Genomic DNA, 71507 nt, shown 5'->3' on the forward strand with positions numbered 1-71507 from the left:
GATAGTCATCAAGCCACAAGAACAGCACAGTTCTTCTAAAACATGTCACCCTTTAAAATGAGGAGAGAACTTAGTTCCAATAAAGAAAAAAAAACAAGAACAAATCTATCTAAATACTAACACCTACAAAGAAACACAAAAAAACACAACAAGCTTCATGAGTGAACAACAAATATATCTCTCTCAAAGCACATTACCTATGTTACTTATGGGAGAACACTATTAAGAAATAGCTTCTTGTTTAAACAGACCAAAAGGCACACAAGACATGTTGTTGGAGATGAGCAAAAGAACAACATTACAAACACCATGGCACCCGGCCTAAATCATGAAGTTATAGTTTCATACAACTCATGCATTCGAACTTATAGAATAACATGCCACCCAGCAATACACACAGCATGTTACCATGGCACCCAATTTAAAGCATGTAGTACCAAGATTGTATTCCAAGACTCAACCAATCTAAAGTGTGCAGTACCAGAAGATTTGACTACTGCTATAGTATCCCACAAGCATCAAGCAACAGAGAATGCCTCGACAGATGAGTCAAGCAGGTTAATAATCGGTGGTAACATATCAAACAGTTAAAATCCTATCATGAATCGGTTAAAAGGGACTCAGACGCAATTTTAGTACAAGCAAGCAGACTCGTCTAGAGATGCAAACCGCAAACCGCAAACCATCAGTAACGATTAAAAGGATAGTGGATCAGAGAGGAGCGGGCCACATGAGTAAAGCCAGCAACCATAAACGATAAGATAACCAAGCATACAGCCTTGCTCGGTTCACAAAGTGTCGACAGACAGATTCACCGTCACCACCAAAAGCAACACGTAAAGTAGAAACAGCGACGAAACATAACCAACATCCAGGCACCTTGTTTGTGTAGTCTAGTATTAAGCAACTAATAATAACAACTCATAGAAGTCGTACTATTACTCTCTTCAGTAGGGTACTAGCAGCATGACCACCACGCAGGACAAACTCATCAAACCTTCCATAAGCTGTAGCAGAGCAAAACTTCCTGCGCACGGGAGCACCAGATCGATTACCTCTTGAGGCGGAGGTAGACGAGCACGACGGCGGCCGTGACGACGGCGCCAGCAGCAGCGCCCGCCGCCACGCCCTGCCACGCGACCCCACCGTCCTCCTTCGGAACGACGGCGTCCGGAGCGACCTCCCTCTCCTCGACGGTGGCGGCGGAGGCCTTGAGGGCGTCGATCTCCTCCTGGAGCTGGCGCTTGGCCTGGCGGACGGCCCCGACCTCGGCCTCGAGCTGCTCGCGCTGGCGCTGGTCCTCCTCGCGGTCGGCCCTCTTGCGGTCGAGGAGGGCCTGGAGGCGCTGGACCTCGGCGCGGAGCGCGGCGGCCTCGGACTCGGTGGCGGCGGCGGCGTGCTCGGCGGTGGCGACGTCGTCGCGGGCCTGCGAGAAGAGGCCCTCGAGGCGGTGCGCCTCCGCGGCGAGGGTGGTGTTCTCGTCGGCGGCGGCGGCGAGCTGGTCCTCGAGGGCGAGCTTGGTGGCGCGGAGGTCGTCGATCTCGGCGTTGGCGGCGACGGCGGCGTAGGACTTGGCGGGGTGGACGGGGTCCGCGAGGGTGACCTCCTCCGCCGCGACGGCGCCGTTGGGCGCGGCCTTGTCGACGGCGGTGGGCGAGGCGGGGGTTTCGGCGCCGTTCTCCATGGGGAATCGGTGGGGTTTGGTGGTTTGGAGGAGCGTGGTGCGTTGGGCGGCGGCGGTTGTGGGGGAAGGGTCTGGGAAAAAGGAGAGGCCTCTTTCGCCTCCTCTTTCTTTGTGATGAATCGCGCGTGCGTGAGCACGGAGGAAGTGTCTGGACGCGTGGCTCCGCTTTGCGTCCATGACGCGTGGGTCCGGTGGTTTGGGGATGCGTCGTGGCCACACCTGTCAGTGGGTCTCGACCAATGTGGGGAACGTGCGTGACGGCGACGGCGATATGGTGGGGCCCGGTGGCAGTGTCTGGGAGGCACTTGCGTGCTGAGGAGGTTGGTGCCGGGGGCGAAGTGGGGAAATGGAAGACGTCGTTATCGGGTCTCCTGGTAGTGCGCCGCACGCTATTGCCTTGCGGGCTGCGTCGCAAGCCCAACGCCATATGGGTCCGTGCCATTTCCGTTGGACCGCGCCTTCGCAACCCAAAACTTTGCCCCGCGCCTTTGTACCTCAAATTTTCGGCCCAATGCCACCACGAACAGTAAAAAAAAAATAGCAGCGTTTACATGTTGGCTCACAAAATTTGGCGGCGAAAACACATTTTGTGTGTTCTATGTAAAAAAGATTAAAAAAAATGTTTGATGAAAATTTCTTCACAAAAAATTATGTGCGAACATAGAATTTCTAGATATATCCGTACTTATTTTTACAATTTTTTGAAACATTACTATTTTTTTATGTAATGGATGCATTTATACACCTATGAGCTAAAGTGAATATCCGTTCAGTCTCTCACTTCCTGCAAAACAGGCGAGGCCTACTTTTTTTAGTGCAACAATTTTGCAGCCAGTTTTACTGTCCAGAGAGTAAAATGCACCCGAGTTTACATGAGTTTGGATGATTTCTTACTCGAATATTAATCTTTTGAACTTGTGTAGGGGCAGTTCCAATTCTCGATAAGTTGTTTATATCAGGTTCCGAAAACGGTTCGTTGACCGGTGCCATGTAGGCATTTTTTACAAGAAAAAAAAGCCTAGATAACTATCTATTTTGATCTCCATGCACCTCGTCATGTTGCCAACGTGGGCGACTTTCAAGTACAAAATATCAATTGTAGTACCTGTCAATACGGTTATCGAACTTACGAGGAGCTGAAGCTTTTCAGAAAAACGGCCAATCCTCTATGCAACAAGAGGATAACCTCAAGTGTGTAAATATATGTGACAACGTTTCCAGTAGCAGCATGAATAGATTTCTAAAATGGCATATATGAGCATCTTATCAAGTTTTATTTTTATTGAACGGAACCTAAAATAGGTGTAGCCATATTGCCATGCTAAAAAAAACTAATGATTGTTCATAAGGCTATTTGCATGATTACCTAGGGCTACATTAAGACATAAATGTCTAACCATTGCATAAAGTTCTAAGGTCGCCAAGTTCTCTCGCAGATGCCGCTGGAGGAACGCCATCGTCCGGAGTGGGCACTGACTAGCCCGGAATGGCGCAGCGTCTTCCAGCAAGAGCGCGACGTCGAGGTCGCCAAGTCCGCCAGCCTTGACGTCGGGCGGTTCAACCGCACTGGCCGACGGAGCTGGTGGTACGGCCGCGACATCGGCAGGACGCTCGCGGCGTACATCTACCTGCCGCGGATCGACGACGATCTGCCTCGCTGGCCGCTCTACTCCCCGCAGGCGCAGCGCATGGCGATGTCGCCTACGCGCGCACCGGCATGGGCGGCATCGGGCGCTTCTCGATCCGGTTCGTCCGGGTCCAACAGCCCGCGCCGCGGAGCCGTACGCGAGGCTGTTCGATGGCGTCGTCATCTGCGGCGGACCGCGAGGCAGCTCCTCTACACCGATGAGAAGGACGACACCGGTGAAGAAGGAGGTGAAGAAGGAGGCGTGGGGCTCGCTTCCACGCGGGCACCTCGACCTTCGCTACCCCAAGGAGGAAGTCGTGCACCAGCCGCCGCCGTCGCAAAAGTGGTGGGAAATGGAGCTCAAGGCGCAGGCGGCCTACCGCGGCCCCGACGACCCGGATGACGCGCCGGAGCAGCACCTGCTCGTCGGCCGCTCCATTGATGAGGACTAGACCTACAACGTGTTGGAGGTGGAGCTCTGGTTCGCCAAGGACTCCAGCAACTTCGTCGGCCTCGCCCCGCCGCTCCAAAAGAGGAGGAGGACGTCGCGGAAAGTGGCGGCTACAACGCCTTCAACAGCTAGTTTATTTTTTGTATTGGCCGTCTTTTGTACAAACTCGCTAGAAATAGAATGAAATCCGCTATCTTTTTCGTTTTCGAATTTGTCACTTTTTATCGAGGTCTCCGCTTGGGGTGCACCGGTGTGGGAAAACCTTCCCCAAATAGAGGTAAAAACTGAACCTCTTTCCCATCGAAACCCTAGAAGACGAGCACTCCATCTAATCTAGTCTAGCTCCCAAAGTACGGCAGCGCCGCCGACCGGAGGCGAAGGCAGCGGCAGCCGCAAGCCTCGCCCATGGATCTGGACGAAGGAGTACGCGAAGGAGAGGAGGCAGAGGGGGGCTGTGGGCCCCCTCCCCACAAGGCGGCGCGGCCAGGCCTAGGCCCGCGCCGGCCTATGGGGGGGCCCCATGGCGGCCCTCCTCGGCTCCTCCTTTTGGCTGATGCCGTCTTCTGGAAAAATAAGATTTTCCATATAATTTTCGTCAATTGTTGATCTTCCGAAATATTGCATTCTGACGGCGCTTTTTCCAGCAGAATCCTGACTCCGGTGCGCGATTCTCCAATAATCATGAAACATGCAAAATAGATAAAATAACATAAGTATCACTTCTAAATATGAAATATATCAATGAATAATGGTAAATTATGATATACAATAGTGATGCAAAATGGACGTATCACTACTCATCATGATATGTATGTGCATTGTCATGCCCTCTTTATTTGTCAATTGCCCAACTATAATTTGTTCACCCAACATGCTATTTCTTATCGGAGAGACACCTCTAGTGAACTGTGGACCCCGGTCCATTCTTTTAATCGAATACAATCTACTGCAATACTTGTTCTTACTGTTCTTCGCAAACATCATCTTCCACACTATACATCTAATCCTTTGTTTACAGCAAGCCGGTGAGATTGACAATCTCACTGTTACGTTGGGGCAAAGTACTTTGATTGTGTTGTGTAGGTTCCACGTTGGCGCCGGAATCCCTGGTGTTGCGCCGCACTACACTCCGCCACCAACAACCTTCACGTGCTTCTTGACTCCTACTGGTTCAATAACCTCGGTTTCTTACTAAGGGAAAACTTGCTGTTGTACGCATCACACCTTCCTCTTGGGGTTCCAAACGGACGCGTGCTGTACGCGTATCTAAAAGGATCGTATGCCGCACCTAGAGGGGGGGGTGAATAGGTGCTAACCAATTTTTAGTTCTTTTTCAATTTAGGCTTGACACAAAAGGTAAATTCTCTAGATATGCAACTAAGTGAATTTACCTATATGACAAGGCTAACAACTAAGCAAGATATATCTAAGCAATATAGAGATAGAATAGGATAGAGATAACCGAGAGTGGAGCACGCGATGACACGGAGATGATTCCCGTAGTTCCCTTCCTTTGCAAGAAGGTACGTCTACGTTTGGAGGAGTGTGGTTGCTACGAAAGCCAAACCAACAGCCACGAAGGCTTCACTCAGATCTCCGGTGAGCAACGCCACGAAGGCCTAGCCCACTTCAACTAAGGGATTTCCTCGAGGCGGAAACCGGGCCTTTACAAGGTTCTTGGGGCACACATCCACAACCAAATTGGAGGCTCCCAAATCTGTTACAACACAACAATCAACAACAATACATCAACACAAATCAACTAGGGAACCAAATAGGAACACTAGCATGAGATCCCTCAAACAAGAGAGGGGGAAATGAAGAACGCTTCGGTGAGGATGTAGATCGGGGTCTTCTCCTTCGATTCTCCAAAGCACAAGTGATTTGGGTGGTTGAGGGAGGAGATCTGGCGATTTTGGTGTTCTTGGTGGCTCAGCAATGGAGGATGAAGTTCTTAGGGTTTGAGCAAGCTTCCAAGGTAGGTGAAGGGGGGTATTTATACCCCCAGCCTTTTCTCGCCCGTTGGAGATGAAACGCCGCTGCCGGCCATAAATTCGAACCAAAGAACCAACAGCAAAGCCGGCAGCCGGGCCGTAAACGCCAGGCCGGGGGTGCACTCCATCCGGCTGGAACCGCCGGCAGTGCCGGGTGCACACACCGGCAAGCCGGCCTGGTGTTGCCGGCAGTGCCGGCCTGGGCCAGATTCCAGGATCCTCCTTCTTTTCTTCCTTTTTGAGTGAGTCGAGATTTTCCTGTGATATATTTTCCTAAACTGTAGACTACTTAGCACACGATTAAATTGTCACCGGTGTTGTTAACAAACACACAAAACTCAGAGATCATGAAATGTTCTTTCAATCTCCCCCTTTTTGGTGTTTGATGACAATACCGGGATTTTGCAAAGAATAGAGCAAGAATATCTATATGTTTGATAGAAGAGAGAAACTCCCCCTAGATGTGTGCATGCGAGAAATTTAGTGCAAGAATATATATATGCACACATCAGGTATAGAGCAACTTCAACTAACAAGATAGTAAGCACAATGCTCAGAAGACATAAGGCATATAATGTATGGGAAAAGATAAAAGATGACAAGTTAAGATCATACCTTTTCATACTGACATCCTTAACATTTCAAGACAATAGCCTCAATATCATGAACAAGAATCCCATAATCACATCAAGTATCAATTTGAGATAGATCCATAGACAATATGAGAATAGGATGATCATACCAAACCATGACAATACTCTCAACCATATAGAATACCGAGACCATAGCAATAGTTCACCACACATAGCAATAGTTCACCAAACATAGGACACATAAAACACAAGATAAGGTTCAACATAACATAGAAGATAAATGGAGGACACAAGCTTTAACGGAATGATAAAAAAGCAAATGCTTGTGCCCTCAAACCACCCTAGCAAATCCCGTGCAAGTCCTACTAGACCTTCTTCTCCCCCTTTGGCATCAAGACACCAAAAAGGAGAAAAGAAGCGATGCTACAACGTCCCATGAGAGCTCACTCATCCTCCGTCTCTTCATCGTCCTCCGTCTCTTCATCGTCTTCAGACTCGGCGGGCTCAACATCATCACTAGGAGGGCGCCGACGGCGAGAAGGACCGGAAGCCCAAGCTGTTCAAACTCAGTCACATTGCCATGCTTTGGGAGAGCCATTCTTCTTCGTGGAGTGATGACCTCCTCGCATCCACTTTCAACAGGAATATCCAACTTGCGCATGATGAGCTTTGTGTTCCTCCTGTCCATTTTCCGCTCCCTATGAGCCTCGATATTGACGCCTCGTTGATGTCGACTTGAGGCGTAACATCTTGGCCAACTTGGCCTCTATGCGAGCAAACCAGCCATTGTCGGCAGGAGGTGCAAACTCAAAATCGTAGTCTTCTTCAGAATCCTCATCATTGGGAAGACGAGGAGGGTTGTCGTGAGTCTTGACCTTGAGATCCTTAGCCTTGTGAGGTACCAATACACCTACCTCATCAGAGAGTATGCCATATCCAGCATTGTCCCAACGTGAGCATATGAAGAGCATGAAGTAGGGGGCAAAAACAGGAGCCTTGCGAGCTATAATGCATGCCCAAAACTCATTCCACAGAAAGTCCATCACATCAAGCTGAAGCCCAGAGTCACGGTGCTGATGAGAGAGATATAACAAGTTTCCAAGGTATCCATAGATCTGATCAACGCAACCAACCTTGGGATTCAGGACCTCTCGATAAATGCGGAGAAGGATGTCATACACCGGGCGAAGGAATTTCTGAGATCCATATACCACTTCTCCTTCAAGATAAAGATCAGCAAGGAGAGCCTTCTCAATGGGCTTGGGAGTGTGGTGAGCTCTAAAATATCCATCTGCATTGACAGGGAGCACCGGATACCCAAGGCAAGCTGCAAATTGGTCCCAAGTGCCATGTTGTAGGATAACGTTGCATAGAAAACAAAAAATTTCCTACCGCGAACACGCAATCCAAGCCAAGATGCAATCTAGAAGACGGTAGCAACGAGGGGGTATCGAGTCTCACCCTTGAAGAGATTCCAAAGCCTACAAGAGGAGGCTCTTGTTGCTGCGGTAGACGTTCACTTGCCGCTTGCAAAAGCGCGTAGAAGATCTTGATCACGATCGGTTCCGGCGCCACGAACGGGCAGCACCTCCGTACTCGGTCACACGTTCGGTTGTTGATGAAGACGACGTCCACCTCCCGTTCCAGCGAGCAGCGGAAGTAGTAGCTCCTCTTGAATCCGACAGCACGACGGCGTGGTGTCGGTGGCGGTGGAGAACTCCGGCGGAGCTTCGCTAAAGCTACGCGGAAGATATGGAGGAGAGGGGGGCGGCTAGGGTTTGGGAGGGGGTGGCCGGCCTCTAGGGGGTGCGGCCAACTTGTGGCTTTGGTGTGGCCGGCCCCATCCCCTATGCCCCTCATTATATAGGTGGAACCCCAAGTGTTGGTATCCAAGTCTTCGAATAAGACCCGAACCAAAAACCTTCCATATGGAGGGGAAACCTAGCCAAGCTAGGACTCCCACTAGAGGTGGGAGTTCCACCTCCCATATGGGGGGGTGGCCGGCCCCCTAAGGGGGAGTCCACTTGGGACTCCTCCCCCACTAGGGTTGGCCGGCCATGGAGGTGGAGTCCCATATGGACTCCACCTTCCTTGGTGGTTTCTTCCGGACTTTTCTAGAACCTTCTAGAACCTTCCGCGACATTTTAATTCACATAAAATGACATCCTATATATGAATCTTATTCTCCGGACCATTCCGGAACTCCTCGTGATGTCCGGGATCTCATCCGGGACTCCGAACAAATATTCGAACTCCATTCCATATTCAAGTTCTACCATTTCAACATCCAACTTTAAGTGTGTCACCCTACGGTTCGTGAACTATGCGGACATGGTTGAGTACTCACTCCGACCAATAACCAATAGCGGGATCTGGAGATCCATAATGGCTCCCACATATTCAACGATGACTTTAGTGATCGAATGAACCATTCACATACAATACCAATTCCCTTTGTCACGCGATATTTTACTTGTCCGAGGTTTGATCTTCGGTATCACTCTATACCTTGTTTAACCTCGTCTCCTGACAAGTACTCTTTACTCGTACCGTGGTATGTGGTCTCTTATGAACTCATTCATATGCTTGCAAGACATTAGACGACATTCCACCGAGAGGGCCCAGAGTATATATATCCGTCATCGGGATGGACAAATCCCACTGTTGATCCATATGCCTCAACTCATACTTTCCGGATACTTAATCCCACCTTTATAGCCACCTATTTACGCAGTGGTGTTTGGTGTAATCAAAGTACCTTTCCGGTATAAGTGATTTACATGATCTCATGGTCATAAGGACTAGGTAACTATGTATCGAAAGCTTATAGCAAATAACTTAATGACGAGATCTTATGCTACGCTTAATTGGGTGTGTCCATTACATCATTCATATAATGATATAACCTTGTTATTAATAACATCCAATGTTCATGATTATGAAACTAATCATTCATTAATCAACAAGCTAGTTTAAGAGGCATACTAGGGACTTCTTGTTGTCTACATATCACACATGTACTAATGTTTCGGTTAATACAATTATAGCATGATATATAAACATTTATCATAAACATAAAGATATAAATAATAACCACTTTATTATTGCCTCTAGGGCATATCTCCTTCAGTCTCCCACTTGCACTAGAGTCAATAATCTAGATTACATTGTAATATACCTAACACCCATGGCATTCTGGTGTTGGTCATGTTTTGCCCTAGGGAGAGCTTTAGTCAACGGATCTGCTACATTCAGATCAGTGTGTACTTTGCAAATCTTTACTTCTCCATCTTCGATGTATTCGCGAATCGAGTGGTAACGCAGCTTGATATGCTTCAGCCTCTTGTGTGACCTTGGTTCTTGTGCATTGGCGATGGCACCCATGTTATCACAGTAAATGATTAATGGGTCCAATGCACTAGGAACCACACCGAGCTCTACAATGAACCTCTTCATCCATACCGCTTCGATGAAGCCTCCGAAGCCGCTATGTACTCGATTCTGTTGAAGACTTCGCCACCGTGCACCGCTTCGAGCTTGCCCAGCTTACTACGGCACCATTCAATATAAACACGTACCCAGTTGTGACTTAGAGTCATCGGGATCGTTGTTCCAACTTGCATCGGTGTAACCACTTACAACGAGCTCTTAGTCACCTCCATAACAAAGAAACATATCCTTAGTTCTTTTCAAGTACTTCAGGATATTCTTGATCATTGTCCAGTGTTCCATTCCTGGATCACTTTGATATCTGCTAGTCAAACTAACAAAGCATGTGCTATATCTGGTCTAGTACATAGCATGGCATACATGATAGATCCTCTGCCGAGGCATAGGGGATTTTACTCATCCTTTCTCTTTCTTCTCGCCGTAGCTGGTCCTTGAGTCTTACTCAAGACTTTGCTCGGTAACATAGGTAAGAATCCTTTCTTACTTTCGTCCATTCTAAACTTCTTTAGAATCTTGTCCAGATATGTACTACGTGATAGCCCTATTAGGCGTCTTGATCTATCTCTATAAATCTTGATGCCTAATATATACGATGCTTCACCAAGGTCTTTCATTGAAAAACTATTATTCAAATAACCTTTAACAGTGCTTAATAGTTCTATATCATTCCCGATCAACAATATGTCATCTACATATAATATCAGGAATGCTACAGAGCTCCCACTCACTTTCTTGTAAATACAGACCTCTCCATGACACTGTATAAACCCAAAGTCTTTGATCACCTTATCAAAGCGTCGGTTCCAACTTCTTGATGCTTGCTTCAGTCCATAGATTGAACGCTGAAGTTTGCATACTTTGTCAGCATTTTTAGGATCGACAAAACCTTTGGGTTGTACCATATACAACTCTTCCTCAATGTCTCCATTAAGGAACGCCGTTTTGACATCCATCTGCCAAATCTCATAATCGAAAAATGCAGCTATTGCTAACAAAATCCTTACAGATTTTAGCTTCGCTACAGGTGAGAAAGTCTCATCGTAGTCAACTCCTTGAATTTGTCGGAAACCCTTTGCGACAAGTCGAGCTTTATAGACAGTAATATTACCATCAGCATCTGTTTTTCTCTTGAAAATCCATTTATTCTCGACAGCCTTTCGGCTATCAGGTAAGTCAACCAAAGTCCATACTTTGTTATCATACATGGATCCCATTTCGGATTTCATGGCTTCTTGCCATTTGTTGGAATCTGGGCTCATCATCGCTTCTTCATACGTCGCAGGGTCCTCATCATTGTTATCCACAATCATGACATTTAGACAAGGATCATACCAATCGGGAGTGGTACGTTCCCTTGTCGATCTGCGAGGTTCATGAGTTTCCTCGTTCGAAGTTTCATGATCATTATCATTAGCTTCCTCTGTTGCCAGTGTAGGCGGTACTGGTACAACTTCCGGTACTGCGCTACTCTGATCAACGAGTATAGATTCATCAATCTCATCGAGTTCTACTTTTCTTCTAGTCACTTCTTTAGTGAGAAATTCTTTCTCAAGAAAGGTTTCGTTCTTAGCAACAAAGATTTTGCCTTCGGATTTGTGATAGAAAGTATACCCTATAGTTTCCTTAGGGTATCCTATGAAGACGCATTTCTCCGCTTTGGGTTCTAGCTTGTCCGGTTGTAACTTCTTTACATAGGTTTCGCAACCCCAAACTTTCAGGAACGACAGCTTAGGTTTCTTATTAAACCATAATTCATACGGTGTCGTTTCTACGGATTTTGATGGTGCTCTATTTAAAGTGAATGCGGCTGTCTCTAATGCATAACTCCAAAATGATAACGGCAAATCAGTAAGAGACATCATAGAACGAACCATATCTAAGAGAGTTCGATTACGACGTTCGGACACACCGTTTCGTTGAGGTGTTCCCGGTGGTGTCAATTGTGAAAGTATTCCGCATTTCTTTAAATGCATGCCAAACTCATAACTCAGATATTCACCTCCACGATCAGATCGTAGAAATTTGATCTTCTTGTTACGTTGATTTTCTACTTCACTTTGGAATTCCTTAAACTTCTCAAAAGTTTCGGATTTATGTTTCATGAAATAGATATACCCATATCTACTCAGATCATCTGTGAAGGTTAGAACATAACGATAACCACCGCGCGATGCTACGCTCATTGGTCTACACACATCGGTATGTATGATTTCCAATAAGTCAGTAGCTCGCTCCATCATACCAGAAAATGGAGTCTTTGTCATTTTTCCCATTAGACATGCTTCGCATCTATCAAGTGACTCAAAGTCAAGTGATTCAAGTAATCCATCAGTATGGAGTTTCTTCATGCGTTTCACTCCAATATGACCAAGACGACAGTGCCACATATAAGTAGAATTATCATTCAATTTAATTCGCTTAGCATCAATGTTATGTATATGCGTATCACTACTATCGAGGTCTAACAGAAATAAGCCATTCACTACAACAGGACCCCTCCTACAACAACACATATATTTGTATCTAAATGTTCATTTGAGCGTTGCTAAGGCATATACCAACGGATAAAAATGCGTTGCGTTTTTGGGTGTTGCAAGAGTACAAGGCAACGCATACAGGTCCGTTGGTAACCAATGTGGCAAGCGTTGCAAAGTAGCTACGGTGTAAGAACAACAGTTGTATCCGTTGGTAGAGACATCTCACGTGGATGTGATTTTTTTCAGAAAATATTATTTCTTGTCTGGATTGTTTGATCACTCTAGTAGTTGATAGATTTTTTTCTCAGCGAGGTGACAAAATTTATATACGGCATACAAAATGAAACTCCGAAACTCAAAGAATATGAATGTATTGCAAGACAAGGAATTCAATATTTATTATTGCATGTAACCACAATCTGATACATGAAAATGGCCTGAAAAGTAGAAAATTTACAATCTTTCATCAACATATATATGATATTGTATCAAGTCCTATATATTCTTTCTAAAATTTTGCGTAGCACACTCGGCGCTGCTATCCGAATTTAACAAGTCCTACTGATGATGGGATCTTGCATGGCACCTGCAAGTACAAAGTATCGATTTCAGTAAAAAAAAGTAGCAGAAAATTGTGAAGGTTAGTAAATTATACTGAATTCTTCCTTACAAATTTGTACGTACGTACACTCACGTTGGATGGATGCCAAAGCTATGTCAGTATGCAATAAACTTTTGCTATCATTTTCAGTTAAAATAGGTCATCAAACACACAAGCCATAGCGGCTACCACACAAATGGAAATACATGCTGAAATGCGGATAAGAAATAAACTCGATGAGATCTGAATGAATGAATCTACAGAAGATCGGCCAATAATTTTTCATTAACTGATCATGCATGTAAAAGCATATATATATGGGGTCTCGCTAAAAAAATCCAACCTTTTTTCAGTGTAGTATTTCAGGTGAACATACATCTTTGTACGGCCACAAAGCCTTTTACCGTCCCTTTGCCTAATTCCTGTAAAAAAAAGGAGTGCGTGGGAATCACAAAAAATATAAAAAACAGGGAAGTATAAAAACAATTTCCAACTTTGATGATATTTTTATCCACCATACCTGAAGAGACTCTGAACGACCATGATTAGCGACGGGATTGTATCTCCTAAATTCTAGACTGCATTAATCTGTCAGCTGTACCTCATGTGGTTCTGCATCACCACATCCGAAGGATAATATTACATTAATGATCGGAACACACTCCTTGTTGACAGATCTCACATCGCAAGGAACCAAGAACGAATGGTCTGGACTTCTTGTCTGGTTCACCCTTGCCTGCATCAGATGTGTAACATGAAGGATATTACTGCGGCAACAAGAAATACTACAACCTGAACTTCACGCAAATTCGTTGCCACCAAAATCAGAAAGCCTCCTAGCTCCCACATGAATCGGTAACTCACCTGCAGTAACGGGAAAAGAACTCAATCATGAATCACTTCATGTCCACGTCGTCTCCATAGCTGTTTGCACCATCGCATGATAGGCCACATCGACATTCAACGATACGCCCTAGAGATCCGGCACGCCGCCACCATTGCAGTAAGGGATCGTACAAGTTACTACGCCAGGGACCCCTTGGCGCCTCCAGAACGTCCATCTTGTAACCTGAGGCCACTGGTCACCAGCGGGGAGGCATCACTGCATCATGAACTGCCGTGAGGTGAGTTAGATGAGAGGGAAGAGGCGGCTAGGTTTGGGATTGCGAGGGGTTGGGACTGCAGCGTGCGGTTGTGCGCTAATCCCTCGTTCGTGGCAGATGGGGTATGGTAGTCGTGATTGGTGGGCTGGGCTTTTAGTTTCCTTCTTCAAGGGTTGCAATCTGTAACATGGACAACGGATGTGGACTGCAACGCATATACGCGTATCTATCATAAAATTTTGCAACGAATATTTAAATAGTTGCCAAGTATGCGTTGTTGTAGCGGGGTTTTTCTTGTAGTGATTCTTTTGTGGTGCTCGACCATAAAAGATATTATTCATAAAAATAGAACAACCATTATTCTCAGACTTGAATGAATAACCGTCTTGCATTAAACAAGATCCAGATATAATGTTCATGCTCAACGCGGGTACAAAATAACAATTATTTAGGCTTAAAACTAATCCCGAAGGTAGATGTAGAGGAAGTGTGCCGACAGCGATCACATCGACTTTGGATCCATTTCCAACGCGCATCGTCACTTCATCTTTCAGTAGTCTTCGTTTATTCTTTAGTTCCTGTTTCGAGTTACAGATATGAGCAACCGAACCAGTATCAAATACCCAGGTACTAGAACGAGAACCAGTGAGATAAACATCTATAACATGTATATCAGATATACCTTCTTTCTTCTTCTTGACAAGGCCGCTCTTCAGATCAGCCAGATACTTGGAGCAATTACGCTTCCAGTGTCCCTTCTCCTTGCAAGAATAGCACTCAGCATCAGGCTTAGGGCCGTTCTTAGGTTTCATAGGAGGCGTGGCAGCTTTCTTGCCACCCTTCTTGAATTTTCCCTTAGACTTGCCCTATTTCTTGAAACTGGTGGTCTTGTTGACCATCAACACTTGGTGCTCTTTCTTGATCTCAATCTCAGCAGCTTTTAGCATGCCAAAAAGTTCAGGTAACTCCTTGTTCATGTTCTGCATATTGTAGTTCATCACAAAGTTCTTGTAACTTGGTGGCAGTGATTGAAGGACACGATTAATCCTCACCGTTAGGAATCACTATTCCCAAGTCATCGAGTTTCTTCGCATGCCCGGTCATGGCGAGCATGTGCTCACTAACCGAGCTGCCTTCTTCCATCATGCAGCTGAAGAATTGTTTCGATGCTTCATAGCATTCCACGGCCGCATGAGTCTCAAAAATAGCTTTCAGCTCTTTCATCAACTCATGAGGATCGTGGTGCTCAAAACGTTTTTGAAGATCGGATTCCAGACTGCACAGGATGGCACACTGAACTTGAGAGTACCGAATTTTTCGAGTCTCGTAAACAGCTTTTACTTCATCGGTTTCAGTTTCTGCAGGAGGGTCACCTAGCGGTGCATCAAGCACATATTGCAGATTTCCGCCAGAGAGGAAGATCCTCACATGACGGAACCAGTCGGTGAAGTTGCTACCGTTGCTCTTAAGTTTCTCTTTCTCTAGGAACTGATTAAAATTGATTGGGGACGCCATCTCTACAACATATATTTGCAAAAGTTTAGACTAAGTTTATGACAAATTGAGTTCAAATTTTAATTCAACATAATTAAAAATCTAGGTGAACTCCCACTCAAAACAATATCCCTCGCATTGTCTTAGTGATCACACGAACCAAATCCACCGCACCTATGTCCGATCATCACGAGACAAGGTGTGATTTCAATGGCGAACACTCAAAGTGTTCATCATATCAACCATATGATTCATGCTCTACCTTTCGGTATCACGTGTTCCGAGACCATGTCTGTATATGCTAGGCTCGTCAAGGCCACCTTAGTATCCGCATGTGCAAAACTGTCTTGCACCCGTTGTATGCACTTATTGATTCTATCACACCCGATCATCACGAGATGCTTCGAAACGACAAGTCTTGGCAACGGTGCTACTAAGGATGAACACTTTATTATCTTGAGATTTTAGTGAGGGATCATCTTATAATGCTACCGTCGCGATCTAAGCAAAATAAGATGCATAAAAGGATTAACATCACATGCAGTTCATATGTGATATGATATGGCCCTTTATGTCTTTGCGCCTTTGATCTTCATCTCCGAAGCACGGACATGATCTCCGTCATCTTCGGGCATGATCTCCATCATCGTCGGTGTAGCGTCAAGGTCAATGGCGCCGTCTTCATGATTGTCCTCCATGTAGCAACTATTACAACTACTTTGAAATACTACTCAACATGAAATTTAAAGACAACCATAAGGCTCCTGCCGGTTGCCACAATACAATAATGATCATCTCATACATATTCATCATCACATTATGGCCATATCACATCACCAAACCCTGCAAAAACAAGTTAGACGTCTCTAATTTGGTTTGCATATTTTACGTGGTTTAGGGTTTTCGAGAGAGATCTAATCTACCTACGAACATGAACCACAACGTTGATACTAATGTTTTCAATAGAAGAGTAAATTGAATCTTCACTATAGTAGGAGAGACAGACACCCGCAAAGCCTCTTATGCAATACAAGTTGCATGTCGAACGAGGAACAAGTCTCATGAACGCGGTCATGTAAAGTTAGTCCGAGCCGCTTCATCCCACTATGCCACAAAGATGCAAAGTACTCAAACTAAAGATAACAAGAGCATCAACGCCCACAAAACCATTGTGTTCTACTCGTGCAACCATCTATGCATAGACACGACTCTGATACCACTGTAGGATAACGTTGCATAGAAAACAAAAAATTTCCTACCGCGAACACGCAATCCAAGCCAAGATGCAATCTAGAAGACGGTAGCAACGAGGGGGTATCGAGTCTCACCCTTGAAGAGATTCCAAAGCCTACAAGAGGAGGCTCTTGTTGCTGCGGTAGACGTTCACTTGCCGCTTGCAAAAGCGCGTAGAAGATCTTGATCACGATCGGTTCCGGCGCCACGAACGGGCAGCACCTCCGTACTCGGTCACACGTTCGGTTGTTGATGAAGACGACGTCCACCTCCCGTTCCTGGGCAGCGGAAGTAGTAGCTCCTCTTGAATCCGACAAAGACGACGGCGTGGTGTCGGTGGCGGTGGAGAACTCCGGCGGAGCTTCGCTAAAGCTACGCGGAAGATATGGAGGAGAGGGGGGCGGCTAGGGTTTGGGAGGGGGTGGCCGGCCTCAAGGGGGTGCGGCCAACTTGTGGCTTTGGTGTGGCCGGCCCCATCCCCTATGCCCCTCATTATATAGGTGGAACCCCAAGTGTTGGTATCCAAGTCTTCGAATAAGACCCGAACCAAAAACCTTCCATATGGAGGGGAAACCTAGCCAAACTAGGACTCCCACTAGAGGTGGGAGTTCCACCTCCCATATGGGGGGGTGGCCGGCCCCCTCCGGGGGAGTCCACTTGGGACTCCTCCCCCACTAGGGTTGGCCGGCCATGGAGGTGGAGTCCCATGTGGACTCCACCTTCCTTGGTGGTTTCTTCCGGACTTTTCTAGAACCTTCTAGAACCTTCCATAGAACCTTCCGCGACATTTTAATTCACATAAAATGACATCCTATATATGAATCTTATTCTCCTGACCATTACTTAACTCCTCGTGATGTTCGGGATCTCATCCGGGACTCCGAACAAATATTCGAACTCCATTCCATATTCAAATTCTACCATTTCAACATCCAACTTTAAGTGTGTCACCCTACGGTTCGTGAACTATGCGGACATGGTTGAGTACTCACTCCGACCAATAACCAATAGCGGGATCTGGAGATCCATAATGGCTCCCACATATTCAACGATGACTTTAGTGATCGAATGAACCATTCACATACAATACCAATTCCCTTTGTCACGCGATATTTTACTTGTCCGAGGTTTGATCTTCGGTATCACTCTATACCTTGTTCAACCTCGTCTCCTGACAAGTACTCTTTACTCGTACCGTGGTATGTGGTCTCTTATGAACTCATTCATATGCTTGCAAGACATTAGACGACATTCCACCGAGAGGGCCCAGAGTATATCTATCTGTCATCGGGATGGACAAATCCCACTGTTGATCCATATGCCTCAACTCATACTTTCCGGATACTTAATCCCACCTTTATAGCCACCCATTTACGCAGTGGTGTTTGGTGTAATCAAAGTACCTTTCCGGTATAAGTGATTTACATGATCTCATGGTCATAAGGACTAGGTAACTATGTATCGAAAGCTTATAGCAAATAACTTAATGACGAGATCTTATGCTACGCTTAATTGGGTGTGTCCATTACATCATTCATATAATGATATAACCTTGTTATTAATAACATCCAATGTTCATGATTATGAAACTAATCATCCATTAATCAACAAGCTAGTTTAAGAGGCATACTAGGGACTTCTTGTTGTCTACATATCACACATGTACTAATGTTTCGGTTAATACAATTATAGCATGATATATAAACATTTATCATAAACATAAAGATATAAATAATAACCACTTTATTATTACCTCTAGGGCATATCTCCTTCACATGTAGCAAGCGACCCTCTGTCATCCAAGTCATAGTCTTGGCATCATCATTGTCAACATAAACTGTGGCAAAGAATTGCCCAATCACATCCACACTGTAAGGATGATGGAATTTCATGAGTGGAAAGAGACCAAATTGCTCACAAATCTCTCGAGCTTCTGCAAAGTATTGGGCATGTTTATCCATGTGAGTAAAGTTGATGTGATGCATAGGAGCGACTTTATAGGTGGCATTAGCATAGAGATCATCAAAAATCTTCTCTTGATACTTAGTCCAGAACAGCTCAGAGCAATTGGTGGCCTTGGGAGTGGTGTAGATGTTGGTCTGATGCAGTCGAGCATACTCATTATCGGGCCACTTCCCAACAGGCATGCCTCTCAACCTCTTGATGAGATTAGCTCGAGGTTCAACCGGAGCCATGTTCTTCTCCCGACGAGACGACTTCTTCACAGGTAGGATTTCAGCTTCAAAGTCACTCGGTAAAGTCCGTTTTCCTGAGTTGAAGCGATGAGGGTCACCACCTGCACCTGTGATAGCAATGGATGGAAGAAGCATAGGATAAGGTACACTAAAACAGAGCAAAACATGATAATCAAAGCATGGTGAATGAAGTGTTCAAGATACAAGAGAGGAGGCTGAAAGAGATCTGGCAACAGCTACACCGGCAGTGCCGGGGTGGTATGGGCGGGCAAGCAGCCAGCCCAACCTGGGCAAGGTCGGTTCGACAGAAGCGCGAAGCAGCGCCCGATCGGGCAGCTAAGCCTGTGATGGAAGGGGCGGCAGTGGCGGCAAACACGAAGAAACACCAGATCTGCTCTAGACTCAACCATTGTTCCTCAAACTTTCACACCACAATGCACCAGATCATCCACCTCTATGGCAAAACTTTCGGAGAGATTCAACCACCCTTCTTTCTTCTAGAGAGGTCTACCCATTCTAGAGAGGGAGAGAGAGGGGAGGAAGCTAACCGGAGGAGGAAGCCATGGAGGAGAGGGGGCACAGCCCAGATCCAGCCGACCAGAGGAGGAGGGAGGTCCTGGGACGGCGGCCGGAGGGCAGGGGCGACGGCGGCGGCGGCTGGGGTCGGGTGGGAGTCGAGGACGCACGCTGGGGGTGAAAGGGGAAGTTGCCCTAACTCCCCCTGCGGGCCCTCAACATATCCAACGACCACAGCGGCAGTGCCGCCCAGCCGAGGCCCAAGAAGCCGGTGCCAGCACGGCAGCGTTTCTGGTGTAAACGCACCGGCAGTGCCGCCGAAACTGCCCACAGCCCAAAAACCCTCGAAATTTTGCGAAGTTTTAGAGAAGGAGATAGAAATGGTTTCTTTAGGAAAGGTGGGGCTTAGGATAGATAGAGAACACTGTAGATGGTACGATATCACCCATATTTGCAAAATATTGCAAATGAAGACCAAACATGAGTGATTTCCCATAAACAAGGAGTTGTCAATAAAAACCAAAGAAGATCCAAATAACTCCAACTCTTCACAAAGAAGAGTGTGGTGGCCTAGGCCACCATATATGAGTGTTATGGTATGGCACCGCGAAGATATATCTTGGGTCCAAACCAATACTCATCATTGAAGCTCACATATCAACATATGATATTAAGAGAATGATATCTTTAATGTTGGCATTATGGGGGGAGGGATAGCTCAATAATTTAAACCGCACTCCCCCTATTTCCATGCCCACATCTAAACCAAATAAAGTTTTGAGACAAAGGTGTGTTTGCAAGATGGTCAATCTATACTCCTTGAATCAATGATATTTAGCTCATTCCTCAAATAAGAGAACCTTGCTTCATCAAGAGGCTTCGTGAATATATCGGCAAGTTGATCTTTGGTAGGAACATAGATAAGCTCAATATCACCACGGGCAACATGATCCCTAATGAAATGATTCCGGATCTCAATATGCTTCGTTCTTGAATGTTGCACCGGATTATAGGCAATCTTGATGGCACTTTCATTGTCACATAATAGAGGCACTTTGTCACAAATGACACCGTATTCCTTTAAAGTTTGCCTCATCCATAACAATTGAGTGCATCCACTTGCGGCGGCAACATATTCGGCTTCGGCGGTGGAGAGAGATATGCAATTTTGCTTCTTAGAAGACCAACACACCAAGGACCTACCAAGGAATTGGCAAGCCCCGGAAGTTGATTTCCTATCATCCTTGTCACCCGCCCAATCCGCATCGGTATATCCATTGAGAATAAAACTTGAGCCTTTGGGGTACCAAATACCATATCTTGGGGTATCAACCAAATATCGAAAGATTCTTTTGAGAGCCATCATGTGGCTCTCCTTAGGAGAAGCTTGATACCTTGCACACACACCAACACTCAACACTATGTCCGGTCTAGATGCACAAAGGTAAAGCAAGGATCCAATCATGGAGCGATATACCTTTTGATCCACCTCTTTACCATTGGGATCTAGTGCAAGATGACATTTGGTAACCATAGGAGTGGCCACACCCTTCAACTCGGTCATCTTGAACCTCTTGAGCATGTCTTGGAGATATTTTGCTTGATTGATGAAGGTTCCTTCCCTCAATTGCTTGATCTCAAAACCGAGGAAGAACTTCATCTCTCCCATCATAGACATCTCAAACCTATCGGTCATAAGCTTTGAGAATTCATCATTGAAAGCTTTGTTAGTAGAGCCAAATATAATATCATCAACATATAATTGGCAAACGAAAAGCTCCCCATTGACCCTCTTAGTAAAAAGAGTGGGTCGATTAGCCCAACATCAAACCCACGGTCTACCAACAATTCCTTAAGGTGCTCGTACCAAGCTCTAGGAGCTTGTTTGAGACCATAAAGTGCTTTATCAAGCTTGTAGACATGGTTAGGAAAGTTGAGATCCTCGAACCCCGGGGGTTGCTTAACATACACCTCTTCATGCAAAGGACCATTAAGAAAAGCACTTTTCACATCCATTTGTTGTAACTTAAAGTTATGATGCGATGCATAAGCAAGAAGGATACGGATGGACTCAAGGCGAGCCACGGGAGCATAGGTCTCTCCAAAGTCAATTCCTTCAACTTGAGAGAAACCTTGAGCCACCAATCTTGCCTTATTCCTCACAATATTTCCAAACTCATCTTGCTTGTTCTTGAATATCCATTTAGTGCCTATAACATTGCGGCACTCCTTTGGCTTCTTTACTAAGGTCCACACTTTGTTGCGCTTGAAGTTGTTGAGTTCCTCGTGCATAGCTTCCACCCAATCCGAATCTTCAAGAGCTTCAAACACTTTCTTGGGTTCCACTACGGAGATATAGGCATGATGATTGCTAAAGTTAGCCAATTGCCTTCTTGTGGAGACTTTTGCTCGAACATCACCAAGGACCTTGTCATGAGTGTGTCCACGAATTTCAAGGGTCCTATCTCTTCTTGCTAAACGACGGGCCTCGATCTCCTCCTTGGTTCTTCTTGGCCTTGGAGGTGTCACTTGATCAACTTGATCATTTGGGTCCCCATCTTGACCTTGAATTTGAGCTTCCTCAATTTCTTGAGATTGCTCATCCTCATGTGCTTGATCTTGGACAATATTTGGTGAAGCGCAAATATCAAATGGATACTCATCAGAGCCATCATGAATCCTTGGTTGATCTTGTCCTTGATCTTGTTCATGAGAGAGAGGGTTTTCTTCTTGTTCTTGGGTTGGTGCAACATTAGCTTCAAGAGATGGGGTTTGTTGATGTTGAGAGGATGAGGGCTCCACCGTGGTAGAGCATAGTTCTTCCCGAGACGCCACACCGTGTCCCTCAATGGGGCGGAAAAATCCCACACCCATTCTTACTATGGCATCTTGAGGTATTTCATCACCTGCACATACATCAACTTGCCCCACTTGGGAGCCATCATTTTCTTCGAACCTCACACTACAAGATTCGATGATAATCCCGGAGGCTATATCAAAGACTCTATAAGTGTGAGATTCGGCACCGTAACCAACAAATATACCCTCCAAAGCTTTAGGAGAAAATTTAGACAAACGAACTCCTTTGATTTTGTAGAAACACTTACAACCGAACACCTTGAAGTATGAGATATTAGGCTTGTTGCCGGTGAGTATTTCATATGGAGTCTTGTTCAATCCCTTGCGGAGATAGAGCCGGTTGGAAGAGTGGCAAGCGGTGGAGATGGCTTCGGCCCAAAAATTATAGCGGGATTTATACTCCGCCATCATAGATCTTGCCATATCCATAAGTGTACGGTTCTTCCTCTCCGCAACACCATTTTGTTGAGGGGTGTAAGCAGCGGAATATTGATGACGAATCCCCTCATCACTAAGAAAATCATTGAGTGTATAGTTCTTGAACTCGGAGCCGTTGTCACTTCTTATTGCCATAATGAGGAGGTTGTGTTGGCGTTGCACCTCGGTAGCAAAGTCAATGAATATTTGTTGAGTCTCATCTTTCGTCTTGAGAAAGTAGACCCAAGTGTATCTTGAGTAATCATCAACAATCACCAAGCAATGTTTCTTCGCACCAAGACTTGCATGAGTAACGGGACCAAAGAGATCCACATGAAGGAGCTCCAAGATCCTCTTGGAAGATATGATAGTCTTGCTTGGATGCGGAGAGTCATGCATTTTGCCTTCAACACAAGCCCTACAAACACGATCTTTGGCAAAAGAAACATTTTCCATTAGTCCCACAATATGGTTCCCCTTGTGAAGACTTTGCAAAGTTCTCATGTTGACATGGGCTAGGCGGCGATGCCACAACCAACCCACATCCGCCTTTCCGAATAGGCACATCGCACTTGAAGTGGTGGTCCCCGAAAAGTCCACCACATACAAGTTATGTTCGCGATACCCAACGAAAGCGACTTTTAGAGTCTTGCTCCACAAGAGGACCACAATATCATTATCAATAAAGACGGCGAAACCCATCTTGCCAAGGGCGGAAACGGAAAGAAAATTGTAACCAAGGGTTTTGACAAGCATGACATCCACAAGAGTAATGTTGTGAGCAACCACAACCTTGCCAAAACCCATTACCTCGGATGTAGAATTATCGCCAAAGGAGACGGTGATATTATTTATATTGGGCCTCAACTCCTTGACGAGGTTCTTGCCGCCGGTCATACGACTTGTACATCCACTATCAAGTACCCATTTTGACCCTCCCAAGATAGTCCTACATGATATCAATTCTTGGATTTAGGTACCCATTTCTCAATGGGTCCTCTTTTGTTAGCAACAAGGGTCTTTGGGACCCAAATAGATCAAGCAACATAACCATCATATGGGCCAACATATTTAGCATAAACATCACCATAATAATCTTTAAATAAAACATAGTGAGGGTTAGCATTTCCCGCATCATCATCATTCATGGTTTTGCCCTTAGGGGCTTCGCCATTAGTGATATCTTTCTTCTTCACTTGTGCGGGCTTGACCTTTTGCTTGTTTGCCTTCTTTGCCTTGGCCCCATAACCAAGGCCCTCCTTCCCATTGTTTGATCTTTGCTTACTCAAAAGATCATCCGAGGAAAGTTTACTTTGGGGAGAGGAGGCCTTGGCAAGTTCATCCTTCAACCTAGCATTTTCCTCAATAACATTTGCATGATCACATGAAGGAGTAGAGGAACTAGGCACATCATATGAAGCAAGCCTAATTTGAAGTTGTTCATTTGACTTGGATAGGAGAGTGTACTCACTCTTCAAAGCTTTGTGAGCTTTGTCTAGTTCATCTAGATCCTTCACAAGTTTCTCATGATCAACACCAAATTGGGCCTTTTCCTTTTTAAGCACTTTATTCTTAGCCCTAGCAAGATCTCTAGCTTTAGTGAGCTTGTTAATTTCATCTTGAGTCTCTTCAATATTTTCTAGCCTCTCTTCAAGAGAAGCTATGGTTTCTTGACTTTCCTCGAGGGCATTTTTAAGAGCATGAATTTCAAGAGAGTCTTCTCTCTCTATTTGACATTTTTTCTCAAGAGTATCACTTAGTTGAGCTATACGAGCCATGACATTTGAAACATGCTTTTTAGTGTTCCCTTGTAAGTTAAGAATGAATTCATCAAACTCAAGCATTTCTTGTTTCACTATTAGACTAGCATGATCAACTCCTAGGTCACTTGATATGTTAGGCATAGAGGGGCTAGGAGATGATACCTCGGAGGATTTAGCCATGAGACAACTTTCTTCCTCCACATGAATGACCTCATTGGGGGATTCACTTGGTGATGAAGAGTTAGAGGAGAGGGAGGCAAGAGCGACCAATCCATTAGAGGTTGCATCTTCTTCATCATCAACATCATCATCTCCGGAGGTATATTCTTCTTGAGTTGATAGCACAATAGATGTGTCCAAGGAGGACCTTGCCATGAAGCAATGTGCATTCTTGATATGAGGATTCTCATTGGGGGATTCAAAGAGAGATGAAGAGGGAATGTTGGTAGTGGCAATGGCGGCCACTTCCTTTGAGCTTTGTTCTCCTTCATCACCGCTAGAACTTTCAACTTCATCGGAAGAATATTCTTCCCTAGTCATTAGCACAACTCTTGAAGGCCTCTTGCTCTTCTTGGTCTTGTTGTTGTAGAATTTCTTGTTGGAGGCTTTTGAATATTTGCTCTTTGTGTCTTTGCTCTTGTCCTTGGGAATGAGCCTTCCATTATGAAGCTCTCTATTCTCATAGGGGCATTCGGCAATGAAGTGGCGATTGTCATCACAATTGTAGCATGATCTTGTCTTTGGACCAAAGCTAGTGAACCCACTTTTGTGGTTTCTCTTGATGTTGTCTTCCTTGGCCTTGGAGGGATCAACCCAAAAGGACTTTGCATGGAAGGCCATGTGATCATGATAGTGGCATTCCAAATCTTCCGGATAGGACATACTCCAAGATGCCCTATATTGTTCTTGAGGGTGCACTTCTTCTACGGGGTTGACCATCAAGGCAAGATTGTTCCCTTTTGACATACCAATGGCACGATTGAGAGAATCATGAGAGTTTTGCTCGAGCACCTTGAGGGCTTGCATCTCGTGCACGACATCTTGAGATGAGAGAGAGGAATAGCATTCTCTCCCAACAAGGGTCTTGACATCAATGGGTACATACGGCATCATGCATTCAATGTACTTCTCCTTGATCCAAGAGTCATTGATGTGGGTGGCACCAATAAGCCGGAAGGAATCGGCAACGATGAGAAGTCTTGAATACATGACTTGATGATCTTCATCCGGTAGCCTCATGAATCCTTCGGCTTGATTCCGAAGAGCATTATACTTGTTCCGTCTCGTGCTCTCACTTCCAATGCAACTAGCGGCCAAACCTTCCCAAGCTTCCTTGGCGGTGGTGTAGTTCTGAACACGAGGCAAATCCTTTGTCCCCACACTAGTTTGAATCATGTGCAAGGCGGTGTTATTGAGTTGACTATCAACCGCTTCTCTTCTAGTCAACTTGTCGGGGTTGTAAGGGTTGAAGCCTTCCAAGATGATTCTCCAAAGTTCATTGGAGGCACTGCAAACATGAGAGCGAAACTCAAATCGCCAAGTATCAAAATTCTCAACGGAAAACTTAGGTGGGTTGCCCCGAATGTTCAAATGGGGATGGGGAACCGGTATATCGGGTGATTGGAAAGGTGGAGGTACTCGATTGTAGCTCTCACTTCCACTAGTTCCCTTGGGAGATGCAATGGGGGGTTTGTCAGTGTTTGAGTTATCACCATCCATGGGTGTGGTAGCGGAGGGTAATACCGAAGTATCACCCTCTACAACCGCATCCGTGATATTAACCTCTGTGGTGGGAGCCACGGGACGGGGAGGCATCAAAAGCTCGGAAATCATTTTTCTCATGCTTTCCGTTTGAGCATCCATGTATGACTTCAACGAGTTGATATCATCCATGGTGACCGGCCTAGTCTCCCCTTCCGATGGTCCATCGTCCGGCATACTCTTAGGCGGTTAAGCCCGAAATAAGAGCCGAGGCTCTGATACCAATTGAAAGGATCGTATGCCGCACCTAGAGGGGGGGGGGGGTGAATAGGTGCTAACCAATTTTTAGTTCTTTTTCAATTTAGGCTTGACACAAAAGGTAAATTCTCTAGATATGCAACTAAGTGAATTTACCTATATGACAAGGCTAACAACTAAGCAAGATATATCTAAGCAATATAGAGATAGAATAGGATAGAGGTAACCGAGAGTGGAGCACGCGATGACACGGAGATGATTCCCGTAGTTCCCTTCCTTTGCAAGAAGGTACGTCTACGTTTGGAGGAGTGTGGTTGCTACGAAAGCCAAACCAACAACCACGAAGGCTTCACTCAGATCTCCGGTGAGCAACGCCACGAAGGCCTAGCCCACTTCAACTAAGGGATTTCCTCGAGGCGGAAACCGGGCCTTTACAAGGTTCTTGGGGCACACATCCACAACCAAATTGGAGGCTCCCAAATCTGTTACAACACAACAATCAACAACAATACATCAACACAAATCAACTAGGGAACCAAATAGGAACACTAGCATGAGATCCCTCAAACAAGAGAGGGGGAAATGAAGAACGCTTCGGTGAGGATGTAGATCGGGGTCTTCTCCTTCGATTCTCCAAAGCACAAGTGATTTGGGTGGTTGAGGGAGGAGATCTGGCGATTTTGGTGTTCTTGGTGGCTCAGCAATGGAGGATGAAGTTCTTAGGGTTTGAGCAAGCTTCCAAGGTAGGTGAAGGGGTATTTATACCCCCCGCCTTTTCTCGCCCGTTGGAGATGAAACGCCGCGATCTGCTCGAGACGCCAGCGGTCGGCCATAAATTCGAACCGAAGCAACCATGGCGGGCAAGCGGTGCCGAGAAACGCCGGCAGCCGGGGTGCACTCACCGCAAGGTGCACTGAACCCGCGAAGTGTCGGTGCACACACCTGCAGGCGACGGCTCGGTGTTGCCGGCAGTGCCGGCATGGGCCAGATTCCAGGATCCTCCTTCTTTTCTTCCTTTTTGAGTGAGTCGAGATTTTCCTGTGATATCTTTTCCTAAACTGTAGACCACTTAGCACACGGTTAAATTGTCACCGGTGTTGTTAACAAACACACAAAACTCAGAGATCATGAAATGTTCTTTCAGTATCAGGCTCCACCTCCACCTTCACCACCGGCGTGGGCTGCTCCACCTCCACCTCGACCACTGGCGTGGGTTGCTCCACCTCCACCTCCACCGCCGGCGGCACCGACGTATGTTCCACGGTTGCCAACTAGCTATGGCCGGTACCGGATTTCACCGTGCTCGACGACGATGATGAGGAGTAGGCGCAGGCGTTAGTTTTGATTTCCCTTTCTTCACTATGTAAATTATGTTTTTATGTTCAAAAAAGACAAAACTCAAAAAAATGCGTTGTTCCGCTGGGCACCCCCGATGCAAACGGACACGCGATCCATTTCGACCATCTGGACCTATACAAACGAGGTGCGCGGACATTTTAGACGTTCGAAATGCATCGCCCCGTTGAAAAAATGCCCTTGCGCCATCGAGTGCATACAGATGGAAATCTCTTGTCACGTCCAGGTTCTATTTCCCTCCACAACTAAGCAGCCAATAGGGAGATCTTTAAGCTGCTTAATGAGAAGTATAGATGTAGCACTACAAGCTGGTCGGCAGCTAGCTGACCGATCGGCCTCGAGCTAGCCAATTTCTAACACGATAGCCTAAATGGTTTCCGGTAGGCCGATCGGTCGACTGAAAACCGACCGAGTCACGTACCTGAAAATGGTTCAAAACGCGTGTCATTTCCGAAAATTATAAAATTAAAAAAATTGCCCTCTCGTGTCAGACCACAGTCCGCTTCTGCATGTACTCGGGTGTCTCGATTTTTTTTTTTTGGTGAAAAAGGTCTGAGATAGAAGTCACGGCCCACTCTGCGAGGCGACTCACAAACCGGTTATTTGAAGCCCGGATTCTGAGATGGGCCGGGCCGGGCTAGGCTGCCATCATTTTCGGGATCGTTATTGGTTAGCTACGAGGAGCAATTCACAACAAGATTTTCTCTCGCAAACACCCGAGGTAAAAACTGAACCTCTTTCCCATCGAAACCCTAGAAGACGAGCACTCCATCTAATCTAGTCTAGCTCCCGAAGTACGGCAGCGCCGCCGACCGGAGGCGAAGGCAGCGGCAGCCGTAAGCCTCGCCCATGGATCTGGAGATTGTGGGGCGGCACGCCTTGCTCTTCGACGACGACGCGGCGGCGGAGGTCGTCAACTCCGGCGGTTCCCTCGTCCCCTGGTCCGCCGCTGGCGCGACCAATCTCCTCCTTGACCGCCACGACGTCAGGCACCTCCTCGACCGCGTCCCTCCTCGTCCAAGCCGCGCCTACTCTGTGGCCCTCCTCGCCGTCCCCTCCCCCGACGGCGTGTCCGAGGCCGAGCTTGACCGTGAGCGCTTCCTCGATCTCCACGCAGCCGACGACGGCACCGTAGAAGGCCCCTCTTCAGGTATAATATGAATCCTCTACTCTCTGTCCTTAATTGTGTACTCCGTTAATATGTAGTAGTCATCAGCTGTTTCCTTACCATTTCAATGTAATCGGACGCCGGTAGCTTGAGTCTGCAGTGTTTTAGCCTTGGGATAACGGTTGTGGAAATCATGAACCATCGTACTTTGTAGATTCTGGGGTCCAACTGTTATTTTTCCATATATATCCACACTTTCTATCTGTCTAGGGTGTGACAGAGAGTTGATCTGTGTGAACTGAAGTTAGGTTGCCTGGAATCCAGTTGGAGTATAAAGTTGGATCTCATACGCTATGATGCTGAGATCTTTGTGAATTTTTTTTATGTGAAATGCTAAGAACTTAATAAACTCCTATTGGTTGGTTATAGGCTTGTAGCGATGTTAATATCATATCTGTTTCGTTTCTGTAATATCTCTACACCTGTACTGTCTGCCACATAGATTAGCAATAGGAGTAAGTATAGGATATGCAGTTCTGAAACTGGCACATGTTAAGTGGTGCTAGTTGAACCCATATTATATTTCCCATCATATGTTTTGTAAGTTTGCAGGGAGGATGCTTGATTTTATTTGATGAGCATCTTTAATCTGTTCAAGTAAGGAACCTTCTTCGTTCTTTTCCAGAGATGTATCTTTGGATCTGCGCTTCTTTGTCTCCACACAAATTTACTTTCAGCTCCTTGATTATTGTATAACAATACTCAAGCTGGCATCTTTTCTGTACGCAGGAAATGGGACTGATACTGGGCAGTCTGATTATAATGCTGTCCCTTTCTCATACGGCGGACCTGCTGGTTCGGGCGATCCAAATGAGTCGGTCTCGTTTTATCGCCCATCTTTTATTGTGCCAGAAAGCCTGTTGAATAAGCTGGTGAGTATGCAAAGTCTAACTGTCTGCTCTCAACCTGTACTCGTTCTGTCAGATTATTTTTTCCACTTTATACATTTTTTATTAATCTTCTCTGTTGATCCAGCAATAATCGTCCAAGGTGCATATGTTCTTCTAAGCATTAAATGTCTGTTTCAGATGGTTGGAGCAGAGATGAAGTTCCTACTAGTGATGCACATTGTTTCCTTATGATCTATCTTGACGTAAGGAATAGGCAGGTGGGATTAGAGTGATGTAAATGGTACATGTAACAAAACAAGAGAAAACTGCAATGGGATAGCTGTTCTTAACTTTTATGCTGTACCAGCTCTATATTAGTTCAGTTGTGTTTATATCATACGGCTGCACTTTTATGATCTCAGACCATTACTGACACAATCTTCTTTCGTATTTTTTAATTGCAGCCTCCCTCTGAGAAGGTGCATCAGATAATTGCAAGAACTGCTTTATTTGTAAGTGAGCATGGCGGACAATCAGAGATTGTGCTAAGGGTGAAGCAAGGAAGTAACCCAACATTTGGATTCTTGATGCCTGATCATCACCTCCACAGCTACTTCCGGTACATTGTTGATCATCCTCAGCTGTTGAAAGATGGCTCAGACGCTGACACCAATAAAGGCAACACAACGGTTATGAGCGAGAATGAGCATGCCGCTCCATCAAGCGGAGCTTTATCATTGCTTGGAGCTGTCTATGAGTCTGGAGGTGAGGATGAAGATGTGCTTCCAGCTAGTTCGAAAAGCACTGATTCTGGAAATGACGCTGTTTTACCTGAGAAAGGCCACAAAGGATGTGCTTCCCATATACATGACAAGGAGATGAAAAAAGAACCGACAGTAACAGAAGAAGCTTTGACTGCAGACAAGGATAAACCTATTTTTACTAAGAAGAACCCAGCAATTACCGGAAACAGCATAACTGCTGCTCACCGGGAAAAGGTCAAAGGTGCCATGGTGGCGTTGACCACTTCTACCAAGTCTGAGAACTCTAAATTAAGTGTATCTGACACAAAAGAGGTGATCCTGGAACCACCATCGTTTATGAAGGGCACAGTGGAGAAAATTGTTGAATTCATTCTCAGGAACGGGAAGGAGTTTGAAGAAAAGCTCATTGCGCAAGACAGGATGACAGGGAGGTTTCCATTTCTTCTGCCCAATAATCCATATCACTCTTACTATCTCAAGATTCTCCAAGAAACCCAGGAGGTAACTTGAATCACACTTAAGCTATGCTTTAAGATATGATTTGCGTAATTTTCCCCTTTCTGACGTTTTTGATAGAACTCTGTTTTTACATGTTTTTTCCAGATAGTTTAATTGGGCTGAACAGTTGCAATCTGTATTCCTTTCCATTTCTTTATTAATGGACTAAACAATTGGGAACTTCTATTTGACTGTAAACGTTTGTTAGTAATATGTTTTGTTTCCTTATTTTTCTGGATGACTCCCTTTTGTCGGGTTACTGGCTTTGTGTTTCATTTCTGAGATGAAAAATCTTTCAGAGTGGTAATTACGTACCTGTTATTGGACCTCTTGTTGCCTTCATAGCAGATTTGCCTGTTTTCTCTTTCTTAAGTGCACATGATGTCTTACACTTGATCTCTGAACTTCAGGTAAGTTCATGTGGACAGCATATCAATCCCTGATGCACAACTTCTCATTCTCGTTTTGATGAAGTCAGTTAAACAATTTTTTGAATCGTGTATATGATTTCACTAACATCAAGTGTTTCGTTTTGGTAACTTTTGGTTTGATTGTTTTTTATACATGCTGTGTTATATTGTCTCTTTCAAAATGTACACCAGTGGGTGTTAATGGATATTCATCGTATGTATGCTTATGGCCTGTTTATGCCGAGATTTTTTCCCCTTGTTCTTAAGTGCACATGATGTCTTACACTTGATCTCTGAACTTCAGGTAAGTTCTTATGTGGACAACATAAATCACCGATGCACTGTCTTTTCCCTCGACTATTGTTGATATCTCCAGCCAAGTCCTAAAGCATTTGGTTTAATTGTATCACTTCACTATGTTTTCTGTTGCGTATAGGCATCATTTATGGAAGGTTTTCCTTTTTTTTTACTTTGGACACTTACTAGTGGAGCTGTTTCTCAACTTTTTTTGAGCCATATTGTGGCCCTTCAACTAATGCCAATTCTACCTGCACTTTACTGTGTTCCCTGAATTGCTTTGCAGTCGAAGTCCCGTGGTGGTTCTTCAGAGTGCAAAGACAGAAGGAGTTCTTCGGAGCGCAGAGACAGGAGGGGTTCTTCAGAGCGCAGAGACAGGAGGAGTTCTTCAGAGCGCAAAGACAGTGGCCATGAGAAGGAAGTGTCCAAAAGCAAAGGGCGGGGAAGTGCTAACAAGGACTCAAGTGCTTCTGATAGAAGCTCTGCAGAGCCATCAGAGAAGCAACTTAATGAGAAGGGCAAATTCCAGTTGGTCATTGGTGGTGTCAAGAAGGAACCTCCTCGGAAGGTTACTGCAGATGAAGCTGCTGCTATTGTTATGGCTGCTACTCGTGGACTAGGCTCTATGGATCCTCAATCTAACACGGTAAAAGACACGCGTGACATTGGCCGTATGCAGGACCCAGGTGAAGTGTCCAAACCTGTCTCAAGTAGTGAGGTTTGCACTTCACTCACAAGTAGTGGTCAGGTAAAAAAGGAAGGTATTGGAATCATTGATGATGATTGGATTTCAAATACGATCGCAAAAGCTGTTGCTGTTGCCGCCTCTAAAGAGGCAGATTCTTCTGAAGCTTCGATGACAAATGCGCAGAAGCTGAAGGCTGAGAGGCTTCGGCGTGCAAGGATGTTTACTGCAATTATTAAGGGTGGAGGCAGCAAGGGTGATCCGGTGACAAGTGATCCAGTTAATGAATCTGCAAAGGTCTCTCCTGCTGATTTGAACCTCCCTGGACCTGATACAAAACCTTTGGCTACTGAACGGGAAGGCAGCTCTGTGCCTTCTGAGCGTGAAGGTTCAAATATGAAGAAGCAGGAGAAAGACTCTGATGATGAACAAAACAAGGCACGTAAATACCGGAAGCATCACCCAGAATCCAATGAGGACATAGATGATTTGGAGGAGGAAAGCTATAAACACTCAAGGAAGAGGCATCGTTCAAGAGGACACAGTATGGATGCACACAAACATAAGCAGAGGCAACACTCCAAGGATAGGGAGTATATGCATGAAAACAGTTATAGTTCTTCAGAAGATGAGCGTCGCAGTTCCAAGTCAAGGCATCGGCATAGGCATGACCATTACTATGCTGAAGATGCCGAGCATCGCAGCTCGCATAGGCACCGGAGGAACCATGGCTCTGGTTCCAAAAGGAAACACAAGGACGACCGTGCTGAACCCTCCCAAAGCACGTCAGAGCAGAAGTATGGATTAGAGCAACCCCCTGGTGATACTGCTCAATCTTCCAATGCATCAACTGAGGTTCCAGATGAGCTGAAAGCAAAAATTAGAGCGATGTTATTAGAGACACTGTAATATATTGCGCGATGCAATGCACTAGCACTGTTTTTATTACTATATACTGGTGTTATCTTTTCAGCGCCATATTTATTACTATTCAGCTTATATTGTCAAACATGTCTGTCTTCTTAAAATATCCCATTGGAGTGGTTTATGCATCTTTGACTTAGTAGCTGCGAACGACTCTACTCGTGAACTTCTGATCCTCTCGGAGATTAACTTGCATTATTCAGGATTTCAGGAGTTTTGTTCTATAGATGAGTTGATCTGAGTACATGCGGAAGATATATGTCAGGAGGAGATTGGCGATTACTCCCTCCGTCCACCAATAAGCATACATCTAGGACTAGGAGTATGTGTTAGCGAACTTGTTTTGTACGACGCTTTTAGGTTTTATACCTGCGTGACAAAGTGTAAAACTTTCCCAAAGAAAATGCTGTACCCTTCATGGCTTCATAATACTTCCTCCGTTCATAGATATAAAGCCATATAGTACGTACTTGAAAGTTGTATAACATTAGAAGACAAAGCCATATAGTACTTGAAAGTTGTATAACATTAGAAGACAAAGACATATACTACTTTTTAGATAAAGAGAATATATTAATATTAAAAGATACCAATTACATCCAGCCTCTGCAACAACGCACCACCCTAATGGCACTACGGATGCACACAGCCAAAAAAAGAAAATAAAATTAAGAAACAAAAGTCCCGCTACAGTATCTCGGGCCTACAACAGCAATACATCCACCACCAAGACAACACCTGATATACAGACTCTCCAAAAACAACGCCTCCAAGAAGGAAACAGTGCTCTAACACCGTCGTCGCCCGATCAAAGTTCTTAGGTTTTCACCCTGAAGATAGTCCCCGCTCTCAAAACAATGCCTCCAACAAGATCATTGCCAGGCACAACTAGTTAAGGCCAGACCTAGGGTTTTCACCCTGAAAGGTAGGACTCTGAACTTCACCTGTGTTGTCACCCCCACTTTCATACCACTGCTGTGAAGCCCGTAACTCCAAGCAAGTCCCTCAAGCACGCGGAGACTTGAACCTCCCTTAGCTAGTCCTCCCCTCCGGCCTTCATGAAATTCTCTTTTTCCGACTTTCATCATGGATCCATAGTCACTTGATGTCAACACAGAAAAAGAGCTTCGCGCCGCTCCCTCCAGAACCAATCGGTCAAAATAAAAGCATGGATGCGCACGACCGAATACCACCGATCCAGAAAACTCCAGGGAAGAAGCACAGTTACATTCGCCGGCGGAGCCTTCCGGAACTCAACACACCGGCTAGATCACGAGTCCAGGCCTCCGGTAGGTCGTCCTCTTCACGCAAGAGAGGCCCTAGGACCGCCGCCTTTATTCAGGTCGGACCCCCACGTCGGCGACCATCCCGGGCTGGCCACTCCAACCCTCCACCGGCGACCGTCGCCGGCTTCCACGCTTCTCCATCTGGCCGCCGGAACGCGGTGATAGATCGTCAGATCCACCATCACCAACCGCAGGCCGACCCTCTCCAGCGAAGAAGAGGGCCACCTCCACCGTCGAACCCAAGGCTGCCTCGGGCGACCTCATGTCGCGGGTGAAGCCCGAGATCGCCTCCACTCACCGACGAGAGGCGCGGGGGGGGGGGGGGGGGGGAATTGGCGCAAACCATGGGCCTGGCCGCCGCCACCACCAGCCCCTGCCGGAGTGATGCGGAGAGCCGACGGGATGAGGGAGACCGCAGCGTAGGCCGCCGCCGCCCACCCCATCCGCGCCGGCCGGTCCGCCAGGGGAGAGCCGACGGGAGGAGGGGGACCGCAGCGCAGGCCGCCGCCGCCCATCCCATCCGCGCCTACCGGTCCGCCATGCGTCGAGGAGGGGAGATCCGGCCGTCGTCCACCACGCATCGACGAGGAAGGGAGACATATAGTACTTGAAAGTTGTATAACATTGGAAGAAGGAGCTAAATATACCAACGACGGGACAGAGCCTGAGTTCTGTTGTGTCAAGATTGCTTTTCTTACAAATATGGGAAATCATATTTAACTGGAAATCAATGTTACTTGTCCGTGAATTCGGGACTACTCCGTACAAGGCAAAGTTATGAGTTGTTACCATCTTAAACTTGGGGGATATCTGTTTTTCTTAAAACTCCGTATCCAACGTGCTTGTTTTGTGCGTAAGCTAACGATTTTGCTCGATTTACTGCCAAAATTTTGGCTGCCAAAGCATCTGCGCCGCAGGACCTTCCCAGATCCTAAACCTTCTAGCGCGCTACTGGCAATGGCAGCTGCTCGCGCAACGGCGGAATCGGACGAGATCGATTTGATCAGCCTCCTCCCCAACGAGATCCTCGGCACCATCATCTCCCTCCTACCGACGGAGCGCCAGCTTCCTCCTAGCATAGCCTCGATGACAAGCGCTTCCGCAAGAACGAGCGCCAGCTTATCGCCGTCATCTCGAAGATCCTATCCAGGCACCAGGGTTCCACCCGCCGCCTGTCCCTCAGCCACAACTACACCAGCGACATCCACGACAAGCTCCACGGCTGGTTCATGTCCCCCGCCCTCTGTCACCTCCAAGAGATCGAAATCCTCCATCACCGTGTCGACGAAAGTGACGAGCCGCTGGCGCTGGCGCTGCCGCTACTCGTGCTCCACCGCTTCGCGCCGACCGTCCGGTCCGCCGCCTTCGACTTCTGCAGCTTCCCTGAGGACGCGCCCCATGGGCATACTTTTCCGCACCTGAAAAGACTCGTCCTCCAGGACGTCGCCGTCTCGCAAGGCACCCTCCAAGGCCTGCTCTCCGGCTGCTCTGTCCTCGAGACCCTGCTGCTTAACGATGTCCGGTCTGATGAAAGTGTCATTCGCCGTGTGCTCATCAACTCACCATCTCTAAGGATCATTGAGAATGGCTACACAGTTGAAGTAGTCATCGAGAATGCTCCTCGCTTGGAAAGATTGATCACATTCTGGGCTATTACAGAGCTAATCACGCTTACACCCCTCTGTTCATCCGGGTACCCGACGCACAGAAAGTTAGATCTTGGACTCGTTAAGATTCATCAAGGAAGTGGTTCTGGAAAGCTTCAGAGCAACCATGCGCAACGTGAGGGTTTTGGTTCTCAAGGCTTCTGGACCAAATCTTGATACGGTTATTGAATTTCTGAGATGCTTTCCATTCCTGACGAAACTGTACATCACGTCTTCTCTGGTAATGTGTTGTCCGAAAAATGATGGACATGGTTGCAACCCGCAAAATCCTATCAGATGCCTTGAACTCCACCTCAGAGAAGTTGTGCTCAAGTGTTACGAGGGCAAGCGGCCGGATGTGAATTTTGCCAAGTTCTTTGTGTTGAATGCTAAAGTGCTCGAGTTGATGAAGTTCGGTGTCAACGACAGCTGCACCGCTAAATGGAGAGCTAATCAACACAAGCGGCTACATCTGGATAGTAGGGCTTCTCCAAATGCTCGGTTTGATTTTAGATCTGATATTACTTGTGATAGTTTTGCTTGATATGATGTTTTCTCCTTGCCTGATCCCTTCGGCCGTATGTCTTGTGGATATTGTTCACGAGGCTGACCAGGCTGTATCAGGTTTTCTTGCCTTTATTTTCTCTTGCGTGCAAACATGTAAGGCAGTATGTCTATTATGTGTAATGTTTTGAATATAATATCTATGAAATTATTGTTCTTTATTATTTATTCTTTAAGCTAAGTTTTAAAGATAATGTAGTTCCCATCTTCCATGTGTTTTGGTTTGCCTTTTTCATACCATTTTGTGCTATTTGATTCTATATGTGCTTCGAGCTAACCATGTATTTAAATTTTTAGTTTTTATGAGCACAATGTTAAAAGGGTTAACCATGAGAGTGCAGGCATATTTTCAGTCCTAGCCTAACAAAATTAAGTAGCTAGTCTCTAAAATGATTTTCTTAATTAATTTTAGCTTGAATCTAGCAAGGAATCTGACTAATACTTAACACATGTTTGTCTTAAAGAGTCCGTTCCGATGAATAAGTTTGTTTTTGAAAAGTCAAGCTAAGTAAATTTTGGCCTAAATTTTAGAAAAAAACTATTAAGAACTATGATATTATGTAGGTATATTTTGTGATGTACCTAACTGTGTTGATTTTGGATTGTATGTATTAATGTTTTTTCTAAAAACTTGGACAAAATTGACATGGTTTAACTTTTAGTAAACAATATAAACATTAATCACTGAAATGGAGGTAGTAGAGTTTTTGTAATGTAAAAAACCAAATGGGGCTTATTTGCATTGATGCACAAGTCATACTACAAGCCTGAAGCCTCTGAGGTTGGTTACACAACAATGTGCAACAGGGCCTGCTTAGTTTGATCATTAGCACAAAATGTGTTGCTGTGTGCATTTTGCTCCTAGAGAATGAAATAATAAATCAACACCAATAAAGCCGCTGTGGAATATATTTTTAAAATGTATTTTTTCAATGTTTATATTTTCTCCACAAAATTGGGCAAACTTACAAGATGTTGACTTCCCATGAAAAATATATGCCTTGTGTTTTTGAAACAAAGGATTATGTGCGTTCAACCTAAAGTTAGATTTCACCAATGTCAAAGTTTTTGCATTTCATAGATATTTTTTCACATTTTTGAGCTGTTTTTTTTTCGAATGACATAGATACTTCAAGTGTGGCCACCATGTGCTTTGAAGTTTGTGCTCTTCACATATCTTTACAATATGTACAAATTGTTTATCATTAAATTTAGAGGGTGTTGCCATATTTTTTATGCTAACCTAACTTATGCAGTTATTCAATCTAGTTTAGCTTGAATCTACCGTGGAATCTAGTTAAGCCGTTGACATACATTTGTCCGACGCAAAGGACTTTTTAACGTAAAAAAGGGGATTTCATATTTCAAGTTTGAAGCCTTTGAAGCTAGATATAGAACGTTATGTGTAGATCCGGACATGATTTTTTCGATAAAGAAAACTTTATCACTTAAAAGGTTTAATCATTACACCTGAGCTCTGCATAACTAAGTTTAGGGTGCACCAGCCGCAACAGATCCATCCAAATGAAAAAAGAAAAAGAAGACGAAATACATGTAATCATCAAGAATCTGTATAGCGCATATGGAGATGGAGGACCAATCCAAAGATCATGATGCCATCTATGTTGGATAAAAATATCCACCGCCGTGTTCCTCAACCGTGTAGACACCTTATACATTGTAGAGACGATTATGAACAGAGCAAATCAGTGCACCGGTAGATAACCTGGATTAGAGAAAAAAATACCATTAAAAACTATGTCGTTTCTACAAGACCAACTAATGAAAACGTTTGGGGGACGTGTTTTGTTCGTACCGTGTTTGGGGAATGTCGCTCTCCAGTCGCGTCCCCCAAACACCGCCCCCAAACTTTTTTTAAGAGTTTTTGAAAACACAACCATTATCAAATATAGCATACAAATAAATATGTTTGCGGAGATTGTTTTCAAATTAAAATACAACAAACAATAAAATAACTAAACAAATGTAATAAATAGGGCTAGATCAAGGTGCCGCGGCATTTGTTGATAATCCTTTGGTCCTCCACAAATGCTCAACGAGATCAGCTTGAAGTTGATCATAAACATTGCTGTCACGGATCTCTGCGTGCATGGCGAGGAAATCGGCAAAATCTGCAGGCAACTCATGATCAACCTCCGCAAGAGGGCCCTGACACTCATAGGGATCAACATGTGTCCTGGCATGATTCTGCGGTCATCCTCGATGATCATATTGTGCATGATCACACAAACCTGCATCACCTCCCACATTTGGTCGTGTGACTAGCTTAGAGCAGGGTACCGGACAATTGCAAATTGAGCTTGAAGCACACCAAATGCCCGCTCGACATCCTTCCTACAAGCCTCCTATCGCGCAACAAAGTGGGAATTCTTCAGACCTGATGGATTCAAGATTGTTTTGACAAAAGTGGCCCATGTTGGATATATACCATCGGCTAGATAATAGCCTTTGGTATATTGGTGGCCATTGATCTCATAGTTGCATGGTGAAGCATGCCCTTCCACTAGTCTGCTAAACACCGGAGACTGCTGCAATACGTTGATGTTATTGTGTGATCCCGCCATGCTAAAGAAAGAATGCCAAATTCACATGTCATAATCTGCCACAGCTTTAAGCACCACACTGCAATATCCATGACGCCCTTTGTATATACCTTGCCAAGTAAACAGACAGTTCTTCCATGATCAGTGCGTGCAATCGATACTTCCAAGCATTCCAGGGAATCCTCTGGCAGTATTTTGTGCCATGATCCTTGCAGTCTCTTCCTCAGTTGGCCCTCTCAAGTAGTATTTGCCAAACTTTCCCACCACTGCTCGGCAAAACTTGTACATGCACTCAATGGCAGTAGACTTACTCATGCGAAAGTAGTCGTCCTGTGTATCGGCAGGTGCTCCGTATGCAAGCATCCTCATGGCGGCGGTGCACTTCTGAATCGACGAGAACCCGATAACGCCTACAGCGTCGTGCTTGAGCTTGAAGTAGGGGTCGAACTCTCGAACGCCGTGGAGGATATTCATGAACAGACCCTTGCTCATCCTGTACCGGCGCCGAAAATTGTCGGCATGAGTTGCGTCATCTGCGAAGTAGTCGTTGTGCAGCATGGTATGTACCTCCATCTTCTGCGGGGCTTCGACTTCTTTCTCCCCGGTCTTGAACCTCCACGGCGCGGCCTCTTCCTCTTCTCCGCCTCGGCGTCAAGCTTGCCCTAGAAGGACGCGATGATCAGCAAATGCTCCCGGAGGTCGTCGTCGAAGGCGTGTTCGTCCTCCAGCAGTAGGGCAAGCATCTCGTCGTCGCTATCCATGTCTGAAGCAAAATCAATGGTTAAAATTGCGCCGCGGCAGACGAGGCAATGAACAGTAGCCAATCGTGCCTACCTGGCAAGTCGTCGAACGCCTTGTGTGCGCGGAGGTGGGGCGGATTTGACGCCGCATTCTGGGACGCGCTGGCGAAGCGGCGGCGGCGAAACATCCGGCGAGAGTGCCAGCCGCGATGACGGTGCCGACTCTCAGAAAAGATCAGCCGTCGAAACGACCGGCAAATCCAGCGGCAGCGGAGGGGTGGGGGGCGCGGGAGGGAAGGAGCGACGAGAAAAAAATGCGCGAACCAACGGTTTATGGAAATAGTCGCCGATATGTGGGAACCCGCCTCGCTTTTCGTTGTGTCCGGCGTGCCCGGAGCGTCCCCTGTGGGGCGGGGACGGGCTCGGGGCGCGCCGGAGAAAAAGCGGCGTTGGGGGACGCGGCTGGGAACGTTTTATTGTCCGGCGCGCCCCAAATCCCTTTGAGGAACGGTTTGAGGACGCAACTGGAGATGCTCTTATCGTCTATACGATGGCATCCCTCTTGTGACGATCTAGATATTGTTTCCGGTGTGTACCATTGCCCAACCACTTATCCTCCGAGAGTTTAACTTCCAAGCCATCCTTAATTGTAAACGATCCAAACCGAAAGAATTATTTCTTCATCGACTTTTCAAAATCATGTTCCATAAAGAGGATAGTATCGTACACGTATTGAAGGATATATAGTTCACCATCTACTAGATATGGAACAATTCCTTCAATTTTTCCCATCATTCTTTTCTATGTAGTTCATGAAGTGTTTCACGTAGGATTACTAGTCGTATAGGATGTTTTCTTCATGAATGCAATTTACACCGGACGAATAACATGGCCAACCAAATTTAACATAATTGTTGCAGTTTTCGTATAGATGTTTAAGCTAACATTAAGAGGATAGATAGGCTTGTATTGTTCAGATCCTTTTTTTAATTCATTAATCTTAGAAACAAAATTATCTCACTAAAATCCACCCAAAATAAATCTAGTTATCAAACATGAAGGGAGCCGAACAAATTTATAAGGTCTGCTTTATTAACATCCTAGCTCGAAAGCCATCCGAACCTGAGGCCTTGTTGGGTTCCATTTGGAAAACCATCTTTTTTAGTTCTTCACTATAGAGCGCAGTAAGAAAGACATCCTTCTCTTCAGAAACCTGGGTTTTTCATTCTATGAAAGGTCAAACGAAAAAGGTTCAGAGCCTGAGTCATATTGTGCCAACAATGGTTTATATTATTTTCGATAAATAAAATATATTAATATTGAGAGATACCGATTATACCCAAACTCCGCAATAACGTAATACACTAAAAAAAAGAAACTAAGAAAATAAAATCTCGATACAATTCTAGCCTAAGCAGCAACAATACATTCACCACCAAGATAATACCCGAACTCCAGACTCTCCAAACGCGTCGCCTTCAGGAAGGGAGCAGTGCACAAACACCGTCGTCGCCCGATCAAAGATCTTAGGTTTTTCACCCTGAAGATAGTCTCCCTTCTAAAAAAAATGTGTTCAACAAGGTCAGTGCCAGACACAACCAATTAAGTTGGTAAAACTCTGAACTTCTTATGTGCTACCGCCCCCACTTACATACTGCCCTCCAAAACTTAGAACACCAAGAAAGCCCCTCAACAACGCAGAGACTCGAACCCCCATTGCTAGCCCTCCAATCCGACGTTCATGATATTCTCTGTCTCTGACTTCACCATGGACCAAAATGTCAATAATGGCAAGAAAGAACAGAACTACGCGCCGCTCCCTCTATAACCAAAGGTCAGAATAAAAGTATGAATGCGCACGACCGAATTCCACCTGATCTAGCACACTCCAAGCATAAGGTGCACTATTACATTCACCGGCGGAGCCTTCCGAAACTCACCACGCCGGCCAGATCAAGAACTACTGGCCTAAGGAAGGTCTCCATCTTTGCAGAAGAGAATCCCTGGGACAACCACCTTTATCAGGCAGATCAGCAGGTAGGCCCCCACGCCACCGCCCGCCGGCCGACCCCCTCCGATGGAAGAGGAGGCAAGCCTAAGCACGAACTACGCGCACACTTCGTCCCAAGACCGACATAGTGCACCGTGCCGCCTCCCCCACGCACCTCCGGGCGACCAGGCAGCCACGCCGATGGCTGATCTAGGCGGGAGCCTAGAGCTGCGACCTTCTCCCCATGCGTGGATGCCCAAAGGAAGCCACCGTTGCAACATGGCATCACCCCATCCACCGCAAGCAGACACCCCGCGCGGGCGCAGCGCTAGAGGTAACATCGTCATCACTGCATGGCTAGGGTTGCTGCCCCAGCCGCCGCGCGTAGCCGACACCTTGCGCCGTCCCCAGCCTCCGCCAGAGATCTGCCGCCGCGTAGCAACCCCCGACGCTGGGCCCGCCGCCACCGCTGCCCTTGCCAGCAACAGTGGTGGCAGAGGAGGCCACCAGGATTTAGTAATGGCGACACGTGGTGTTGCCTCCGGCGGTGCCCTGGGGGGCGTGCGCGTGGGGTTATTAGGTCGTGTGTGGGGTTAGGTCGCGCGTCACTGAATTTCTTTTTTTTTTTCTATTAGAATGGTTTTTAATAGAATCAGGATATTTAAGTCCGAAAAGTAATTTTACTTATTGGTAAATTCTGGAGTACCAGACAAAGTTCAAGTTGTTACGATCTTAAACTTTGTCAAGGAGATCTGTTTTTCTTCTTTCTTAAAACTCCGTACCCAGCGTGTTTGTGCGGATGCTAACGATTTTGAAAAACTTCATATCCCAATACATGCATGCACTGGATCTCTGTCCCCGATCTAGGGTTGGCCAAGACTCTGCGTGCCATGAGCCCATGATCATGTATCCATGATGTTTGGATAGAATCGCTGCCGCCGCCGCACCTTCTCAAAGGCCAGAACGCTTTAGCGCGCTACCGGCCATGGCAGCTGTTGGCGCAGCGGCGGAGCCGGGCGAGACCGATTGGATCAGCCTCCTCCCCAACGAGATCCTAGGCACCATCATCTCCCTCCTACCGACGGATGAAGGCGCACGCACAAGCATCTTCTCCCGCCGGTGGCGCCACCTGTGGTGCACCTCCCCGCTCAACCTCGACGACTACGACATCCGCAAGAACGGGCGCTGGAGCTTCCTGATCCATTGCTCCTACCCGTGGCCGCGTAACCTCGGCGACAACAAGAATGACCGCCAGCTTGTCGCCGTCGTTTCCAAGATCATATCCACGCACCAGGGTTCAACCCGCCGCCTGTCCCTCCGGCACAACTACACCACCAACATCCACGACAAGGTCTATGCGTGGCTGATGTCCCCCTCCGTCAGTGACCTTCAGGAGATCGAGATCGTCCACCCTGGTGAAGATCCACTGCCGCTACCCGTGCTTAGCCGCTTCGCGCCCACCATCCGAGCCGCCACCTTCGACTTCTGCCGCTTCACCGAGGACGTGCCCCGTGCGCTTAGTTTTCCGCACCTAAAAAGGCTCGTCCTCCAGGACGTTATTGTCCCGGAAGATAGCCTCCAAAACCTGCTCACCGGCTGCTCTGTCCTCGAGGCCCTGCTGCTTAACGATATCCGGTCGTCCGATGAAAGTGTAATTCGCCGTGTGCTCATCAGCTCGCCGTCTCTCAGGATCATTGAGAATGGCTACTCAGTTGAAGTAGTCATCGAGAATGCCCCTCGATTGGAAAGATTGATCACATTCTGGGGCTGTTATAGTGCTAATCACGGTTACACCCCGCTGTTAGTTCGGGTACCCGACGCACAGAAAGTGGAGATCTTGGACTCGTTAAGACTAGCCAAGAAATTGGTTCTGGAAAGCTTCAGAACAACCATGCGCAACGTGAGGGTTTTGGTTGTCAAGGCTTCTGAATCAAATCTTGATACGGTTATTGAATATCTGAGATGCTTTCCTTACCTGATGAAACTGTACATCACATCTTCTCTGCAAATGTGTCCAACAAATGATGGCCATGGTTACAACCCGAAAGATCCTATCAGATGTCTCGAGCTCCACCTCAGAGAGGTTGTGCTAAAGTGCTACGATGGAAATCAGCCGGATGTGAATTTTGCCAAGTTCTTTGTGCTGAATGCTAAAGTGCTCGAGTTAATGAAATTCGGTGTCGACGATAGCTACACCGAGAAATGGAGAGCTAATCAACACAAGGTGCTACATCTTGATAGCAGGGCTTCTCCAAATGCTCAATTTGATTTTAGATCTGATCTTACCTGTGATAGTTTTGCTTGCTAAGTTTAGTAGATATTGTTCACGAGGCCTGACCAGGCTGGTGACCTTGTATCAGGTTTTCTTGAATTTTCTATCATGAGTGCAAAGATCCATGCAGCATGTATCCCCTGTGTAATGTTTTGGATCTTTTTATCTATTCATTTATTTTTTCTTAATAATTTTTCTTTAAATAATGACGCTAAGTTTATGGTAATGTAGTTCCACGTGTTCTCGGTTTGCCTCTTTGGTAACAGTTTGCGCTCTTTCATTCCATATGTTCAAGATATTGATCTAGTTTCAGTTATCCTTAGGTGCATTGGACCTGAAGCTAAATTTCACAAACCTTTAAATTTGTGATCTTTGAGTGTTTTTAAATATATTTTTTGTTTTTTAACTAGAAGATATTGCAAGTTTATCCACCATGTTATTCAAACTAACCATGTCGTTACATTGTTAGTTTTTATCCGCAGTATGTGAAAATGGTTTTATCATGAGGGTGTTGCACTGTTGCCATATTTTGTGTCCTAACCTAAAAAAATTATGTAGCTAGTCTCTGAAACGATTAACTGAATTTTAGTTAGCTTGAATCAAACGTGGATTTTGACTAATTCCTAGCACATCTTTGTCCTAAACAATAGATTTTTTAATTAAAATAAAAATGAGGATTATTTTGCATTGATGTACAAGTCATACTGAAAATCTGAAGAGTGCTAACTCAGTGGCAAGGCTAGCGAGTGCGCAGCCAACCCATCCGGGTTCGAATCCCCACATAGCGGTAGTTTTGCTGGAAGGAGCGGACTTTAAACCGGGTTATCATCCTAGCGTCCATCCGCGGAGAGAGTCTCATCCTACCTAACAACGTATAGCCAAAGGAGGGATCATTTCCCCGTTGATCAACATTTTATGTGCATAGCAAATGTTGAGCAGGGCACAGTTAGTTTGATTATTAGCACAAAGTGTGTTGCAGTTTGCATTTGTCTGTCCATTAGTTATCTCTGGAGAATCAACTCTGCACTTGTGCTTTCCTGAAATGTCTTGAGGTTCAATTTAGAATAACTGTTAACTCCTTGATAAGAGCACAGGTGGTGTAATTCTCCAATTCCATGCTACAGCTGTTTGGTTGTACCACTGAGAGTATTTTTTGCTGCTAAAGCTATACAACAATTTCAACGTCGCAAAAAATAATCAAATGGTTTTTGAAATTGGTCATGCCTAGTTCATAGTCTAGAGTTCTTTGTTATACCCTGTAAAATTTTAAAATAATGGAAGCAGCTAATATTTTATATCATTAGTTTCTCATATTATTCATTCTCGGTCCTAATACTTTGATTCTTTAGTTAAGCCGGGAAAATCTTCCCTTTTCTAAAATTTGAGCTAGGTTCTAAATGGCAAGTAATTGCTAATATGTCGATCTTATATGCTGTAATAAATCTCACTATCTCAGCTCACCTGTTTTTTTTTGTAGTTATTTGTTTTTAGATACACTCTATCCAAATGAGCAAATGACCAGCAGTTTGATGACACCTAGCTTGGCATCTTGATGACACTACAAGGACTCCACATTTTCTTTCTTTTTTTTTTTTTTTTTTTTTTTGAAACGACGCAGGAGGACTGCGCTTTTCATTGATAGAAGAAGAGAGCTACAAGGAGCTCGGGTTACAGGTTTTAGATTACAAGAAAACCCGGTCAGGGCTAGCCCAACCAAACACACACGGGACTACTCGCGGCATCGGATGTGTCGACACCCCGCAAGGGTCCAAGAGGCCACCTCGTCAAACAACTCCCGTGCGGCGGCGTCCGGAGATCGGCAGTGATCCCGGAAGATGCGCGCATTCCGTTCACGCCAAATCATCCAGATGACGAGCAGCGCGAGGGACTTGGCAGTTTTGGCGGGAACACTCGTCAAGGCGGAGAGCGAAGCTAGCCAAGCCGGGAGCGACGCCACTGGGAGGCACCAAGCATCTGGCCGCAAGGAAGCAATGCCAAACCTAGCGGCAACCCTGAACCAAAGCGCCACGGACCAGGGGCACTCCACCAACAAGTGCTCCGCCGTCTCCAAGTTGCGCATACACAGGGGGCAGAAGTAGGAGTTTGGCCACCGCCTAGCCAAAAGGCGATCCGCCGTGAGGACCCTGTTCTGGACAAACAGCCAGGCCAGCAGCCTGCATTTGGCCGGGGCCCAGGCCTGCCAAATAGTGGACAGCAGCGGCGAACGCGTAGATCCCAGAAACTGCATCCGATAAGCGGAGGAAGCCGAGTAGGAGCCTGACTCAGAACAACGCCACAGGAAGGTGTCCGCGGTGCCAGAGAGGGGGCGCAGGTCAGCAACAGCAAGCCAAAGGCTCACAAACGCTGGCAGCAGCTGAGGTGTAACGCGACCCCTCAGGTCAGCGACCCATCGCTGCTCATGCAGGGCCTCCGAGACCAAGCAATGCTTACGGCGGGAGGCGGCGAAGAGGTCAGGGAAAACCACGAAGGGAGCCCGGCCGTCCATCCAGCTATCGAGCCAAAACCTCGCAGTGGTACCATCTCCGACCGCGACCGAAGACGCAGCCGCAAAGAGCTGGCGGTCGGCAAGGGAGCAGGGCACCGGCAAACCGGACCAGGGCTTGTCCGAAGCCGTGCGCTCCAGCCAAAGCCACTTGAGGCGAAGCGCAGTGCCGAAACGGTCGAGGTCAATGATGCCAAGGCCTCCAAGCTCCCGGGGACGGCAGATCCGGCTCCATGCAACCTTGCAGTGTCCGCCATGGCAGGTTTCTTCCCCACGCCAAAGCCAGGCGCGCCTGATGCGATCAATCTCTTTCTGGACCCAGACTGGCATGGCGTGCACCGAGATCCAATACACCGATAGGGCAGACAGGACGGCGTTCAGCAGGACAAGCCTGCCTGCCGCCTATAGCAGCTTGGCCTTCCAGCAGGCGAGCCGGCTCGCAATGCGGTCCAGGAGAGGCTGGAAATCAACCTTCCGCAGCTTCCGAAGACTCAGCGGTAGACCCAGGAACTTGCACGGCAAGGACGCGATCCGAGCCCCAAGCGGCGAGACAATGTCCAGGATGTCGTAGGCCTCACAACGGATGGGGATGACGCTAGTCTTGGCGAAGTTAACACGGAGCCCGGTCACGTCGCCAAAACGTTGGAGGATCAGACGGATAGCCTCAAACTCTTCTTTGACCGGCCGGATGAAGAAAACAGCATCATCAGCATACAGCGATGAACGCACCCCATCCGCTTGGCCAGGGAGCCGCGAAAGCAAACCATCATCTACAGCCATCGCAATGAGCCGCTGCAGGGGCTCCATAGCGAGGATGAAGAGGAAGGGGGACAGGGGGTCCCCCTGCCGCAGGCCGCGTAGGTGACGGATGCGGTCGCCAGCCACACCGTTAAGGAGGACCCGCGAGGAGGCTGTGGAGAGGAGCAGCGCAATCCAGTCACACCAGCGCTGGCTAAACCCACGGGCTCGAAGCATGTCCAGGAGGTAGACCCAGGAAACGCTATCGAAGGCTTTCGCAATGTCGAGCTTGACCAACAAAGAGGGTCGTTTGGCGCGGTGTAGACGACGAACTTGCCCTTGGACGAGCAGGAAGTTGTCCTGGATGGATCGCCCTTTGATGAAAGCGCTCTGAACCGGTGAGACAAGCTCGTCGATGCGCTTCGCAAGGCGTGAAGCCAACACCTTCATGAACAACTTGGCAAAACTGTGCAGCAAGCTGATCGGTCGGAAGTATCCAATGCTGTCAGCACCATCAACCTTGGGGATCAAAACCACATGGGCGTCATTCATCTTGTGCAGGCTGGATCTGTTGAGCTGGAACAGCTGCTGGAAGGCCAGCACAAGGTCCTGTAAGATGATTGGCGCCGCCGCTTTGAAGAAGGCGCCAGTAAAGCCGTCAGGGCCCGGGGCTCGGTCAGCCGGCAGGTCAGCAATCGCCGCCAAAATCTCCTCAGGGGAGAAAGCGTCGTCGAGCTCCGAGAGGTCCGGGGAGGGTAGGCCAAGCGCGTCCCAGTCAAACGTGTGGGCAGCCGGCGCCGGAGTGCCAAGCAGGGAGCCAAAGAAATCCTTGATGACTGCCGCCTTGTGCCCGTGCTCAGTAGCAACTCCATGGGCACCGGCAAGCGACGGGATGAAATTCTTACGCCTGCGAGCATTGGCCTTAAGGTGGAAGAAGCGGGTGTTTGCATCTCCCTCGCGAATCCAGTTGACCCTAGCACGCTGACGGGCCCTGATCCGCTCGATGACCACCAGGCCGAGGATGCGCGACTTGAGAGCTTTGCGCAACTCCAGCTCATCAGGCTCAAGCTGCCGCTCCTCCTGCGCCGCGTCTAGGAGCATGACTGTGTCCTGAGCCATAAGCAGCTGCATCCTGGTGTCCCCGATATAGTTCTTCTGCCAAAGTCGAAGGGCCTTTGCCGTGCGAGTCATCTTCTCATGGAGCCGGCCAACAGCATCAGGGGCCAAACACGGCCCCTGCCAAGCTTGGGAGACCACATCGGAGAACCCCTCCAGGTGAACCCAGAACGCCTCGAAGCGAAAGCTGTGAGTTCTGCGAATCGGCGAATCGCAGGTAAGGATGATCGGGCAGTGGTCAGACATCGAGGAGGCATGGGGCTGCAGACGGGCGTTGGAGAAGGCACAATCCCAGTCCACGTCGCAGAAGGCACGGTCGAGACGGCAGAAGGTGGGCGTGCTCTGCTCATTGGACCAAGTGAAGCGCCGGCCAGAGAGCTTGATCTCCTTGAGCTCACTTGAGTTTAGAGCAGCCCTGAACCGTGCCATCATCCCGCGGTCGAGGTTGGAGTTACTCTTGTCTCGCGCTTCGTAGATGAGGTTGAAGTCACCCAAGATCAGCCACGGGCCCTGGATGCTAGCACGCAGCGAGATGAGCTCCTGGAGGAAAGCAGGCTTGCGTGCATCATCGGAAGGACCGTAGACAGTGGTGATGGACCAAGAGGGGCCGCCAGAGCAAGGCGTAAGCCGGGCCGAGACGGCAAAGGTGGACACCTCAACGCGGTCAGCCACGAACACAGAAGAGTCCCAAGCCAACAAGACTCCTCCACGGGTACCATCCGCCGGCAAAAACGCAGAGCCGTCTAAGGAGGGGCCGAGCGTCTCCCGCAGCGCCTCCGGGGAGAAAGCGGCGATTTTGGTCTCCTGTAGACAAAGGATGGAGCAACGGGTCTGCCCCACAAGGGACTGAACAGCAAGGCGGCGAGCCTTGGCGTTGAGGCCGCGCGGGTTCCAGTCGAGAATGGAGAAAGATCTATCCATTAAGCAAACTAGGCAGACCCCAGGTAACAAACAGCAGACAGGAACAAGCAAAAACAGAACAAGCAGCAGCCCCAACAGAGGGCCGGCGCACTTTGAAGCACAGGCGAGTTACAACATGGTCGATAGGCACGGACGCTCGACCTAAACGCCACAGACTAAACAGCAGAGCACGCCGGCCGGCAGTGAAGCTGCCGAACATCGCAGCGGCAAACACATCTCTGAGCGACAGCAACACAGGAACAAGCAGCAGAGGTTGTCCTAACATGAGAACTAGACAAGCCCAGGGAGATCAAACGGGCTGCGCTCAAGCCAGGCCGCCAAGCGCCTCGCCAGCAAGCACCGCGAGGTCCTCGTCCGGCAGGCGGATGCACGCCGCCGAGTCCAGACCTGCCGCGCGAGCCAGCTTCTTCGTGAGGCTGCCCAGCGGCTTCTTGTACCGGTCGACGTACTTGGCGCGCACGTCGGCGTTGAACTTGCGAGGCGCGTCGATGAACTCCAGCTGTTGCGCCAGCCTGGCCTGCGCCTTCTGCTCCTGGGTGAGCCCCTTAGGGCCCTTGGCAATCCGGCCGCTGGCACGCCGCGGCTGTGGAGCGGACGCCGGCGCCGACGGCGGGGTGGGCACCATGAGGGGCACCTCCTGCTCAAAGGGGGCGAAAGCCGGCGGCGCGCCCATGATGGAAGCAGGGAGCATCCCGAAGACCTTGGAGAGGAAGGTGGTGTTCCCGTCCACCTCGAGGGAGAGCATCCTATCCGCCAGCATCTCCATGGTAGCTGCCCCGACGGCCGGAGGCGTCGCAGACTCGAAGCTCGCCATGGCGTCCGCACCGGCCTGCAGGTCCGGGGCAGGGAGGCCCGGCGACGGCGGCATGGGCGCGACCTGCCCGAAGAGCTGCTCATCCAGGCCCAGGACGTCCGGCGAGGGGCCCGTCCAGGGGACAACGGCCAGCTTGTCCGCAGGCCAGATGAACTGATCGTCCACCGTGAGGGGAGCCCAGCAAGACTCCACAGCAGTCCAGGTCTGGAACACGTCGCCGCCCAGCAGCAGGGGGTCCACGCGTGCGAGCTCGCTCCAGAACTCTTCCAGGTCAGCGCGGAGCGGCACCATGTCCGGCTCAGGGAGGGCCGGAGCAGGCACAGGCACAGCAAGCCCAACAGAAGGAGTGGGCGAGCCCAGGGCTCCGCCGCTGGCCGGCTCGGGCCAACTGGACCAGGCGAGGCTCTCCTCCTGGCTGTCAGCGGGGTCGAGGCCGTGGTCAGCGTCCCAGCTGCTCACCGGCCCACCATCAGAGGAGACAGCAGGCGTAGCCGCGTGCCGGCGCTTCACTGTTTCCTTGCTCTAGTTAATAATTCAGATGTCGGATGCCAATGTCTGCAAATATTTGTTTTGTTTAAACACGTGTAGGACTGTAGAACTTCCATGAAAATAGTTTCCCTTATTGCCGGAAACAGGAACAGATATGGGTGGAAGAATTTTCATGTGCGAATCTCACAATTGAAAGCTGTGGGCTAAATGTTGTGTCAGCTTGAACTAAGTGAGATGAGTATCACACGTGCCCCTAACTGGTGTGGTTATTAGTGAATCAGAATAGACTATATTTCGGGGCCAATTTAAGGCTTTTGTTGTTTGATTGTATATGATAAAAGCCTGGTGCTGATTACGCTTTAATGGTGTCATGTGAAGTTTTGTATCGGTTGACAATTTGAAATCTTTTTTGTAAGAAAACTTTATGTTAAGAAAAGCAATGAAATTGATCGGAGAGAAAATTTATTCAATCTTTGAATGAAAGTCTTGAGATATGCTAATTGTCGAGTGAGCTGTTGTGAACTGTGTTATGGAAATGAAAAAAAAGGTTCTTTTTGGAAGATAGCCCTTGACTTTGTGTCATCTCTATTTAAAGATGAAATAAAGTCGCCCCTCTTCAAAAAAAAAAAAAAAAACACTGGAGTTGATAATGGTTTGTTCGTGCTAGATTATGTTGAAGTGAAGAGCTGTCCGGCTCTTCAGATGTGTGAACCGCCGGGGCTCTTATAAGGAATAGAGGAATGCCGTGTCGGTCTCGACGACATTTCAGTGCTCCTCATTGCCGATTCTGCGGCACGTCTTGTCTGCTATGGTAGTTTTTTTTTTTTTTTGAGAAACTTCTGCTACGGTAGCTGAGCCTCCAGCTCTAGAAAACCTGGTTGTCCGGCCAAAACTCGCGTGTCAATCAATATCTTTCAACAACTACGCCGCAGCACCTTCCAGCTACCCGCCATGGCGGCTGTTCCAGCAGCGGCGGAGCAGGGCGAGATCGATTTGATCACCCTTCTTCCCGATGCGATCCTCGGCACCATCATCTCGCTCCTCCCAACGGACGATGGCGCGCGGACAACCATCCTCTCCCGCCGCTGGCGCCACCTGTGGCGCTCCTCCCCGCTCAACCTCGACGACCACGACATCCGCCGGAATAAGCGCTGGCATTACCTCCTCTCGTGCAACCCGCATAGACTCGACGACAACCGCCGCCGCAAGAACGAGCGCCAGCTTGTCGCTGTCATCTCCAAGATCCTATCCATGCATCAGGGTTCCATCCGCCGCCTCTCCCTCCGCCACAACTACATCAACGACATCCACGACAAGGTCAACGGCTGGCTCTTGTCTCCCGCCCTCGGTAACCTCGAGGAGATCAATATCCTCTACCGCGGCGACGATCCGCTCCCGCTACCCATGCTCCGCCGCTTCGCACCCACCATCGAATCTGCCTCCTTCGACTTCTGCCGCTTCCCTGAGTACGCGCTTTCTTTCCCGCACCTGAAAAGACTCGTCCTCCAGGACGTTACCGTCTCGCAGGACACCCTCCAAGGCCTGATCTCTGGCTGCTCTGTCCTCGAGACCCTGCTGCTTAACGATGACCGGTCTGATGAAAGTGTCATTCGCCGTGTGCTGATCAACTCACAGTCTCTCCGGATCATCGAGAATGGCTGCACAGTTGATGTAGTCATCGAAAATGCTCCTCGCTTGGAAAGATTGATCACATTCCAGGGCTATTATCATATAAATTACTTTTACACCCCGCTGTTCTTCAGGGTACCCAAGGAACAGAAAGTGGAGATCTTGAACTCAGTCGGATACTTCTACAAGGAAGTGGTTATGGAGATATTCAGAACGACAATGCGCAACGTGACGGTTTTGGTTCTCAAGGCTTCTGGACCTGACCTTGATGCGGTTATTGAATTCCTCAGATGCTTTCCTTGCCTGACGAAACTGTACATCACCTCTTCTCTCCGGATGTGTTCGAAAGATGATAAACATTACAATCCGCAAGATCCTATCGAATGCCTTGAGCTCCATCTTAGGGAAGTTGTGCTCAAGAGCTACGAGGGCAAGCAGCCGGATGTGAATTTTGCAAAGTTCTTTGTGAAGAATGCTAAAGTGCTCGAGTTAATGAAATTCGGTGTCACCGACAGTTGTACCAATAAATGGAGAGCTAATCAACACAAGCGGCTCCATCTGGACACTAGGGCGTCTCCAAATGCTCAATTTCATTTTATATCTGATCTTACTTGCGATAATTTTGCTTGCTATGATGTTCTCTCCGTGCCTGATCCTTTCGGAGGTAATTCTTGTATATATTGTTCACGAGTCTGACCAGGAGCATCAGGTTTTCTTGCATGTCCTATCTTGTGTGCAAACATTCATGGCTATTATTTATGCAGTTATTGTTGTGTAAATACATTTATTCTTTAAATAAAGATGCTAGTAAGTTTAAGATGAGATGCAGCTCCTTGTGTTCTTTGTTTGCCTCTTTCATACTAGTTTGGGCTCTTTGGTCCCATATGTTTCAGATATTGAGCAAGTTTTAGTTATCATTTGTAGGTGCGTTGGACCTGAAGCTTAAGTTCACAAATCTCAAAGCTTCACAGCTCCATCTTTAATATATTTTTTGTCCTAACCTAACCAGATTGTGTAGTTAGTTTCTAAAACGATGAACCGAATTTAGCCTAGATTTTATTTTAAGGTTAAAGGCAGTCGTTCTACCATCCGATTAGATACCCGAAAACCACCACACCCTAAACCTACACTTCTACACTGTCACGTGCACGTCTCATCCTGATCCTGATTGTGGTGTAGACCCTTTGCGCGGTCTCCTCTCTACCACGGCGACGAGAGGGAGGCTGGTGGTGTTGTGAAAGACCCTTCTATTTCGCTCCTTCCATGCCCCCCCACACATGGCATAAATGAAACCACCGCTTGCTTAGCTTGAATCTAATAAGAAGTCTGATTAGTTCGTTAACATATATTTGTCCTAAATGTCGAGATTCTAATATGCAATAAAATTGGGGCTTATTTGCATTGATGGCTTGATGCACAAGTCATATAGCAAGTTTGTAGTCTTCGAGGCCAGTTACATATAGAAGATGTGGATCAGGGAATGGTTAGTCGGATGATTAGTGGAAGGCGTGTCGCAGTTATTTCCGGAGAATCGGCTCTACAATTATGATGTCCTGAAAATGTGATAACAACTTGTGATTGGACTTCGAAAAATAGTGAACTCCTTGACAAGAAGTATTGGATGGTACTCCCTCCCTTCGCTGCCGGAAATGTGATCTTTGCCGACATGTTTGCTGAGTGTCGAAACAAGGGGTACTCAGTAAAGGCTTCTTTTGTCGTGTACCAACCACAAAATTGTTCGGATTCGTAGCAGAAAACAAAAAAATCTAATTAACGCGAACCCTAATTGCCCAAGATCTATCTATTAGTAATGATCTAACCGAGATTTGGTAACATACCCTTGTAGACCGAAAGCGGTTAACGTTCCGCTAGAACATGGATGGTATAATCATACTCGTCGTCGACCTCAAGATCGAGTGGAGGTTCTCGTATGACGTCGAGTGCCGTATCTTCAGCACCTCATAGTTTTCACACACGTATGATGCTCAACGACGCTCTTGGCTCTGATCCAGCAAAGTTGCGGAACTAGATCTTCTGGATCCGGATCCCAACAGTGCTCCCATGTACTAGGTGGAGTCAACTCCCTCCATATGCAGCTCTTCGAGGACCACGCGTGGGAGAGAAAACCCCGCGATGTTACCTTTGAGCTCTTTGGAGGAAGGGTCTTCCTTCCACAATCGATTCGGGTTTGATGTACCCGAATACTTCCACATGTCATGGAGCCTCGCCTGAAGAGGTTGAATTTGACGTCTAAGAAAAATTGACACAATCTGAAGCCCAAATGCGTGTAGGTCAGTATTTTCTCGAAGATTCCTGATTTTGCTAATAAGCTTTCCAGATTCAGCAATCTCAGTCTCCGATAGCTCGTTCTTCCAAGACCTTTTCACCGCAACCTCTTCGATTGAGAAGGATGAACTTCACATTGCACATTCTTCATTAAAAACCATTTCTGCTGCCAACCCTGAACAGAAGCTGGTAGACGGAAGTTGAAGTACTCACCGGTTTGATAGCTATTGCAACACCGCCACCTTCATAGGTGTCATCTCCGTCTCCATACCTCTTCACCATGTGGAGATACCTCCAAAGACCACAATGGGGATGAATACCAAGATAGTATTCACACATGGTAATAAAGCACACAATAAGGAGATATAGGTTGGGCGCCAGGTTGTACAATTGGCCATAGGTGAAAAGCAGTCCACGAAGAAAATCATGAGCAGGAGAGGATAACCCGCGGTAGAAATTGGCGGCGAAAACAACAGTCCAACCTGTTATAAAAGCGACAAGCAAATAATGAAGAACGATTAAGGTAAACGCAGCGGAGACACAAGATTTAACGTGGAAAACCCCTTCCAACACAGAAGAGGAAAAACCACGGGCTCCAGCCAGCAAAACTTCACTATATCGGAGGAGTGTTTACAAACGCCGTGGGTTATCTTATAATCTGATAAACCCTAGCCGGCGGCTTACAAGATGTATATATAGGCGGTGGAAACGATCCGTACCGGTGACGGGCCTAGGCCTACCGGCGATGTTCATGCTACACTTCGGCCCAAGCCTACCAGCGAAGAGCCTCGCTCCGCTCGTCAAAAGTTAGCCTCCCTTTAGTATATGAATTTGGATCACAATATAACAAACTCCACCTTGAGACAAATTCCATCTTGTAGCATGAACTTCAACAATCTCCTGAACAACAAAGAAAAACACTTGCTGGCGCCAACAACCACTTGGGCTAAACAGTTATACCAACCAAGCTCGAGCAAAGCTCAAACTTGGAAACAAGAACTGGCTTTGTCATTATATCAGCAGGATTATCATGAGTACTTATCTTGCATACCTTGAAACTCCGCTACACTTCGTCCCAAGCCTACCGGCGATGGGCCTCGCTCCGCTCGTCAGAAGTTAGCCTCCCTTTAGTATATGAATTTGAATCACAATATAACACAACCAACAACAGGACTGGGGATTACCTCGTTGCATGGGATCTTCACATCGTCTTCACTGAGAGATACCAAGCTGAAGTTTCTTACGTTCCGAAGATCTTTCACCTTGAAGAGAGATTTCTCCATCCGCCTTTCTTGGCCTTCGATGGAGCAGTTGAAGCAGAGACGCCATTTTTCTTCAAACCGGTGGCGGCATAGGCGACGATGGCTTTTCCTTTCCTTGCCATAATCTTGGAATGGAGGATTTTGGTGGAAAAAGGCAGATGCTTGGATGCTCTGGAATTGGGTGGCAATTGCAAAGCACGCATGGCGTAAGAGATGAATCAGGGCGGCGAAAGGATGGAGAAGACCGCCATGGTTTTCTTTGTTTCTATCTTATGAAAATTACTATGGTCATTTTGGTCGTAAGATTGGTTGTTCCCACTACGTGGCGAGGATCTACCGTGAACACGTGGAAATGGGAACGTGAATCATCATCCATTTACTCCATCATCCCGGAAAATAGGAAGTTACTGCGGGGCGTGCCCTGATATGTTGCGAACGTATCTATAATTTTTGATGCTCCATGCTTGTTTCACACCAATTGCTATATCTTTTGTTTACACTTCGTGACAATTTTATGCATTTTACGGAACTAACCTATTGACAAGATGCCACAGTGACAGTTTCTTGTTTTCTGCTATTTTTGTATTTCAGAAAATTTGTACAGGAAATATTCTCGGAATTGAACGAAACAAAAGCCAAAGTTCCTATTTTTCCCGGAGCAAAGATGGAGTCCAGAGAAGAGACGGAGGAGGGCCACAAGGTGGCCACACCTAACCTAGGCGCGGCCTGGCCCTAGCCCGCGCCTAGGGGTGGTCTGGGGCCACCAGGCCTCCACCGACCTCGGCCTTCCGCCTATATAAAGCTCCCGACGCAAAAACCCTAAATATACAAGCCTCCGCCCACGAAAAGTTCCGTAGCTCCACTGCCGTCGCAGACAAGATCCGGGGGACAGAAGTCTCTATTCCGGCACCCTGCCGGGACTGGGAATTGCCCCCGGAGCCATCTCCATCGACTCCACCGCCATCTCCATCGCTGTTGCTGACTCCCATGATGAGGAGGCAGTAGTTCTCCCTCGGGGCTAAGGGCTCTACCGGTAGCTATGTGGTTTATGTCTCTCCCATGGTGTGATCTTTATGTGACCATGAGCTTTGTAATCTAGATGTCGTTATGCTATTCAAGTGGATTTTACTTATGTGATCTTTGGAGACTCCTTGTCCCACGTGTGTAAAGGTGACTGTGTGCACCATGTGGGTCTCTTAGGCTATATTTCACAGAATACTTGTTCACTGAATTATGATTTGAGTTGAATGTCTCTATGAAATTGTGGAGTGTTAGTACCTCCTATGAATGCTCAAAGTGCAGCGCGGGGTGTGCATTAGTACTTGGGAATACATCTTTAAGGTTTGCTTTTGCAGTCCTACGCGGTGAATTAGTGTTCATTATCCAACCGAAGAGTAGTTCAGATTAGCATAGTGAAGTGCTTATATTTATATTCCTTTGTGATATCATTGTTGAGAGTGACCACTAGTGAAAGTATGATCCCTAGGCCTTGTTTCCAAACATCGAATCAGTGTTTATTTACTGTTTTACTGCATGTTTACTTGCTGCCATATTTATTTCAGATTGTTATTACCACTCATATTCATCCATATCACTTGCATTTTACTATCTCTTCGCCGAACTAGTGCACCTATACATCTGACAAGCGTATTGGGTGTGTTGGGGACACAAGAGACTTATTGTATCGTAATTGCAGGGTTGCTTGAGAGGGATATCTTTGACCTCTACCTCCCTGAGTTCGATAAACCTTGGGTGTTCCACTTAAGGTAAACCTGCTGCTGTTCTACAAACCTCTGCACCTGGAGGCCCAACGTTGTCTACAAGAATAGAAGCGTGTGATGGGATTCGTAGCATAGAAAACAAAAAAAAATTCTACCGCAAGAACGAAAACCAAGCCAAGATGCAATCTAGAAGATGGTAGCAACGAGGGGATCACGAGACTAACCCTTGGAAGATTTCGAAAGCCTACGAGATTAGATCTCGTTGTTGCAGAAGATGATCACTTGCCACTTTCAAAAGCGCGTAGAAGATCTTGACGGTGCCACAGTCGGGCAGCACCCCCGTACTCGGTCACACGTTCGGTGTTGATGAAGACGTCCTTCTTCCCGTTCCAGCGGGCAGCGGAAGTAGTAGATCCTCCTCGGAATCCCAGCAGCACGACGGCGTGGTGGCGGCGGTGGTGGAGATCTCCGGCAGGGCTTCGCCAAAGCGTATGCGGGAGAGGTGGAGGAGGAGAGGCGGCTAGGGTTTGGGGAGAGGGGGCGCCGACCACTAGGGGTGCGGCCAACGTGATGAGGACATCCCTACCTCACTACCACCCCCGTCATTACCAACTGAAGATGAACCTGCTGTGAAGCTCAAGTCCAATGAAGTCTGGATTGGACCAATGACACGCGCTCGTGCAAAGCTACTTAAACAACAGGTGAACTTGTTCCTAAACGATACCTTGATTGATGAGAACTTTATACTACCTAAGTCCTATTACTTATGTATCATCAGGTATGAAGAGGAGACAAGCGTCACACGAGGAGGAGAGGAGCAGCTGGACGTGAAGATGGACGTGGAGCTGGACAAGGAGCTGGACATGAAGATATCTCATGGACGCGCGAGGGAGGAGCGGGAGGCATGCGCGAGAGGAGAAGAAGATGTCCAGGCCAGCCCAGCACCCGGTCAGACCAGCCGCCACGCCGGCGCGCCCGGTCCTTAGCCCGGTCCGACCGGGCTGCAGACCAGATCCACCCCGGCGCCAACCGGGCGCCACGCTGACTGCAACCGGGAGGGTTACTGCGCCACAATTCCGAAGCCCGGTTGTCACCCGGTCCCTGGCCCGGTTTGAACCGGCCAGCCCGGTCCCAGGCCCGGTCGACCGCCCCCCAGACCGGCCGTGTCCGAGTCTGTCTCGACCAGATCAATTATGGGTCGGTTATTCTCGTAGTTTTTCGACCAGAAGTCGTCCTGGACGCCTATATAAGTACATAGGACGCCCCCTAGCTGCTTTAGACCACGTTTAAGATAAACCCTAGTTCTTAGTTGTTTGCTCTGCAAAACTATTGAATTCCCTACAACATATTGCTTGATATTGTGTAGATCCTATTAAAGTCTTGTGTGATCTGCTGTTCCATTGGGAATTAGACGGTTGCAACTTACCGCTTCGTGGTCGGCGGCTACGTGCGCAAGTGTGTGGAGTTGCGAATATCTTGCAGGGTTGAGAGCTGTTGCATTGGCGACAGGGACCAATAGAGAGATCTCGCTGCGTCATACAAGTTATCATCCACTACATCGTCGTGTTTCTCTGCTGCTATCACCCCGTGATCATCATCACCACCGTTGCTTACTGAGAAGATCGGGCCACCCCTTATCATCTTGGTATCAGATTTCCAGTTTTCCTCGGTAAGCCATCCACAATCCACCCCATAGTTGAGTTGTGAGTGTTTCCTATCCAGAAAAAGCCAAAAAATAAATTAGGGTTAGGGTTTGCCGTAGCTTTAGATTGCACTAATTTCGAGTTTTAGTTGCTTTTCGTAGTTGTTTTTGCGTATCTTTTTCTTGCATCTCGTATTGTTAGGGTTTGAGTCTCTATTATCATCTAGTTTTCAGTTTTGTTACTCCGAGTCCACATAGCGTACAGTGTGCTTGTTCCCAACCATAGACACAACCTATCGATATAAGTGACTAGGAACTTCCCCAGAAGAGACTAGTTTTACCGCTCGACATGCTGCTCATTAGGGTTTTGGTGCTTTGCATATCTTGTTGGCCGTGTTATCAAGGAGTTGTGTCATATATAAAAAAAACATAAAATAGAAAAGAAGCAAAAAGAGCTACATAGCTGCGTTACACAAAGAAAATTACAAAAAGAAAAGTGAAGTGCTAGTAGAATCAAGTGAAGGCCTAAGTTTTCTTTAACTGCACCCGTAGTTGAGCAATCTTGTGCCTGTTCGTTGAGCTTTGCTAGCGTCTCTCGAGTGCATTGCAACCTTTCCTCCATATAGTTGCATTGCCACATTTATCGCCTTGTGTGAGTATCTTTGGTTGTCTACAGTCAGCGCTAGAGCTTGTTATTGGTGCAAATAGGTAGCCTACCTACAGCCCCACATATACCCTGCTTTGTCGTGTGATTGTTCTTATACCCTTGATATTCGCTTCGCTACATCCGTGCACTAGTTGTTACTACAAGTGGTAAGCAACACTAATTTACTTTGGAATGGTAAGATTTCCTTTTCTTATCAGTTTTGAGTGAGCTGTGCGAGTACCACCATATATTTTTGATTTAGTGCACTAACCTACTAATCATGTCTACTAGTGATCATAAGCTTGTTAACCAGGAAAACAAGGATTCTGCAGATATCATCACATGGAGGGAGTTTGAAGCTCTTCGGAATGAGATGCGACGTGAATTCCGCGCTCAAGACGATGTGCTTAATGGAAAGGTTGAAGCGATCAACCAAAAGCTGGATGCTACTAATGCGACCGTCACCACAATGGCTGATCAAGTGATGGATATACAGCGTAGTCTTGCAGATATGCGCCTAGCTATTGAGAATTTGACTGCACAACAACAACAAGACGATGACGAAGATCCTGAGCTTCAAGATGACGTACACAATGCTCGTGGTGCGCCACGTGGTAATCGTCCTCGTGGTTGGGCTCCACTTGGTCGCAATGGTCGTGGCCAAGATGAGGAAGATGGATTGGGTAAGCCCAAGTTCTCTATACCCAAGTTTGAAGGAGGCGCTGATGTTGAAGAATATCTCACTTGGGAGCTCAAGATTGAGAAGTTATGGAATTTGCATCCACATTACACTAAGGATAGGAAGATCAAGCTTGCTTCTTCCAAATTTGATGGTTATGCATTGCGTTGGTGGGATGCATTTGTTCGTAACCGCGACGAAGATGGTGAGCAACCTATACGCACATGGCGTGCTATGAAGGAGGCAATGACTTCTCGCTTTATGCCTACAAATTACTTGCGGAATATATTTGATAAGCTAACACTATTGAGGCAAGGTGTGAAAACTGTCGATGAATACTACATGGAGATGGAGATGCTTATGCAGCGTGGCCGTGTCCGTGAGTCTCTAGAGATGACAATGCAGCGTTTTCTCAACGGTCTGAAGTATGATATCAAAGTCATTGTTCGTCACTACAGTTACACCAATATGAATCAATTGTTACATCATGCAAGAGAAGCTGAATCACAATTGGCTGAAGAAGCAAAGGTGAAAGGTCGTGCTACGGGAGTTGGGCGCTTCACACCCCGCGCGCCCTCATCTACGGCGCCGGCGCCTTCGACGCGCTCCGCCCCTTACTCTACTCCGCCTAGCAAGCCGGTCTCTAATGTATCTAATGCAAAGAAGTCCGACTCTGCTGCAAGTACGAGTGGTTCTAGCATGTCTACAGCGCGCAACCGTGATATGCTTTGTCATACATGTGGTGGCAAGGGTCACTTCAAGAGAGATTGTCCTAACCGCAAAGTCATGATTATCAATGAGGACAATGAGTATGAGACTGGAGATGATGTTGATCCAAATGCTCCAGACGATGATGACTATGACACTGATGGTGAAGATGCATATCCGTCTGATGCTCGCACCATTGTTGTGTCGCAGCGTGCTCTTAATGTGTTGCCTAGTGCATCTACTCAACGCTGCAGTTTGTTCCAAACCAAGGCTTTAGTTGGTCCTGACAAGGCTTGCAAGGTCATTATTGATGGCGGGAGTTGCCGCAATTTAGCAAGCAAGGAGTTGTGTACCAAGCTGACGTTGAAGTACCTACCGCACCCGCATCCATACTATATTCAGTGGTTGAGCGACAATGGAGAGATGAAGGTAAACCACATGGTGCGTGTTGAGTTTGCTATTGGACCGTATAAGGATTGCATTGACTTTGATGTGGTTCCTATGACGGTGTGTCACCTACTATTGGGTCGGCCTTGGTTCTATGACCGTTCTGTGCAACACAATGGCCGTGCCAATACATATCACTTGGAGTACAAGGGCAAGAAAATTAACTTACAGCCTATGTCACCACAACAAATTGTCAATGAGTCTCGTCAGAAGATTGAAGTTAACTTGGAGGATGCTCCTTTAGATAGGCGAGAGAATTGTAATATTGTGAGTGATATAACGAAAAGTGAGCGAGTGAATTCCTTAGTTTCATTAGCCACCAAAGAAGACATGAGAGAATTTAGTGAGGATCCTACGGCCATGCCTCTTGTGCTTTTGTACAGGGGTACGGTTTTGGTTTCTAACGACATGACCCATCTTACTCTTGGTGTTTCTAATGCTTTGCAGGAATTTGGCGACGTGTTTCCGGATGAGGTACCCGCAGGACTACCACCATTGCGAGGTATTGAGCATCAAATCGACTTGATTCACGGAGCTTCGCTACCCAATCGGGCACCATATAGAACGAACCCCGAAGAGACGAAGGAAATACAGAAGCAAGTACAAGCGCTACTCGACAAAGGTTATATCCACATAAGCCTTAGTCCTTGTGCTGTTCCTGTTATTTTAGTTCCTAAGAAAGATGGTACATGGCGTATGTGCGTAGATTGTAGAGCTATAAACAACATTACTATTCGATATCGTCATCCTATTCCCCGTTTAGAGGATATGCTAGATGAATTGAGTGGTACTGCTGTGTTCTCTAAAATTGATTTGCGTAGTGGTTATCATCAAATTAGGATGAAAGAAGGGGATGAATGGAAAACTGCATTTAAAACAAAATTTGGTTTATATGAGTGGTTAGTCATGCCTTTTGGTTTGACTAATGCACCTAGCACTTTCATGAGACTGATGAATCATGTTTTGCGTGAATTTATTGGCAAATTTGTGGTTGTATACTTTGATGTCATATTAATCTACAGCCGCAATGAATCTGATCATATTATACATATTCGACATGTTTTGCAAGTGTTGCGTGATAATAAACTCTATGGTAATCTTGAGAAGTGCACATTTTGCAAAGATAAGGTCATATTTCTGGGTTATGTTGTCTCTAAGCATGGAGTAGAAGTAGATGTGTCTAAAATTGAAGCTATTCAAAATTGGCCTACTCCCATGAATGTGAGTCAAGTAAGAAGTTTCCATGGTCTAGCTGGGTTTTATAGAAGATTTGTGCCCAACTTTAGTACTATTGCTGCACCTTTGAATGATTTGACTAAAAAGGGTGTTGTTTTTGAGTGGGGCGCAGCCCAAGATCATGCTTTTGATGAACTTAAGAGATTGTTAACTTCTGCACCATTACTTGCACTTCCTGATTTCAATAAGCAATTTGAGATTGAATGTGATGCTAGTGGTATTGGAATTGGTGGTGTGTTGATGCAAGAGGGTCGCCCAATTGCATATTTTTCTGAGAAACTTTCTGGTGCTAAGTTGAACTATCCTATATATGATAAAGAATTGTATGCTTTAATTAGAGTTCTTGAGGTTAGGCAACATTATTTGTGGCCAAAAGAATTTATCATACATTCTGATCATGAAGCTTTAAAGTATATGAAAGCTCAATCTACTTTGCATAAGCGTCTAGCTAAGTGGGTTGAGTTCATTGAGTCTTTTCCATACATTATTAAGCATAAGAAGGGAAAAGATAATATTGTTGCTGATGCTCTATCTAGGAAGAATATGCTATTAACTCAACTTGATGTTAAAATTCCTGGATTAGAAGTACTATGTGATTTGTATGCTACTGATCATGATTTTGCTGAACCATATCGCTTGTGTGCTCTTGGTAAAGCATGGGATAAATATCACATACATGATGGGTTCTTGTTTAGAGCTAACAAACTACGTGTTCCAGAATCGTCTGTATGTTTGCTCTTATTGCAGGAATCACATGCTGGAGGTTTGATGGGTCACTTTGGGTGTGAGAAGACGCTACTCATGCTAGCTGACCACTTTTATTGGCCAAAGATGAGGCGGGATGTGGACAGGTATGTGAAGAGGTGCATTACTTGCAACAAGTCCAAGTCCAAGATGAAGCCTCACGGTTTGTATACTCCGTTACCGGCACCTACTACACCTTGGGAGGATATTAGTATGGATTTTGTGTTGGGTTTGCCGCGTACTAAGAGAGGCCATGATTCTATATTTGTGGTAGTGGACAGATTTTCTAAAATGTCACACTTTATTGCATGCCACAAAAGCGACGATGCGTCGCATATTGCTAACCTGTTTTTCAGGGAGGTTGTACGACTACATGGAGTCCCGAAGACTATTGTTTCTGATCGTGACATGAAGTTTATGAGCTACTTCTGGAAGACGCCGTGGAGAAAGCTGGGGACGAAGCTACTGTTCAGTACTACTTGTCATCCCCAAACTGATCGTCAAACTGAAGTGGTGAATAGAACCTTGTCACAACTGTTGAGATCCATGATCAAGAAGAACCTGAAGGAGTGGGAAGAGTGTTTGCCGCATGTGGAATTTGCTTACAACATGGCGGTACATTCTACCACGGAGCTATGTCCTTTTGAGGTGGTGTATGGTTTCAAACCCATTACTCCGCTTGATTTGTTGCCTTTGCCCATACATGAGAGAGTCAATATGGAGGCATCCAAGAGGGCAGATTTTGTTAAGAAGATTCATGTGAAGACTAAAGAGTTGATCGAGAAGAAAGGCAAGAGCAATGCTGCAAGGATGAATACGAAGCGTAAGGAGATGTTGTTCAAGCCTGGTGATATGGTCTGGGTACATTTTCGCAAGGATAGGTTCCCGAAGCTGCGAAAGTCTAAGTTGAAGCCTCGTGGTGCTGGTCCTTACAAAGTGCTTGCCAAGATCAATGATAATGCATACTCGATAGATCTTCCAGAGGATGAGTTTGGTGTGAGTAATTCTTTCAATGTTGCTGATTTGACACCATATGACGGAGAAGACCTTGGAGCCTCGAGGTCGACGCCTTTTGAAGGGGGGAGATGATGAGGACATCCCTACCTCACTACCACCTCCATCATTACCAACTGAAGATGAACCTGCTGTGAAGCTCAAGTCCAATGAAGTCAGGATTGGACCAATGACACGCGCTCGTGCGAAGCTACTTAAACAACAGGTGAACTTGTTCCTAAACGATACCTTGATTGATGAGAACTTTATACTACCTAAGTCCTATTACTTATGTATCATCAGGTATGAAGAGGAGACAAGCGTCGCACGAGGAGGAGAGGAGCAGCTGGACGTGAAGATGGACGTGGAGCTGGACAAGGAGCTGGACATGAAGATATCTCATGGACGCGCGAGGGAGGAGCGGGAGGCATGCGTGAGAGGAGAAGAAGAAGTCCATGCCAGCCCAGCACCCAGTCAGACCGGCCGCCACGCCGGCGCGCCCGGTCCCTGGCCCGGTCCGACCGGGCTGCAGACCGGATCCACCCCGGCGCCAACCGGGCGCCACACTGACTACAACCGGGAGGGTTACTGCGCCACAATTACGAAGCCCGGTTGTCACCCTGTCCCTGGCCCGGTTTGAACCGGCCAGCCCGGTCCCAGGCCCGGTCGACCGGCCCCCAGACCGGCCGTGTCCGAGTCTGTCTCGACCAGATCTATTCTGGGTCGGTTATTCTCATAGTTTTTCGACCAGAAGTCGTCCTGGACGCCTATATAAGTCCATAGGACGCCCCCCTAGCTGCTTTAGACCACGTTTAAGATAAACCCTAGTTCTTAGTTGTTTGCTCTGCAAAACTATTGAATTCCCTACACCATATTGCTTGATATTGTGTAGATCCTGTTAAAGTCTTGTGTGATCTGTTGTTCCATTGGGAATTAGACGGTTGTAACTTACCGCTTCGTGGTCGGCGGCTACGTGCGCAAGTGTGTGGAGTTGCGAATATCTTGCAGGGTTGAGAGCTGTTGCATTGGCGACAGGGACCAATCGAGACATCTCGTTGCGTCATACAAGTTATCATCCACTACATCGTCATGTTTCTCCGCTGCTATCACCCCGTGGTCATCATCACCACCGTTGCTTACTGAGAAGATCGGGCCACCCCTTATCACAAGGAGGCTTTGGTGTGGCCGGCCCCATCCCCTTGCTCCTCATTATATAGGTGGAACCCCCAAGAGTTTGACTCCAAGTCTTCGAATAAGACCCCAACTCAGAACTATCCATAAGGACGAAACCTACCCAAGGTGGGACTCCTACTCAAGGTGGGGCTCCCACCCCTTCCTTGGGGGGGGGTGGCCGGCCACCTGTGGTGGAGTCCACCTGGGACTCCTCCACCCCTTGGTTGGCCGGCCATGCTAGGTACTCCACCTTCCATGGTGATTTCTTCCGGACTTTTCTAGAACCTTCCATAAATGCACTGGATCATTTTCAAACTTAGAAAATGACTTCCTATATATGAATCTTATTCTCCGGACCATTCCAGAACTCCTCGTGATGTCCTGGATCCCATTCGAGACTCCGAACAAAACTTCGAACTCCATTCCATATTCCATATCTACTTAAACGACATCAAACCTTAAGTGTGTCACCCTACGGTTCGTGAACTATGCAGACATGGTTGAGAATTCTCTCAGACCAATAACCAATAGCGGGATCTGGAGATCCATAATGGCTCCCACATATTCAACGATGACTTAGTGATCGATTGAACCATTTACATATGATACTGATTCCTTTTGTCACGCGATATTTTACTTGTCCGAGGTTTGATCATCGGTATCTCTATACCTCGTTCAACCTCGTCTCCGACAAGTACTCTTTACTCGTACCGTGGTATGTCATCTCTTATGAACCTTTCATATGATTGCAAGCTAATTAGACGACATTCCACCGAGAGGGCCCAGAGTATATCTATCCGTCATCGGGATGGACAATATCCCACTCTTGATCCATATTCCTCAACTCATACTTTCTGAATACTTAATCCCACCTTTATAACCACCCATTTACGTAGTGGCGTTTGATGTAATCAAAGTACCCTTCCGGCATAAGTGATTTACATGATCTCATGGTCGAAGGACTAGGTAACTATGTATCGAAAGCTTATAGCAAATGAACTTAATGACGTGATCTTATGATACGCTTAATTGGGTGTGTCCATTACATCATTCATCAATGACATAACCTTGTCATTAATAACATCCAATGTTCATGATCATGAAACTATGATCATCTATTAATCAACAAGCTAGTTATACAAGAGGCTTACTAGGGACTCCTTGTTGTTTACATAACACACATGTATCAGTGTTTCGGTTAATACAATTATAGCATGGTATGCAAACATTTATCACAAACATAAAGATATATAATAACCACTTTATTATTGCCTCTTGGGCATATCTCCAACAGTCTCCCACTTGCACTAGAGTCAATAATCTAGATTACATTGTAAGGTACCTAAAACCCATGGCATTCTGGTGTTGGTCATGATTTGCCCTAGGGAGAGCTTTAGTCAACGGATCTGCCACATTCAGATCAGTGTGTACTTTGCAAATCTTTACTTCTCCATCTTCGATGTACTCGCGAATCGAATGAAAACGCAGCTCGATATGCTTCAGCTTCCTGTGTGACCTTGGTTCTTGTGCATTGGCGATGGCACCCATGTTGTCACAATAGATGACTAGTGGGTCCAATGCACTATGAACCACACCAAGCTCAACAATGAACCTCTTAATCCATACCGCTTCTGATGAAGCCTCCGAAGCCGCTATGTATTCCAATTCTGTTGAAGACTTCGCCACCGTGCACTGCTTGGAGCTGCACCAGCTTACTGCAGCACCATTCAATATAAACACATACCCAGACTGAGACTTAGAGTCATCAGGATCAGTGTTCCAACTTGCATCGGTGTAACTGGTTACAACGAGCTCTTGGTCACCGCCATAACAAAGAAACATATCCTTAGTCCTTTTCAAGTACTTCAGGATATTCTTGACCGCTGTCCAGTGTTCCATTCCTGGATCACTTTGATATCTGCTGGTCAAACTAACATCATGTGCGATATCCGGTCTAGTACACATCATGGCATACATTATAGAGCCTACTGCCGAGACATAGGGGATCTTGTTCATCCTCTCTCTTTCTTCTGCCGTAGCCGGACCTTGAGTCTTACTCAAGACCTTACCTGGCAACATCGGCAAGAACCCTTTCTTACTTTCATCCATTCTAAACTTCTTTAGAATCTTGTCCAGGTATGTACTCTGTGAAAGCCCTATTAGGCGTCTTGATCTATCTCTATAAATCTTGATGCCTAAAATGTACGCTGCTTCACCAAGGTCTTTCATTGAAAAACACTTATTCAAATAACCTTTTACACTGCTTAATAGTTCTATATCATTCCCAATCAATAATATGTCATCTACATATAATATCAGGAATGCTACAGAGCTCCCACTCACTTTCTTGTAAATACAGGCCTCTCCATGACACTGTATAAACCCGAAGTCTTTGATCACCTTATCAAAGCGTCGGTTCCAACTCCTGGATGTTTGCTTCAGTCCATAAATTGAATGCTGAAGTTTGCATACCTTGCCAGCATTTTTAGGATCGACAAAACCTTTGGGTTGTACCATATACAACTCTTCCTCAATGTCACCATTAAGGAACGCCGTTTTGACATCCATCTGCCAAATCTCATAATCGAAAAATGCAGCTATTGCTAACAAAATCCTCACAGACTTTAGCTTCGCTACAGGTGAGAAGGTCTCATCGTAGTCAACTCCTTGAATTTGTCAGAAACCCTTTGCGACAAGTCGAGCTTTATAGACAGTAACATTACCATCAGCATCTGTTTTTCTCTTGAAGATCCATTTATTCTCGACAGCCTTGCGGCTATCAGGTAAGTCTACCAAAGTCCACACTTTGTTATCATACATGGATCCCATTTCGGATTTCATGACTTCTTACCATTTGTTGGAATCTGGGCTCATCATCGCTTCTTCATACGTCGCGGGGCCTTCATCATTGTTGTCCACAATCATGACATTTAGACAAGGATCATACCAATCTGGAGTGGTACGCTCCCTTGTCGATCTGCGAGGTTCAGTAGCTACCTCGTTCGAAGTTTCATGATCATTATCATTTGCTTCCTCTCTTATCGGTGTAGGCTGTACAGGAACATCTTCCGGCACTGCACTACTCTGATCTACGAGAGAAGGTTCAACAACCTCGTCGAGTTCTACTTTCCTTTTCGTCACTTCTTTAGTGAGAAACTCCTTCTCAAGAAAGGTTCCATTCTTAGCAACAAAGATTTTGCCTTCGGATCTGTGATAGAAAGTATACCCAATAGTTTCCTTAGGGTATCCTATGAAGACGCATTTCTCCGCTTTGGGTTCTAGCTTGTCCGGTTGTAACTTTTTTACATAAGCTTCGCAACCCCAAACTTTAAGGAACGACAGCTTAGGTTTCTTCTTAAACCATAATTCATACGGTGTCGTTTCAACTGATTTAGATGGTGCCCTATTTAAAGTGAATGCAGTTGTCTCTAATGCGTAACCCCAAAACGATAACGGCAAATCAGTAAGAGACATCATAGAACGAACCATATCTAAGAGAGTTTGATTACGACGTTTGGACACACCATTGCGCTGTGGTGTTCCCAGCGGTGTCAACTGTGAAAGTATTCCGAATTTCTTTAAATGCATGCCAAACTCATAACTCAGATATTCGCATCCGCGATCAGAATGCAGAAACTTAATCTTCCTGTTACGTTGATTTTCTACTTCACTTTGGAATTCCTTAAACTTCTCGAAAGTTTCGGACTTATGTTTCATGAAATAGATATACCCATATCTACTCAGATCATCTGTGAAGGTTAGAACATAACGATAACCACCGCGCGAGGCTACACTCATTGGTCCGCACACGTTGGTATGTATGATTTCCAACAAGTCTGTAGCTCGCTCCATTATACCAGAGAATGGAGTCTTAGTCATTTTTCCCATTAGACATGCTTCGCATCTATCAAGTGACTCAAAGTCAAGTGACTCAAGAAGTCCATCGGAATGGAGTTTCTTCATGCGTTTCACTCCAATATGACCAAGACGACAGTGCCACATATAAGTAGAATTATCATTCAATTTAATTCGCTTAGCATCAATGTTATGAACATGTGTATCACTACTATCGAGATTTAACAAGAATAAACCATTCATCTCAGGCGCATGACCATAAAAGATATTATTCATAAAAATAGAACAACAATTATTCTCAGACTTAAATGAATAACCGTCTTGCATTAAACAAGATCTAGATATAATGTTCATGCTTAACGCAGACACCAAATAACAATTATTGAGGTTTAAAACTAATCCCGAAGGTAGATGTAGAGGGAGCATGCCGACAGCGATCACATCGACCTTGGATCCATTTCCAACGCGCATCGCCACTTCGTCCCTCGCCAGGCTTCGTTTATTCCGTAGTTCCTGTTTTGAGTTACAAATGTGAGCAACCGAACCAGTATCAAATACCCAGGCACTAGTACGAGAACCAGTAAGATAGACATCTATAACATGTATATCAGATATACCTTTCTTCTTCTTGACAAGGCCGCTCTTCAGATAAGCCATGTACTTGGGGCAATTACGCTTCCAGTGCCCCTTCCCATTGCAATAATAGCACTCAGTATCAGGTTTAGGGCCACCCTTAGGCTTCTCAGGAGGCGCGGCAGCTTTCTTGCCGCCCTTCTTGATGTTGCCCTTCTTAGGTTTGCCTTGCTTCTTGAAACTGGTGGTCTTGTTGACCATCAACACTTGGTGTTCTTTCGGTATCTCAATCTCAGCAGATTTCAGCATGGAGAAGAGTTCAGGTAACTCCTTGTTCATGTTCTGCATGTTGTAGTTCATCACGAAGTTCTTGTAACTTGGTGGCAGTGATTGGAGGACACGATGAATACCCAGCTGGTTAGGAATCACTATCCCCAAGTCACTGAGCTTCTTCGCATGCCCGGACATAGCGAGCACGTGCTCACTAACGGAGCTGCCCTCTTCCATCATACATCCAAATAAGTGCTTCGAAGCCTCATAGCTTTCCACGGCCGCATGAGTTTGAAATATCGTTTTCAACTCATTGACCAGCTCATAAGGGTCGTGGTGCTCAAAACGCTTTTGGAGCTCCGCCTCTAGGCTGCATAGGATGGCACACTGAACTTGAGAGTACTGAATCACCCGAGTCTCGTAAACATTCTTTTCTTCCTCGGATACTGCATGTGGTGGTGGGGGACCTAGCGGTGCATCAAGCACATATTGCAGATTTCCGCCATTGAGGAAGATCCTCACATGACGGAACCAGTCGGTGAAGTTGCTACCATTGCTTTTAAGCTTTTCTTTCTCTAGGAACTGGTTAAAATTGATTGATGGGGACGCCATGATCTACAACATATATTTGCAAAGAGTTTAGACTAAGTTT

At 46.6% G+C, this 71507-nt stretch overlaps 5 protein-coding genes and 2 non-coding genes across 10 annotated transcripts; 6 read left to right on the forward strand and 1 right to left on the reverse strand.

The window, feature by feature from the left end:
- Positions 1 to 731: 731 nt before the first annotated feature.
- Positions 732 to 1776, reverse strand: LOC127343488 (uncharacterized). Its single transcript, XM_051369617.2, has one exon. The coding sequence runs from the start codon at positions 1682 to 1684 to the stop codon at positions 1052 to 1054; it is 633 nt and encodes a 210-aa protein (XP_051225577.1). The 5' UTR covers positions 1685 to 1776; the 3' UTR covers positions 732 to 1051.
- A 26707-nt stretch (positions 1777 to 28483) lies between these two features.
- LOC127343489 (uncharacterized) lies at positions 28484 to 33427 on the forward strand. Of its 4 annotated transcripts, none has more exons than XM_051369618.2 (4): positions 28484 to 28922; positions 29670 to 29812; positions 30235 to 31035; positions 32026 to 33427. In XM_051369618.2, the coding sequence occupies exons 1-4, from the start codon at positions 28622 to 28624 to the stop codon at positions 33331 to 33333; spliced, it is 2553 nt and encodes an 850-aa protein (XP_051225578.1). In that variant the 5' UTR covers positions 28484 to 28621; the 3' UTR covers positions 33334 to 33427. The 4 variants fall into 4 exon arrangements, with proteins under 4 accessions (XP_051225578.1, XP_051225580.1, XP_051225579.1 ...); XM_051369620.1 differs by lacking the exon at positions 28484 to 28922 and adding an exon at positions 29969 to 30048; XM_051369619.2 differs by lacking the exons at positions 28484 to 28922; positions 29670 to 29812 and adding an exon at positions 29823 to 30048.
- LOC127346311 (small nucleolar RNA snoR101) lies at positions 31416 to 31479 on the forward strand. The gene has a single exon (XR_007879477.1). It is a non-coding gene; the product is annotated as a small nucleolar RNA snoR101 (small nucleolar RNA).
- Positions 31720 to 31783, forward strand: LOC127346310 (small nucleolar RNA snoR101). Its single transcript, XR_007879476.1, has one exon. It is a non-coding gene; the product is annotated as a small nucleolar RNA snoR101 (small nucleolar RNA).
- A 2436-nt stretch (positions 33428 to 35863) lies between the features above and the next one.
- On the forward strand, positions 35864 to 36457 carry LOC127339830 (uncharacterized). Its single transcript, XM_051365639.1, has one exon. The coding sequence runs from the start codon at positions 35864 to 35866 to the stop codon at positions 36455 to 36457; it is 594 nt and encodes a 197-aa protein (XP_051221599.1).
- Positions 36458 to 43123: 6666 nt separating this feature from the next.
- LOC127339831 (F-box/FBD/LRR-repeat protein At1g13570-like) lies at positions 43124 to 44446 on the forward strand. Its single transcript, XM_051365640.1, has one exon. It carries the CDS (start codon positions 43124 to 43126, stop codon positions 44444 to 44446), a length of 1323 nt encoding a protein of 440 aa, XP_051221600.1.
- Positions 44447 to 51942: 7496 nt separating this feature from the next.
- On the forward strand, positions 51943 to 53398 carry LOC127339832 (F-box/FBD/LRR-repeat protein At1g13570-like). The gene is made up of 2 exons (XM_051365641.1): positions 51943 to 53284; positions 53385 to 53398. The coding sequence occupies exons 1-2, from the start codon at positions 51943 to 51945 to the stop codon at positions 53396 to 53398; spliced, it is 1356 nt and encodes a 451-aa protein (XP_051221601.1).
- The last annotated feature ends 18109 nt before the right edge of the window (positions 53399 to 71507 follow it).

The sequence above is a fragment of the Lolium perenne genome, chromosome 3, assembly GCF_019359855.2.
Source record: "Lolium perenne isolate Kyuss_39 chromosome 3, Kyuss_2.0, whole genome shotgun sequence".
Classification (NCBI taxonomy): Eukaryota; Viridiplantae; Streptophyta; class Magnoliopsida; order Poales; family Poaceae; genus Lolium; species Lolium perenne.

Excerpts from the sequence above, each read along its gene's own strand:
- LOC127343489 (XM_051369618.2), top strand. The coding sequence starts at position 28,622 with ATGGATCTGGAGATTGTGGGGCGGCACGCCTTGCTCTTCGACGACGAC. Across the intron at positions 29,813-30,234 it reads AAAGCCTGTTGAATAAGCTG|CCTCCCTCTGAGAAGGTGCA; the intron begins GTGAGTATGCAA and ends TTTTAATTGCAG. Across the intron at positions 31,036-32,025 it reads TTCTCCAAGAAACCCAGGAG|TCGAAGTCCCGTGGTGGTTC; the intron begins GTAACTTGAATC and ends ATTGCTTTGCAG.
- LOC127339830 (XM_051365639.1), top strand. The coding sequence starts at position 35,864 with ATGTCCCCCGCCCTCTGTCACCTCCAAGAGATCGAAATCCTCCATCAC.
- LOC127343488 (XM_051369617.2), bottom strand. The coding sequence starts at position 1,684 with ATGGAGAACGGCGCCGAAACCCCCGCCTCGCCCACCGCCGTCGACAAG.
- LOC127339832 (XM_051365641.1), top strand. The coding sequence starts at position 51,943 with ATGGCGGCTGTTCCAGCAGCGGCGGAGCAGGGCGAGATCGATTTGATC.
- LOC127339831 (XM_051365640.1), top strand. The coding sequence starts at position 43,124 with ATGGCAGCTGTTGGCGCAGCGGCGGAGCCGGGCGAGACCGATTGGATC.